Source organism: Phaethon aethereus (genome assembly GCF_964289735.1).
Source record: "Phaethon aethereus genome assembly, chromosome: 15".
NCBI classification, from domain to species: Eukaryota; Metazoa; Chordata; class Aves; order Phaethontiformes; family Phaethontidae; genus Phaethon; species Phaethon aethereus.
In genome coordinates this window covers 12,530,332-12,602,420 of record NC_138591.1, presented here as the reverse complement: position 1 = coordinate 12,602,420, position 72,089 = coordinate 12,530,332, and the positions used below count along the sequence as shown (strand labels likewise).

Sequence of the window (72,089 nt, the reverse complement as noted above, 5' to 3'; positions counted from 1 at the left end):
GACATTCTGAAATAAACAGAATTTGGACAGTGTGAACCAGGAAGGGGGAGGGGAGGCTTCAGTTCTTTATGAAATGCTGACCTGTATTAAGTGCCGCAAGATATAAGGCTCCATGATCTCTAATAAAACTAACACGGAATAGTAATTAGTTAGATATGTAGCTCCTGCAGAGGAATGCACATACAGCAAACCTAAATAGAATGGATGTTTTGGCTTGTATTTCTTCAGAGGAATGCAAACTTTAAAAGAAAAAAAACGGTGTTAAATAACAAAATCTAGGTTTAATTTTTCCTTTTGCTTGAAAGCCTTTTAGCAAAAGACTGGAAAGTTTTCTCTCATGTGGCTGTGATCCATGCTTTAGACTGACTAATGCTGCTAGTGCTTGCTTATTGTCTTCTAAATTAATAATATGAAATATCTTTGTTCAGAAGATTCTAATATGCTTTATAGATGGAACCTTAGCCAGTGCTGCAAAGGCAAAGGCAGAGCAGAAGCCTCCTGGGGTGTCAAGCATATATGATAGGTGCTAAATGGTCAGCATGCAATCTGAGCACGTCATTTCAGAACAGTCAAGATCTTAAAACCATGGCTTAGCTCTCCTTTTATGTTGTTGAAGGCAGGATATAATTAATCTGAATGCACTGCCGCTTTGTTAGCGGAGTTAGCCTTATGGCTCTGCTTTTCACTACCTGAGCAGGTAAGTTTTTCCACTCTGCTCATGGCAGTGTGAAACAACGTTAGGCACACAGTCACCTCCTGACACTTTCTAAGCCTGTGACATTCCTTGTTTTGCATTGAATGAAGCTTGCACTAAGCCCATGCTCATTCTTTGTACCTCTCTGCATCAATTCATGATATACACTCCTGTGCTATGGCTTCAGCTGTATTTTTTCTAAACAGTGCATTCATATTTTCCTTATGCTTTTCTTTTGAATTAAAATTAAAGCATACAGTCAGATCACCTTTGTGGCTTAAAATTAGAAATTCTGGAAGAGTGCTATAGAAATCAAATGGGATGACATGATTTTACTGGTGTATATACAGTGGAATATCTTCTGTGTCCCCAGTCTGAGACAATTAAGTGGCTGAAATAATAAAAACTTTAAAGTCCTCAATGAAACACACATTATACAATGTTTCATGAGAGAAGTGGGATGCTATACTAGTTATTAAAAAGTAGATAATACTAATAAAGAATGAGTGAGGTTTGGCAGGTGCAATATGCAATATTCTGTTTTATGTTAGGTCAGTCTAAATATTGTAAATCTTGTTTTTATTCTACTGAAATAGAAATGTGTCCAGGGATTGTCTCTTTCCCCTAGCCAACAGATGACAAGCAGCCCTTGGAATTTCTCTGTGTAGTGCTAGAAACTGTTCTGTCACTGAATTTTTGTCTAGTTTACTTAACTTGAAAAAGAACCCAAACCTCACTGTGTAAAAGTGATCTAATAGCATAGCTGTTGTCCATTTGAAGTTAGGCTCTAATAATAATTGAATACAAAGATGTGGAGATAAAATACGTAATGAGTAGAAGGAAATCAAACAAAGCAAGCAAAAGAACAGAGCAGAGAACCTGTTGCACCCTTCTGCATGTAAACCAGATTTTTGGCGAGGCAGTGAGACTTCTCCCTGGTGTGCAACAGTCAACTAGAAATTCGTAAGCAATAGCATGGTATTAGAATGGCGACTCACTTGGTCTCAAGTACCTGCTGTCTCTCAGAAGAGAAGAGTAGTCATCTGTTCAGGAAGAGGAAACTTGATTTTTATTTGTAATTGCTCTTAGTTTTTAACTGATGGTAGCTGTTAACATCAGTGTCCTCAGGCTCTGATAGTCCATTAAAGAGAGCTCAGTGGAATGGCTAAAATGGAATTGCAGCTGGGAGGAGTATGTGGCAAGACGGTGAGGACTGCCAAACGTCGTGTAATATCATTAGCATGGCAACTTCCACAGATCTGTACTGCATTCTAAAATAGACCTTTCAAAACAAATTTTAGCCCTCATTATAAATCAGAATGAGAAATGTGGACAAATGAGAGCTTTTATTTTGTTTTCTAGCTGAACATATCATCATAGAAACTCAGTGGCTCATAATATTTAGGGGACAACTTTGTAGTTTTTAGTAATGTGACACTCTTTCCTCTTGATGAAGTATACTGCATGGTGCACAGCTGAGCTATGTAAGTTTCCAAGACATGTGAAGTCTTAAAGACAGCAATGATGACCTGTAAAATACAGTTTGATAGTTCTAAAAACAGGAAACTACCTGCAAAAAATTACTAATTCTTCCTCCCCCATCTCTTCAGTCTGGATTGCAAGACAGCCAAGAAGGCATTCCCAAGAGCTCTCAAAGTCTTGAGTCATTTGCAAACCTGTTTTAACTTCTTTAACACATTTAAAATAACTTTTGAGTCCATGCATCTGCCAAAGAATGCATTGCAATGGTTCATATAATATGGTTTTCTTTTAAAAAGGTTGATTTTTTTTTGTTTTTAAGTCTTGCATGTCCATCTTGCGTATTTGAGGAAGGAGTGAGAAAGCAATACTGTGACCACTTTATATGGGAAATAGCATTGGAGTACTTCTATTTATCATTGCAGGAAGCCAAATACTAAAAAAACTAAAACCAGAAAACTGCTGTTTTATTATATACAGGATAGTAATTAGGCATTTTGTGCTGGTTTAGGGTTAAGTTTTCAGTCTGAGAGGAATTTTGATTCCTGAGGGTACCTGTAAGCGCAGAAGGAAATTAGGTTCCCAAAGGTTTGCTGAATGCTTGAATTCTAATAAACAGCCAACTGCCAACTTTACAGTGATCAGCTATTTGAAAATTAATCTTCTCCTGGCAAAGAACCATCCTAAAGGTTTCCCACTTAAACTGTTATATCAATATTTGCATTTCTTCGATGATGCATGTTCAGATTTACATAGTGCTGTTTTAATTACTTAATATAATCATGGAATTTACATAAATGTGCATGAAAGGTAGTGCAGCTCATAATTTCCTTCTCTCACTGTGTCTTACATGCTTTAAATTTAGGTACTAGGAGAGATGTGTATACTTTGCATTTCCAGTTAAGGAGGGTATGTTGCCTGGTCTTATATGACTTACAGTATGGAGGCAGGATTTATAGGCTGCTCTTCATCTGTGGTGGTTTGGTTTACTTATTGTAAATTGGCTTTGTGTAGAGTGCAATGTACTGATAGATGACTTTTGATATGCCAGTATTATAACCTCATCACAAAAATTAAGTAGCACGAAAACTTTTTTTTCAAAAAAAAAAAAACCCAAACCTGAAAGTGGTCATCTGAGAGACTGGAACTTGTCGTACTCTATATTGGGGAAGAATTGTACTTTCTGGTATTACTATGGCTATTGGGTTATAAAGGATGGGGTAAACCGATATTAACGTAGTTACCCAAAGAAAATTATTCCCACAGGATGTAATGACCCATGCTTTATTGAAAACTTGCAATATCTAGGTTGCAACTTAGATCTTCTCCAGGTTCAGCAGCAGTCCAGCCACTTACCTATCTCAAAGACCTAGGAAATAAGGTGTAAAGTAAAGAATAAGGCAGTAAAATGAGGTTGAGGCAATGGATGTAATTGATCCAGCATAACCGAGTAATGAGCAATAAACCCAACTGGACTCAAGTAGGCTCTGTATGTTGGTGTCTACTTGCTGTGCTGCTGTTGGGAGGATGGTATTGAATCAACGTAACTGGCTTTCTATGCTGCAAGTTTTATTAGCCTGGATTTCATGCAGTCTTAACCAGGGAAGTCTGTCTTTATTTTGAGCGTGGTAGATGTTGTGCTGTACTCCTATGTTTTCAAAATGGCAATAATATAAAAGGGAACATACAATTAGTCCATGGAATGTGTATGCTATCCACTTTCCTTCTTAAGCCTGTGAGGACAGATAAAAGGCTTTTCTAAACTATCAATGGATTTGTTTGCCAGATGCTTTCCAGATGAGTACAGTGAGGGTGGAGAAAGGACTCTTGGCTCAACACAACTCCTTTGATTCCTTTCATATTTCTTTCAAAACAAGTTTTTGTTTGTTTTCTAAGGAACAGGAAAAAAAATACTTGGCAAGTAGAAGGCTTTTTAGGGGGAAGATTAGTTTGAGTAGTATTGTATAGAAACATTAGGCATCTTTAGTTCTAGAGTGATGAAGGAAATTCCTCAAGGCTTTTTTAGATACTCAGAAGGATTTTATTTTTAAAATAAATGGGTGTTAGCTTTGCTAATGTGGAGGAATGTTCTGTATGTGAGAAGTCTGAAAATAGTAAAATTGGCATTTTAATTACTTGCATCATTTTTTTTCCCCTGTGTCCAGTATGTAAGAGGCTACTTGTTCAGTGCACTCTGGGAAGCAAAAATAGAAACAAGCTACTACTTTGTTTTCTGTTTACAGCCTGACATTTCTAAACAAGGGAAGAACGCAGAACACTTGTAGAAGATATTATTTTTTCCTAGTTTTGCAAGTAGTAACACATGAGAAGTTTGATTTTGATTTGGTAATGATATGGCTTATGAGAAATATTCAGAACAATTAGAAATGCCTAGAGAGTCAGACGTTGTAAACCTCTCTACCCAATATAAATCCCAGACTGTTTCTTTGTGAATAAAGAAATGTCACTCACTTTCTGTGTGATCATAAAGATAGAAGGGTCCCATGGGTAAAGGAGCACTTAAAGAGGCAATTGACTGTTCATGACTGTCATGACTGAAAGTGGAGCACACTTAAACACACCAACCAAACAAAAACCCCACCTTATTCCTGTATGCCCTTGTTCACAGGCTTGGCGCTGAAGGCCTTTAACGATAATAGAATAGGACTTTCCATCATAACGATGTGCACCCATAGCCATGGTACTAGAGCCTATTGTGTCCAGCATCAATATTCAGCAGTCAGGAAGACAGACTTCCATAAGCAATGGCTGGCGGGTTGATAACGAACATCAACAAAACTTGTTTGTGAGTGATTCTCACTGATGAGCTATCAGTGTCACTTCCTTCTGCTCACAAGGGAAGGATACATGTTTATTTTTACAAATTGCACTTTGTACAATTGGCCAAGTATATTATCCAGATCTTCAGCTTCAACGTACCTATGGAAGTGCTTTAAAATTATTATTCAGCTGGAACTGTAAACGTATAAGTTTGATGCAGCCTGATAGTTTTGCTGTGAGGAAGCAGGCAAAAATAATTCAAATGTTGGTTCCCTTTCAACATACTTTCCATAAGTCTTTTCAAAGGACAGACTAGTTCTTCTGTAGTGGCCTGGGAAAGAACCGTAAAACATCTCAACACAAAGAATCATGGGCTAAGACCATAATCTGCTGTTTACTGTGCAGAAGCAGGCAAGTGAGGGAACTGGGTGGACATAATAAAGCACGTACAGTTTTGCAGTGAGAATTCTTAGCATAACTGTATGCCACAGACTGAATTGCAGGTCTGGAATATCTCATTGTCAGTGCCTAAGACTCAAAAATCAGCATATTTACACTGTAGCTAATGCTGTTCATTGCAATTCTTTCACTTCATTACTGACACAAGCTGAAAAGCAAAGGTTGCAACTTGCTTAAGCTGCCATTGCTGATTTCATCAGGCAGGAAGGAAATGCCTTCTGCAAGAAAGAATTTGGATGATAACTATTACATTCTCTACTTCACTTGTGTAGATGATAAAATTATGCTGATGCCTGTAACTCCTTGTCTGAACATCTTCCCCTGTCCCTGTATTGCCAGTATGCTTCGCCTCCTCCTTCCCCCTTTACAACTTGTTCCAAATTGTTCTTCCCACTTGGTGAGATCTGTTCCTTTCCCACCACTTGTCCTTCAAAGGTAGCAGTGTACCCATTTCCTCCGCTCTTAAGAGCCTTTTCAGCACTTTCTGTGCTCGGGGTGGCAGTCACTGCTTGTTTTGCCAGGACCATATGCCAGGGAGCAGCAAAGCCAATGCATGGCTGGAAGTTAGTGATGGAGAAGAAGTGCGTTTTCCTTGGGTAGTGAAACAATTTTATTTGTGACTCCAAATATATTAGCCTGCTGTTAACTGAGTAGGTCTCACCCTTAGCACCTAAGATCAAATGAGCTTTCAGGAAGATGCTTGTGAGGAGCTGTGGATTTTGAGTCCTCTTCAATGTCAGTAAGAAAATTGAAACTATTGTTCTTCGGAATAGTAAAACGATTGGAGGCTAAGGAAAAAAAAAATCCGTGGCATTTCATATGTGTAACTTTAACAGCATTCTTTGAACACATTTGCTGAGCTAAATTAATGTTATCTTTGATTATTTTTCCCGGTCAAGTCAATCTTCCTTCAGGAAAAGGCCAGGTAATATACCAAACACTTTTCAGATATGTAAAGGTCCATAGCTCTGTCAGTAGTTGTTCAGTGGTCTTTCGTCTGTGCCTTTTGAATCCTGTGCTCTGTAAAAGAAAACAGTAAGTTAATGCTACTCCTTTAGTCTGTATTTGTTTATTACTGCTCTTGAGCTGGAAAGAGATACCGATTCCAATGAAAGGCATCTTAGAGGAGGAAGGCTGTCTAGTTAAAGTAGAAACTGTCTTTAGCCTACATTAGTAGTCTGTCTGCATTGGTGTTTTTGAGACTTGCACACATCTGCTGCTATTGAATCATACCAAGAGATAACTTTTTAGAGGTACCTAAAGTATGGAAACTTAATCAGCAAACAAGGGAGACTGATTTCCTCAAACAGCTCAGAATCCAGCTTATAGTGCCCCTGCAAGAAGTTGAGTAACCAATTTCACTTGCTTTGAGGTAGCCTTCAGTCCTGCTCTGAGCAGGTCTTCTAGTATTGGGCAGAAGTCAGTCAGTGTCTGGTCTGTTGAAAATTATTTGTGGCTTAGTGCTTCTCCTTTCAGTACTTACCACAGCTACTTCATCTAGCTCTATGTGAATGTGTTCCTGATAGAGTTGGGTTTTAAAAATCTCTGGCATGTCCATGTTTTTCAAATGAAATCTTAAGATTTCCATTCTAAGATTAGCATTTAAAAATGAAAGTCATCTGAATTTGGAATAAAGATGAAAAAAATTAAGCCTCTTATTGCAGAGCTCTAATTTCTGGCTCATTCTTGGAAAACAATTTTGTATAAACACAGTGCTACTGATGGAGGATTTAATTTGTTTCTGTTTACTACGTATTTTATTTGTTGGGTTGGTTTTTTTCATTATAAATTATTTTGGAGGGTCTTTTTGTGGTTACTTAAAAAGCTGAGAGTATTGTAAAGTAGTCTTCCCAAACACACCCCAAGAGGAATGGTGAGAATAGGGGCTCTTCCTGAGGCCTGATGGGATCACAGCATGCTTGTTAGCTCATGCTAGAATTAGTCTTTTCTTGGCTTCTCTAGAGTATCTGCAGCTGGGTCAGGAATCGCATTGTGGGATAAAGCCTTCTCTCTCACAGTAACAGCTAGCAGGGACTTCCTCTGAGCAGAAGCACCAAACCAAGAACCAATTGGTGTAAAAGGAGAAACTCTGAGAAACACCACAAGCTCCATTTCAGGCTTTTTAATGCCTACAATATCAAGCAGGAATGCAGAAAAACCAAGAAAGCCTAACCCATCAGAACTGATAAAAACAGATACAAAGGCAGGCTTGGAGCTCTCTGGGGCTACTCCAGTCTTTATGGTTCTTAGTTGATGGAAAATTACCAGGAAATGACTGTTCAGTGCAGTCCTTGTAGATTTATTTTTTGTTTTTTTCTGGAGTTCTTCTAAAACAAACCATCTTAGCTCAGAAACAAAGAAACTGTAAGGATAAAATGTAGAGCAGTTCTAACAAAATTCCAGCATGTACTGGGCAGGGTGCGGGTGATATGGGGAAGAGGATACATAGCATGTTTCTGATTAAGTGACTTCTAGGCAGGTACCCAAACCTGAAGGAAATCATTCATTCCAGTGGATGCATTCAGGCAACTCAGCACTGTATTATTTGACCACTTGTAACTGCCGTGCCATGGTTGGTTGATTGTAGGCGTTTCTACGTGGGGGAGAAGCCAAATTGGTCCTTGCCCAGCAGCCCAACCAAGGAACTAGAGGGAGCAGGAAACCAGCAGAGATGAGACAGGGAGAGTGCAGCATCTGACTGTAAAACTCTTAATGTTAGCCAGCTCCTTGCCAGACAATTCTTGTGTTATTCAGTATTGCCTTCAACAGAGTTAATTCCCTGTGAGTTAAAGTGTTATACCGAAAGTCCAGATAGGCTAGATCTACTACATTTCCCTAGTTTAAAAGAAAGGAAAAAAAAATTTAAAATTGCTGTCCTCTCAGTGGAAGAGATCAGGTTAGTGGATGTCTTCTGCCTGGGGTAAATCTGTATCATTTTGATCCTTTTTTCAGTTGCACTCCTATCTGTAGCTGTTCTTATTTTGGACCTTGCTCTAAAGCCCTGCATACTGCTCAGCTCAGAAAAACAAGCCTCACTGTCTCATCAGTTGTTTGCCCTTCCCCTCGTCTGTGTCTTGAATATTCCCCAGCCAGAGAGCTCTGCTTTACTCAAAGTATTAAACATCCTTGCCACCAGGCTCAGTGCCACATGCCAGTGGACTCTGCAAGGCTATGACAGGTCTAAATACAAAGTGATGGCCTTAAGTAGGTAAATCTGGCTGCATAAACTCTATTGTAGATGTTGTCATACTGAGAATAGTTCTGCTGCTGCTTTTGGAATATGAAAAATAAATGAACATTAACATGCTGGAGCTATCTACTAGTAATAAATCACAGTGCTTAAATGTTTACATATAGAACCTGTGGAGCTCTCCAATGCATAGCTGTAATTTAACTGCCCCTGGGGAGAACCAGGTAGTTCTTTCACATAAGTGCTTTTAGTTGGGGTACAAAAATGAATGTATAATTTAGGGCTGTCTGCTTGGGAAGTCTGTGGACTTCCCTGCACAAACTGCAGATGAGGGAAAAACTAATATTTTTCTGCCCACCCTTGGATGACCTGTTTAGCAGCAAAGCCTTGTACATGACTTGCAGGTTTACAAATAAGCCAAACCTGCTCAGCAGTCTCCCCCTGACACTTAACTTCTCTGCTAGGCCATATTATTCCTGAGTTTTTCTTTGTATAGAGTTGTGACTTTAGTAAAGCACCATTGTTTGCTTAGGCACTTACTGCCTGTTCTGTGTTCAGGACACAGGAAACCTCAGCTATGCCAAAAATCTTTAATTAAGTATTCAGAGTACATTTTTAAAAGGCATTCCTCCATCTAGCCGTAAACCTGTACTCTCTCTGCTCAGGCTAACAAACATGAGGAGAAATATATGAGCTGATATTTTTATTGGGCAAATCAATCCATTCATGCTCAATTCTGAGCAAAATTAATTCTGCACTAAGTAACTTGTACGGATGAACTCTACCTTTTTTCCAGTAGACTTAAGGAATAAGCTCAGTTTTAAGTCTCTGGAAGAGGAAGAAGTATTTCCATGTGTGGTACAGTATATCCATTAGTCATAAAACTCTGTTTTGAACATGGGTTATATGTCACTTAATTTCCATAGCACCCTTGTCCCTGAGCTTGGGGCGGCACTTCCTAGTTACAAAATCCAGCTGGAAAGCTAATCACTCTTTGGGACTTGCCCTCGTCACAGGAGTATGTGTGTCTTTGCAGACGCTTAGGAGGCTGCACTGTGCAAACAGCATTTGTGACACTAACAGCCCTTTCCCCGAGTCTATTCGATATGGATTTTCCTGCATGAAATGGAGCCATGGTGGTGCTGGTTTCTGTGTATCCGATGGCAGGAGGGAGGGGCCTGGCACGGGTTGTGCTCTCCCATGTATGAGGGAGGTGAAGTGGGGACACGGAGCCTGAGCCAGCAGGAAGGAGCAGCAGCGGGCAGAGGAGTGCTTGTGTGGTGTAGCTCCCAAGGAGAGGGGCAGGGTAGGGTGCATGGGTAGGGAGCAGCAGTGGCACAGACTAGAGCTTGCTAGAGGCAAGTTAGAACAAGCAACTGCAATTTCAGCACCCAGTTCAACCAAACCAGACTGAGCCAGCGAGAGCACAACCCCAGTTCCGCAACGGCTACATGTGTAACTGAGCTGTCTCAGTGGCTCTGCATTGTTAAGGCACGGCCCTGTAAAACTGTTAACAAGAGAGTGTGCACAGCAAGAGCATGCCCCCCGCACCCTGCAGAGAAAGCAGTTTCTTGTTCCTTCCTTCAAAGGGTCAGAGGTAGGACATGTAGCAGTCATCACTAATTGCATTCTCATTTGAAAAGCCATTCTGGAGGAGGTGAGTGTTTTGTTTCAGGTATGTTGCTGACAATTTAGAGGTAAACAGCATTCATAACAAGTCTGCACCATGGCTAAAACTGACTTGCCAATACTAAAGCAGTTGTCATGGTGTCTGCAGTAGCTAACCAAGGTAGCTGGTTTCCAGATAACAAAAGTTGTCCCTTTCAGTACTGTTGTGGTTCATTAGAAAAAGTAGTCTGCTACAGGAGGAGGACTAAGAGAGGTTTCTTGTTGGAAGTCCATGCAGATCTGATGCATTCTGCAGAAGTTCATGAGCACATGTCTCCAGATGCCGGTAATATCACTGTCGCTGCTTGGTGCCATCAGCAGGAGTGAAGCAAAAATTGCTGTGCTGTTCCAAATGAAGTTTTTCTGGTGTCTTCTCACCAGCCACTTCTTGTACCTTTGCATAATTCTGCAGCAATGGTTACGGTAGATCTTGGCATAGCTTAATTGTAAAAACTTTGTGATGACCAGTGGGGGAATTGTCACCTACTGCAGATCCCTGAAGTAATCCACACAGCGCTGCGTGATGCTACGCAATGTTAATGTTGACAGGCTAGGGACCTGTAGCTCAGCTTAGCAATATGTATAGATTGCTCGTAAGACAAGCAAGCTCCAAAAGCAGCAAAAAGCACACGCCAAGAAAATGATTTGTGTATGCAAATATGGTTTTTAGCCAGTTAACCAACATATCCTGCAATCTAGTAAAATGTGTGTAACACGTAAAGGATGCTTGTGGGTAGTTCAGTTTGAATTCCACCTGCTGGGTTTGGCCAACCAGCTATTTCTCAGCCATCGATAGGCCATCCTTGTGGGTGCTGCCTCTTGTGCTCCCTTAATAAAGGACACCTGGCGGAGCCCTGCAGCTGGCCCTTTCTGTTCCTCAAAGGAGTGGGATTAGGAATGGACCCTGGAACAAAGAATCTGGGGCCAGTGGAAAACAGCAGGACTGCTAGTGCCGGTTATGGGTTAGGATGTTTGAGGTCTAGAAAATGCCGATGCTGGGGGAGAGAGTGGCCAACAAGACAGACTGCAACAGAAGCATCCATCAGTACTGCAACTGATGGAGGTAATGCAGTAGCCATAGTAGCATGGAGCTCAGTTTTGGCTGTAAAACATGTACAAAATCCTTGATTCCATTTAACCGGCTCAGTCCATGGGCTGAAGTCACAACAGCCTATGCAGTGCAGAAGTATCACAAGCTGCCGGGACACAGGGCTGGATCAGAGCTCCCTCAGGACGGAGCAGCCGCACGGTTCTTCTCTGAGAGATTCAGGAGTGTCAGCGTGTTTAAGTCACCGTGTTTCTCCGCAGCGTACGCAAATGAACATAATAGATGCAAATAAAACTCCTGAGTCCATTTCCATGTTTACCTTGTTTTCCTCTGTGGTGTGTTTGTAAATGCATGCTAGTTAAACAGAGCTAGTACGGCCTAGGAGCGTTCGGGGGTCACGTACACACTTCTGGCATCGCGTCAGGCACTGGTAGAGCCAGAGCTGAGACAGTTAGAGGTGGAGCTGTCTGAGATAGCTGCAAGTACAAGTTTCACAGACTCCTGTCAGAACATTGCCTGCAGGGCACAGATGTGATATGAGGGGATGAATACACTCCTCTCTTTGTTGCATGTTTGTAAGAACATGACTGTTTTTAAAAGCTCGGCTTCAGAAACAAAACAATGTTGCTCTTCCTCCTACAGTGCCTTAAAACACCACCGTAGCATAGGGAGTGCCTGGATGTTTAGTCCTGAGCCCTACTACATCAGATGCCCATTCAATAAATGCTTTTGCTTCTTGCATGCTAAAGCAAAGTGCCAAACCAGAATGCATAGGCCACAAGGAGCACTGGGCAGGGGCTGCCGCAGGGTGCCCACGATCCCGGCAGGGTGCGGGGTGGCTCTCGCGACGGTGCCTGTGCAGGGCTGCAGCACGGCGGTCTGTGCTACTCGGTACCCGCCGTGCCGCCGTAGCTCCCGGCTCTTGCTGTGCTGGCTCCGCTTGCTTGTGAAGTAACCGCAGTGAGCTTTTAGACTCTGGAGAGGAGGGACCACCTGACACTCCTTGTCCCACCACCTCCCTGACCATGCTTTGATTGTTGCCCTCTGACCTGGAGATTATTTTCACCACCGTCTTTTGTTTGTTTAAAGCCTGGTTTTCTTGTGCTGAATTTTCTTATGAATGTTTGTTTCACAGCATTAAGAAATTTCCCACCAGAAGACAACCTCTGCCTTGTTTATTTAGACATATTTCCCTTCAGTTTTTTCCACTTTAAAAATTCCATTCAATATTGGAGGCTTTGGTGATGGTCATACAACAGTAAATGCTTTTTAAAAACAAAACACACACACAAAAAAAGAAAACAATAACCCCCCAAACACATGCAACATATGTTAAATACACCAGATTAGCATGGGTATTTTATATAAGCTTGAATTCCTTTGCATTGGCAACCAGTGAAGGATGGCATTGGTGTTTATAAGTACCGAGAGAAAATACAAACAAAAGTTCAAACTACCGTGGTGTCTCCGTGTCTCCTCTACTTATTTGTCTAATATGGGTACAGGAATGTTATCTGTGTTTTTAAAAATATAAGACATCAAAGGACATCATAGGAAGACTGGATAAACATTTATGGTTTTCAGTTTAAAATAACTAGAGCTATAAAGTCCAAATAGTTAGGAGGGTCTTTCCTACACTAAATAATATTTAGACCAGTCTGACCTGTATCTTATTCTCCTGACTATGTTTTAATAGAAGGTTTGTTTTATAGCATGGTTTTGAGTAAGCCTGAGGCCAGAGAACAGATCTGAACTGGTAATGCACATAATAAGGAGCCACTGGTTATTTTATGACTTGAGGAGAGCAAGCATGTTCTTACATGATGTGGGATCATAATTCAGTGATACTGAAATTTCTACCATTCTTTAACACTTCAAAGCAATTTGCATTAGAAGAAAGATTTGCTAGTTTACATCCTCTATAAATGTAAATTCTTTATTGCACAGTAAATCATTATTTATTTGTTTGTTATTGGTTATTTATTTTTCATTGTTGGAATTGGCTGTGCCTTTACTGCTACGAATTTAATCCCTTGGTTTAGAAAAGAAGCCTGTAATCTACTCAGGATGGGTTTTCTTCTTTAAAAAAGAAATGCAGAAATAAACTGAAAATTTTATGGTAGTTTGAAAACTACTGCTTTGGTGTCAGAATCCAGGTCCAGAGCAATCTGCTTTTGCTTTTGTTTGTCACTGTTATATCTACTTGTACTAGGTTGCAATTCTCCTGTTCTCATGAACCTCTTCTGTAGAATGTGTTGCCCCGTACGCTTTCTCTCACAACGGTGAAAGAAAATGAGGTGAGTAGCTACACTGAAAAGACTTGCCATATGAGCACCATCACATATATTGGCTGGGGACATGATCTGTAAATTCTGTATGGCAAGGCACTTAATCTGTACATGACAGATTCTCCTTCCTTGCTGTCATTTTATATAAATTTAAAAAAAGAATAAATTACTAGTAGATTTGGGTAAAATAAGGTGCCTTCACTATAGTCCATAATCTTGTGGTACTGAACTGGGATTATCGTTAGTGAAGATACTTAGATCTATTGTATTCTTACTCTGTTTGGAGGTTGAGTCCATAAACTTTTATGAGCTATAGTTTAGATAATGTTAGGAAATAGCTTGTCTGGAACTAAAATTATCTCATTGTTCGAAACAGGCAGGGACAGATTTTGGTCTTTTCTGCATTAGTCTATTTGCTATAAAACAGATCTTATCTTTCAAGTGTTGTGGAACTGCTCATTAAATTTCTGGGTTTATACATGGAAATGTATAAAAGATCTGGCTTCTTGATGTCTGTGGCTGCATGTGAGTATGACAATTAATGATCTAGTTATAAGAAGAGTCATCTATGGAAAAAAGCTAAAAGAATGTTTATATTCTGTTGGGGTTGGGTTTTTTTAGAGATTCTCAGGTTTATCTATGTGAGTATCTTTATGATTGTTAGAAATGTGTTTCCTTTGACGTATTCCCGTCACAACTGGGATTAACTGCATTTTGGAAGCTGAATGTAAATTAATTTATTCAGTAGATCAGTGGCAGAACAAGACTGTAATCCAGGCTTTCTGCATTATCCATCTACCTTGATTTCTAAGAAATAGTGACTTATTTCTAGCCTTTTTGGATTTATGTAGGTTTATAGCCTACGTCCATGAAAGTCTCCTCCTTTTGATAGCCTAAAGAAAACTATTTACTTTTAAAAAGAGGATGTGCACTATCGGCAAACTGAAATGTGCTGCGTGCATGGATACCACTAATGAAAGGCAAGAGCACTTTCTCCACTGAGTGTTTTTTTTCTGCTAGGGTAATACACCTAGCATCCTTTGGTCAGTTATAGTTAGGGAAGAAGATGATTTTTGTACAGTGTTGTTATTTTTGCAGTACTCAGTAAAAATTTATTCTTGCTGATGTAGCTGAATCTCAGGGAATTACTGTTACCATGCAAAATGATGCTCTCAAAGAACAGTACTAACTGTCATAGATCCATGGTTTTAGGCAGTCACTCTTAGTAGGAGTTCACACTGTGTTCAAACAAGTTCAGTGTTGTTTGCACTGACAATGTACCAAGTGAGTACTCCACCCAAAAGCAGAGCTGAGGTCTTGTAGAGAACATTGCTGAACAAAAGCACAGTCACGAAGGAGCTGGAATTTGTGATGTTCAGAACTATTGTTCAACCCCACCACCTCCATCCCAAAGCCCCCAAATTTTCAAATTCAGGGCTTTGGTTCAGGCTGACCTTTCACTGATGTTGATTGTTTTCAGACATAGATTTTTTTTTTTTCTTTTTTCCTCTTCTGTCAAGAACTGTTAAAAGAATTCAGCTCTCTTAGAAGTGCCTCCCTTCTGCTATATAGTTCTTAATTGAGTTCTTGGCAGATGGAGGGGAGAAACTATTTCTAGCTGTTAGAGTAGCTGTGTGAACTGGGAAAGCCTCCAACTTCTAGAAATTTATTTAAAGGCTTGAAGAAGATCCAAATTTCCAAATAATTTTTCCTCTTTTGCTTGGTCAGCTGTCAGTATTTGATAAATAGGGTGGGACTATTGTCAATATTTAACAGCTCAACACAAATATTATTCTTCATACATTGTAAAAATAGTATATAAAATGCAAATCAAGTGCTTTATATTACAGCTTGGTAGTAACAGAAGCAAGTGATAAAATTTCCCTTGCCTCCATACAAAGGCATAGAGAGGGAGGAAGATGTTACCAGTGGTAACAGTCTTCCCAGCTGGGAAACAAAACAGTGAGATTCCTCACTCCTCCCACCTGGTGTCACGTCCCAAGGCGGGTTCTGTGACAGAAGTTGTTGTGAAGTGTTTCTGTGTAAGAAACAGCAAGATATGACTAGTAATTCAAACCAGATTATCAGTGAAGTCTTCAGTAACAGCATTCCCGTCTCCAGTGGTATGTCACCGGGACCCCTTGAACTTCTCTGCAGTCATATATTGCAATATAAACACAAATTATTTCTGGAACTTTCCCTATACTCCGAGAAATTCTTCCCAAAAAGCCACCATTTGGCATCAGCTTGCTGTACAGGGCAGCCTGCCCTGTCCATAGGCACGTGCAACATGACTATGGCATTATCCTCATTTAGAAAATCAAGATGCAGCATAGTCACTGTAAGATGGGTTTAATGAGTATCGGAAGTAGGCCTGGATGTCACTTCCCACTTGGGTGTTCTAAAATGGTTTCCCATGATTTTAAATCTTTAGAAACATACCACTATGTAAATGGTTTGGCACAATAGCCAGGAGATACTAGTTTTTTTAACTGAAGGAGAGAAACTGAGTGTCAAATGGCTCAGCCACAGCCATGCTGAGTGAAAACCAAGGTTAACTCGCAGGGAACTGTCGGCACCGCTCAGCTCGGCGTGCCTCAGCAATGTTACTTTTATTGGTAGCTAGATTAAGCCACCACCCACACAAAACAAAGGATGAGGAACAGAGCCAGTTTATTCAGGAGACTTTCAAATCTAGCATTGTTTCAGGTTTGGCTTTGCTCCAGTGTAAAATGCGTTTTGTGTGTTCCTAGAGCTGCCCTGTAGAGAGGTAGCAGGAAACAGCTCAGTTATTAGAATGGCAGTTTGCCGGTTACTCTGTAAATGAATGTGAGTAAATCCAGGAAAGAACCACAAATAACGCTAAAACACTATTACTCCATTTTGCACAAACAGACTGCTTTACCATTAGTTAAAACTAGTTCTTCCTGAAATCCTTTACTAGGATTACGGCACTGTTAATGTGTTTCAGCTGTCATCCAGAAAAGTCAGATCTCAAAGATCCATTCCATCTTTCAGAGTAGTGCTCCATTGAGAACTAGAAAGCTGAGCAGTTTTGACTTACAGACTGAAGGACAATTTCAACGCACTTTAAGCCCATCATGTTCCTGTACACTGGTCCCACTCCCGCTTTGTCTTAACTTTCTCGTTAGTCACAGTAGAGCAACGAGTCTTTGCTCATATAGCCCTTTGAGATCTAATGATAGATAGTGCATATTTCTAAATAGTTAAGACCTTTCACACTTAGGCAAATACCACATCAGTCAGAAATAGTTCATATAAATAGACAAATTTTCTTCATACTTAATTGTATGAAAAATCCAATTAAAAAGAAAAAAAGAGGTACAGTTGGAAAGATTCCCTCTCAGTGATTACAGGCTACATGTGTACCTGAAGTGGTTGCACTGAAATTGCCCTTCAGCTTCTGTGAATCAAGTTTGTTCAACCTCCTCTAATTCTAAACACCAAATCTAGCATTGCTAGATAGGAGAGTGTAAGGATGGAGTAAGCGTTTAAACGGGACTTTTCCAGACAAGGACTGAAACACAGCTGGCACATTATCCTGAACAGTTAAATCCTGTACTGTACTAATTCTGTTGAAGTACGGCGTTTCAGTCTAACCTTTTCTCTAGCTAGTAACTCACATATGTCTTGTAATATTTGTCTGGTTATTTTACGTGGTCTGATTCTGTTAGATTAAGTCTACTAATTGTATTAGTAACAGCTACAGCTGAGAAGACGAGGTTGTTCAAAGGAAAGAGGCATGATATTAATTTTCATTAGTTTATTTCTATAGGTCTTAATTTTTGGAGAAAACAGAATAATAATGATTTCCTTCAGGAAATAGTCACAACTTTTGCGACTTTCGCACTAAGATATCAAAGTTACTATTCAAGTGTAGCCAATGAGCCGTGGGGTGCTGGGGAAGACTTTGCGCATGTCCATACACGACTTGTCAATGAAGAAGGAGTTTGCCTTCACAGAAATTTCATGTTCCAGCTTTGATTTGTTGACATTCAGCATCTGCAGAGTGTCACGGGCTTCTTGCAGACGTTGCTTTAGGGTTTGTAAGGTGTCATGTATAGTGTAAACTTCAGTGACAAGCCTGAAAAAAGAGAAGGGGACAGGTTGCTCACATAACTTTAGCAATCCCTCGCCACATTCCTCTTTTGACAGTGGACAGGTCACACTTTCAGGCAGGATTTGAACAGTTGTCTTGGACTGAATCAGTAGGGCACCTATAAGCCGTGATAATTTCTTGCTTGCATTGACCTTCAACAGCAGACTAAGCCACTTTGATATATTTTTCTAATTGCTATCTTCTTCACTTGCAGCCTGTCATTTGTGTAGCCTCTAGGGCTAGCATGGCTGTGTTGAGCACTTGCATATGGTCCTGCACAATATGTTTGGGATGGATGTTACCAGAGAGTTTTGGTGTAGTTCATGATAGTTTCAACTTGTGCAGCAGGATGTGCTAGACAGTCTAGGTTTGGCACAGCAGCCTGTTAGTTGGTACAAGAATCGCTGGCAGAATAACCACTGAATCTGGAACTCTGAAATCAAAATTTCCTGTGAGCTGATATTAGCCACATTTCTTCCAGTGGCTTATCAATGGACATGTGGCAAATCTTCTTGTATAATCACTGATCTGGTAAACTCTCTTAATACTGTCAACTTTGTGTTTTGTCTAATGTTCTATTAATTGCTCAGTGCACTATAGACTATAAGAAAGATTGATTTTTCCAGAACCCACTTTGACTTGTTCTGGGTTAGTCCCAGTTGCTTCAGCACAGAAAAACTAGCCTTTATTAATCTGTTTTCTGTCTAATGCCTTCAACTACAAACTTGGCAGCACACACAGAGAACAAGTGCCAACATCAGCACTTCCTTTTAAATAAACAGCAAGCTCAGATAACATTTACATGTTACAAAGAAGTGGTTCATCTGATATTTTCTTTCCCTATTACAGTTGAGCTATTGGCCTGAATTCCTTCTTGCTGTAAACCACATGAGAAATACAGTTAACAAATCAATTAAAAGCAAAAAATCCTTAAAAAGTGAATTAGCAAATGGTTTTACTTTCTCAGATACGATTTTGTCTCTAAGAAAATACATTTTATTAGAGATGTGAGCTCAGACAAAACCTGTGATAGAAAACAGTATCTAAATTTCAAATACCCTGTCAGAACTTCTATTTCTAGTTGCAGTTACATAAAATTCAATTATTTGGATCAGGTAAAACATCCAAAATAACCTGGTCTGGAGTAGGGAGCTGTGGTAGAGCAAAATTCTTATGCATTGGAGGAAGAAGAACAGAAGATGCTAATCACCTGCCAATATAACTACCTCTAGTAAACAGTGTACTTGTATAAACATTTTGGTTAAATTATTAGAAAACGTATTAGACTGACAGAAAATTTGTGTGTATGTTAAGCCTAAAATACTTTCGAATAGCTGTGCAACAGCTTGTGAAGCTCTTATATAACCTATAAGCTAGTAGAAGCTAGATTGATTTAGAACACCTATGTACTTTTTGGTTTTACGTATCTCACATTAATGTCCTTTCAACCTATTTGAAGAAAATGTTCAAAGACATTCTGATATTCCAGTGACTTCAAATGAAGCTTCCAAACTTTTTTAGACAGGACCCTTTTGAACATCAACAGCATCACTGGCAAGTGTGGGAAGAAGCAATAATGTGACGCTCTGCCTCAGCACATTTTTGATCCTAAATCAGGAAAGTTTTACATCTTGGATACATGCAGTCCTGCTGACGGGGCTGATATCAATCATAATGCTGCAGACATTTTTTGGAAGAGATCTTCAGGGAGGAAGTAGGGAGAGAACAAGACTCAGACTGAGTATAAGACTCGAGTTGTGTGTTAATATTTAAGGACATCATGTTTTGTTTTGTTGGTGTGTTTTTAATAAAATGCTGATACTAGCTTATTTGCATGCCTAATTGATGGTGTAGTGGTAAGTGAAATGGAAATGATCTGCTAATTAGTAAATGTAACTGCTGAGTGAATGCTACAGTGCAATCAGAAGTTTTTCTGGTTTCTTACAGGTAATTCCTGACACGTGAAGAAAACTATCCAAATGGATATAAAAGAATTCAGATCCAAAACAGTATTTTGTGACAGAATGGATGTGGAGAGTAGAGTGTAAAGCTGAAGAAATCTAATATATGGATACGCCAAAGGAAATGTCAAGATCTGATTAAGGAGGTATGAGGCTGAAAAAATATATATTGCATTTTATGACTTATGGTTTAAGGAGTTGGAAAAAGTGAAAAGATGCCAGTACAATAAACTATGATTTATTGCCCCTTCCTTGTTTGACTAAAAGCTTTTTGAGCTGATAGGACACTGTTTAGGAAAAATAATATAAATACTCAGTTCAACCATTATGTACTTCATTGATCTCACTGCCTATACAGTGAGGTTTTGCCAGAGACAAAAACAAAAAGGCAATGGCTTTCCACTTTTCATAAAAATATGCAAAATTCTCTCTTACTGGACTGTGAAATTCACTCCAGCTATGGGAAGAACCCTGCTGCAGTATTTCTTGAGACAGACACCCCCACCCCCTGCCCCCTGAATATTTTGAAGACAGTATTTTAAATAAGATATACTCAGTAGTGTTCTTCTGGAACACTGGTGTGCTCCAACTGGATTGGAGGGAACTAAATGGGATTAAAATTCCAAAGACCCTTCTTCAGTCATTAGGGAAGGAAGACTAGTATCTTGGACATCTTGTACATCCAGAAAGACACAGTACAGACTATATAATGGATTACAGCACAGGGGTCACCTGGCTGATGCCAGCAGGTGCTGGGAAGCCCCTGCAGCTCTATAACCGAAATGTATGCTAAATGACCTGACTTGTATAATGATGATACTGGAGGCACTAAACAGTTGAAAATTAGCTGAGGCGGTAAGAGATGCTGCCTCACTCCTATTTGCAATTAACTTTTTAAGGAGCTTGACCATTAGATAGTTTTTTGCATTGAAAGACAGAAATTTGTTTGAGATAACATGTTTCTAAAAATCAGTTATTTCCTAAAGTGAAATCTTGTGTTTCATAGAGAATGGAATTAAAATAAATTTCTAAGCCTCAACTCAGACATGAGAGTGAATACCAAGAGATATCAGCCACCAACAGGCAACGGAGCTCTTAGAGTCCCTCTCCCAGGACAGTTACAGGCAACTACACACATTGAACATTAGATGTTTTGGCCCATTATTTTAACATAGCTGTTTGGATTTTACTATCTTCTTCTAGAATTTGTATCACAGTGTAATGAATACAATTCTAACCTCATCAAACCCATTCACACTGTCATTAAATTTCCCATTCTTGAGTGGCCGATGAAGGAAGGGACAGAGTAATCTGGCCTTTACTTACTGAAACTGAGGTGCATCACGGCAAAGTTCTATATTGGGCCGTTTGGTTCTTCCCTCCAGGCGGGTCTGAGCCACTTTCAGTGGGTACTCCTTTGCCTTTATGGATCTCTCCAGTAACATGATTGTATCTTCTGTCTGGAAGATTTCCTGAAGTATCTGAACAAAGCAGAATGTTTTTGTAAGCCTTGTGCATACAAAATCAGAACTCACCCCTGCTTTGAAACACTCCTCTCGGAACTGCTTCCATTCTGGCATGTCATTTCATTTTGCTTAATTTAGGGGAGGAGATTACTATAAACTCGCATCAGTCTGGTGTATTTGTATAATGTGTTGGCTTGATCTTGCCATTTCTTTAAAAAGACATGTGGTAATCAAAGCTCATAGGATAGCACATATGGATGGGGGCCCATACAATCATACATCAAATGAAAGCACTTAATGAAGCTGTTCCTGGAAAACAGACGAACAACTTCTACTAAGAAATGCACCATCTCTTTCCTATTATAAAATTAAGAAATTTGTAGACAAATTGGACTATAAATTTATTACAAGCAGAAGAGAAGCACTGAATTATTGTGATTATTGTTTCAACTGTGTTTTTGTGATACAGCCATTTTCGTAGAGGCAGTGTTTGTAGCTCTTCAGGGAATTATTTCCATTTTTTCTCCTAAATGAAAAAATCTGCTGCTTGATCTATGAACATTTTGCAAAGGTAAAATTCCAATAAACTGACATTTTCATTTAAACCTTCATTCAATTCTTATTTCTTTTTGCTTCATAGAAATTCAAAAGTAATCAAGTATGTCGCCTCTGAAATTGTTTCATACCCCAAGTGTTTTGGGGACATCTGCTGCAAAAATATATGAACACAAGTCATATTTTCATACTGAAACTAAATTGTCAAAGTTTTGAAAACTCCGCTGGGAGCTCTAGAGGAAAGACCAACTTCCTTTAAAAGCTTACTTTCTGTAAATGGGGAAGATACGGAGTGAAACGTCACCAAAAAGGAGAGGCCTATGGAATTAGTATAGCATAGTTTTTAGTTGCAGTGCATGTTATCCTATAATCATATAAAACTGAGGATCCTGTAAGTGCTTCTTGTATGTTTTAATCTGCATGAAAAAGAGAGAGAAATTGCAAGGGAAAAGCTTTGCTCAGTCTGAGAGAAAATGTTTATATTCAGGTAACATTTCCCAAACAATTGATTATTATGTTACTTTCATTTATCAAGATTCATTACAGCCACTGTGGTGAACCTATTCAAGCTTTTCCTATAGACAGCTTTAAAATGGAAGAGAACAAACTAAATAAATGTACTTTCTCAGCCAGCCTACTACAATCAATGCAACTTGAATTTCAACAGCCACTAAAAATTGCATAATGTGATTTAAATTATGCTGCTATTTAGATGTTGTCTGCACGCTAAGCTGTCCCAGGTTTGGTAATGGTGTCTGTGGTTTGAAAATCCATTTAGTTCCTGCCGATGAAATGTTACTTATAGACAAAATCCAAAGAGTTAACGATGCCAGGAACCTGCACCCCAGTCCAAATCCTTAAGGGCTTGTTGATGTTGCATAGCAGAGCAATGTGAAAGACCTGCTTGCTAGCAGTGTCCAGACCAGTTCGACCCTCACAGCAATGCAGTTTTCCAATAGATGAATCACCTTGCACACTGAAGCAGCAGCGTATGAACATGACTGCACTGATATGAAGCCAGGTCTCCACACTGTACTGAGCCCTTTGAGTCCAAAGTTTGTTCTCGCAGAGCTAGCTTGAGAGTATCTTCACCCAAAAAGAAGCTTTAATTGCTTATAGAATGCTGGGGGGGGAAAATCTGGGTTGTTATGAAGGCGACATAGGGTGGAAGAAAGTAAGGCTAACGGTAGCAAATTTCTCCCTATAATTTTGTTCTGCAGTGGTTCCTTCTTAATTAGATAATCACTGTAAACTCCCTGTGTTTTACGGGGAATATTTATGCAGGTGATCCAGTGTGCTTTGGTAGCTATTTGTTTTGCAGAGGAACTACTTACAATAAGAGTTCATTGTTAAATACATCGTTTTACATCTTATCTACAACTTTACCAGTTACACATACTTATTTCTATATATAAAAAAACAAGGGAAAGAGACTTAATGAAGTTAAATGTGCGCATTATGCATTAAGCCCACATCCTTTCTTTTCCCTGAAAACACTAAGGATTTGGGTCTTCTGCTACTCAGAAGAATTTGAGTACTTTGTGCTGTTGTTAGAACTTTGCTATTTATAACCTGCCTAGGAGAACCTAGTGCGTGTTCATCTGTGCATGACAAAGGTGAGGTCCAGCTCCTAGACAGGCTGCTGGTGATTAAAGGGACGTATGTCGGGGAGAGTTCTACAAGCCGATCAGTCCTATCCTTTGCTCCCACTGTTCACCTTCATCGCTAACCAAAAACATCAACCGGTGGGGACGCACCAAAGCTGTGAGGCAAAGAATACACAGTGCTTTTGGAGGTCACCCGCTGCTTAGCAGGGTCCTCCTTTCCTGTGTTTATGTTATAGCTTCTGTCACTAGAGCAGCGTTTCCCATGCTACGCCTTACTGCGTGCAAGTGAGCCAAATTCACTGGGGCATAGTTCTGTTACCTGCAGTGAGGTATGGGGAGGTTGTTGGTCTCTCGCATTAATTCTAGTTACAATAAGTTGTAAGCAGGTTTATTTCTTTTTAATAAAAAGTGTAATTCAAAGTAAAAACAATGAAACAAAGCAGCATGTATCTCAGCCCAGTAAGAACTGGGAAAAGTTATGTCTCAATTTCAGAAAGGATTGAGGGGGTTATTTGTTTTCTACTTATGGTGGAACAGAGGAGTTGCACTCTCAGTTCAGATTCTGGGTAGGACCTTTGTGGTTCAGACCTTGAGCTTAATTGGTGATAACACTTTCTCTCTTGGGCAGCAGGTGGAAATGGTGATTCACCTTTGTGGAGCAAATCTATCAATGAAACAGCGCAACTAAAGCAGCCCAGAGCACTTGATTAATGATCCGTGACTGTGAAACCAACTCCCTAGAGCAATGCTGCGGTTCACAAATGCACTAGTGTTGTGGTAGGCATGTAATGTAGTCACTGTGCTAATACTTTCTGTCCGGTGATAATATGAATCAAAACAATTTATTTGGTGAGTGGAGTTAGGTTACAAGCTGTCTTATACTTCATTAGTGCTAATTGTTCTAATCAGGTTAGAGAAGAGGATGAAATTAATATTTTGTGCAAGAAATTTTTTTCCTGCACTCTTTCTTTGAAAGCAGTATCAATATCTTGTGTTTATTCCACATGTGGAAGGAAGGCAGGAAGCCATCAAAGGGAATGCAGCATGTGTACAGAAACATACTGCAGCAGACTCTGGGAAGCATTACACAAATTTATAAGAGGGCCAGGGAAGAAATTCAGTAGTTTTCAGTACCTCAGATAACAATACTACTCCTCTGCCACAAATCCTTATTATATAAGGATTGCCTATAGCAAACCATGGCCGTTCCAGTCCTACGTGACAGTGCTTCTGTAACAGTTGGGTCCCTTTACTCTCTCATTCTGCTTGTGTGAAAAAATAAATTACATGTTGGATGTTTTTTTAAGATGCAGAGGGAACAAGCTGATTCTTGTACAGACAACACTGAGCAGATTGCCCATGTATAAACTGTCCTCAGTTTCTTGGAAAGGCCATTTTCATTAAGCTCACCTAGCAGAGAGAACTGGTTTTCTGAACGATTTTCTGAACCCACGCTTTTCTCGAATCCTCTTCTGATGCATTCATACATGGCCATGGTGCAAGTACAACTGCCAGACCTCAAAGCCATGTATTTCAAATTTAGTAGTAATGTTTCAAGTGCATGAATGTTGGTAATCATCAAACCTGAGGTTTGTTTCCATTACCTTACAGCACTTAATGCTGTATGCATAGCAAACACATAGGTGTTCCCTTAGTGCCACAGAAGCAGGAGACTATATTGTCCTCTCTTTTTAGAATACTAAGTCATGTGTGCACTTCCCCCATAAATAATGGCATATAACTGACACAGGACAATAGCAGTCTTGTATCTAGAAGTGACACGAAGTGTTTAGAGCTTGCACAGCCCACAAATTCACACAATGTTGATGTTCAAAAAGTGCAAGTGCTGAAGTCTAAGTAGGAAATGTTTCTCTTTATTGAGAATCCAGTAGCTCATGAGTCATGAAAAGAGAGCTTTCATCTAAAAGTTACTGAAAAATCAGTTTTATGTTCAACCCTTGTAAGACTTTGTGTTGGCACAATGTGCAGTAACTACGCTCTGGTGTCCTGCTTATAAAGGTAGTAGTGTGCAAGCACATTATGCATAACCGAGACAATTGATTAGTGCTACTGAGCAAACCCCTCGTTCATTCACTAAAGAAAAATATTGTTTAAACCTGCCTGTGAACTCAAAATTCAAACATGAAACCATGCATCCATCTTTTAAGTCCTGCTTGGCTGCGTTTAAGTGGATGTGGTTTAGGTTCATTATGTGTTCTCAAATTTTCTCTTACTTTTTTTTCAAAAGCACTGTCATTTAAGACATACAAAGAAAAATGGCCTCAGGGGAACCACCTCCAACACATCGTAGAAGCTTTATACAAACAGTTTTCAATTACTCATTCTGGCCTCACATTGGATAAAATGATTTAGATAATTTACTATCTGTAAACGGATTGGTGGGGAGGATCACCAGATAGTGTTGCACCAGTCTACGTCATTTCTGGATGACCTCCAAAGGCAGGAAGCAAAAACAACAAACGCTGAGCAGCGTGTTGCTAAGAGAGCATGGTGAGGCACTGGCTCAGGCAGCTGCCCATCCGGAAACTTTCCTTTCCAGGACATGAGTAAAGTTTTGTGCTGCAGCATTCTTGAGAGCTTGTAGAAAACTGCACTACCACTGTTCTCTCACTTCACCAAGGCCACAGTTTTTGTAGGCTAGATACAGTAAGACCGAGAGGAAGAGCCACTGAAGTCACACATGTTTCTTTATGTAATCAGGGTAGTCTTACGTGCAGCATGAGCATTTTTTAAATGCTACAGTCTGACTGCTATCCTTGTTCCTTTGTTGATTCCAAGGTTTGCTCAGTGTTTAGTATCCAAATGCAAAGCAGCAGCCTGGTGATATGGTGGGAGGAGCATTTTTGTGCCCTCATTTTATAAATTTCTTTATATTTCATGTTTTGCCTCTCAGTTTTTTTAAACTTATTTCATACATGTTTCCCTATTTCATCCAAATGATTTTGTAAAAGTTACATTTGTTGATGTTACCATACTTAATTGAATAGACAGTGTAATTTTGACTGATTTCACAATTAATTTTAGGGTACGTGACCACCTTATTTCAAAGTAAAACTGATATCTTGCAATCTTTGGATTGCAAGTATAGCCTAGATCTTGAATCTGAAAGGAACTTGGACCTGACAGTTTTTACTGTCATGTCTCTGACAAATTCTTGATAGACATTACCATGTCCCTTGCTCTTTTTGTTTCTAGGGTTTGTTTGTTTCCTTTGAAGCTGAATTGCAGGTCACTGTTTTATAGCTTATCAAGTTTTGGTTTGCTTTTAATCAGATGGTGGTGAGGAGTAGTCCAGGAATATTTTAAGAAAAAAATAATAGCACGTTTAAAAGAAAAAAAATCACACTCATCAAAAAACTCCTATCAGGAATGGAGAGATTGGTCTGGATTTGGGAATGTTGCAACCTTTTATTTATAAAGCTTTGTAACAATGGGAATAGGGCTGGCATAAATACAGTCAACAGATCTGAAAGCTAAAGCATGCTGCAAGTTCTATGCCTGCCCAAGGATACCTGTAAAATCCCTGATATTTCCTTTATAACTGTCTTAAACATGACAGTTTCACAGAAAAGAGGAAACTGTCAGGATGTAAATACTGTAATTCTAAAACAATGAAGGCTTTAAATATACATCTGGACATTTAATCTGTGTCCTTACACAGATCAGTCTATTCAGCATAGATTGAAACAGAGGACCCCGGGACCCTGGGACTTGCATTTGGTTGGTATAACAATTTAGAATCTTGCAAAAGTGTTTCTTCCACTATTCCGGTATGCATTTTTGACTTTGATCTCTGCAAATTATCTAATCCATTTCACATTTATGTGCAATTGGTTTCTACTTAATGTTTCCGCTGGTCCTAAAAATGTACAAGATGTTTATTTTAAAACAGATTTATTAAAATTATACTGGGAGAAAATAATTTGCCTGAATTTTCTAAAATATTTTCAAAATCACAGAGGAAGCAATAACTATACGTAAGGAAATGCTTAACTCTTTGCATACCTCCTTGCCACACCTTTAACTATCAAAGAACAAGAATAACCTCAGAGTTCTGTTGTATTTGTCCTCCATTTTACAGTGTATCATGCTTTCAGATGCTGCAGGACCAGCAATTTTGGAGTGCGTCGTCATTTAGGAGAACAAAATTAAGTGCTATGTTATTAACATATTTTTGCTAAACCAGGTCAAAATAACAATAAAACAGGCAGTTTGGCCCTTGTGCGTGCTCTGTTTTGTCTCAGGTTACCTCATCTGAGAGAAGGGTATACATCCCTTTCTAGAGAGATGTGTCTAGAAAGAGATGGTGCCAGAGGGCAACCGCTGTGCCTCATGCAGCTGCTCTATAATATTGATTCTTGTCAGGAATGAGACTCTTTCTAGTCATTAATGAAATTTCAACCCAGTCATGGTAAGCTAAATTTGCCCTCACTATAGAGTCAATGCAATGCATTTGTCTCATGACGCTTTGGAGCCTGAAAATGCTTTTTCTAGACAAGCTACTACACATGTCCATCTCTTTCCTGCAAGACAGCCCTTTCTGAGGATAAGGAAGTTTTACAAATATATATGAGCGCTGCTGCCTTGAACTAAATCCTGTTTCCTTTGCCAAGTTTATACGAATTGCCTGAGTGCAGATGGGTTGCAGGGGAGGAGCAGTAATAGTAGCAATCACCTCAGTTTCTCACACATCAGCGTTGTGGCAGAAAGAAGTTTTCTGTATCAATGCCAGCAAAGTCTGACATCCATTTAATGCAGGCTGCCTTTACCTAACAGCTGAGTGTCCCTCAGTGTGAGAAGAGATTTCTGGTATTTTGTAAAGATAGACTCTTAGATTCATGACAACCTGAATCCATCCTGATGTGCAGCGGCTGTCACTTGGTTATGATAACTGTAGCCTTCCTCATCTCACGGGCCCCCAGGCTAATCCATGACGTGGAGCACTGCTGCACGGCATGCTGAGGAGCCAGGCTTCTCCTACGTGGTTTCTCCACTTGCCCATTGTTCCTACTCTGATGTAGCCTATGTGAGTCTTTATGATTTCATGAGATTAGGCAACAATTTTAGGAGAGAGAAATCTGTCTTCAAGTGAGTGCCTTAGCTTTCATCTATAATTTCTCTTGGTTTGTAGGCAAAAGGCTATTCCTAGCTTAAGTAACTATTTCCTCCTTCAAACAGGTTTTTCCAAGCAAGTTTGAGCTGCCTACATCAACCAGCACACACCTTCCCAACCACTTCTGAGTTACTGTTCAGTAATCATCTGAAAACTTTATTCTCAAACAGGTTCCAGTATTAAATGATAAGATTAACTGTATACCCAGCCACCATGAAGAGGCACGAAAAACTGCAAATAACTGAGATTTTAAGGCATAAAGAGAGGAAGGGAAAAAAGCAATCAACAAAAATATATTAAAACCGTTACGTGAGGATAGATTGGGGTCTGAGATGAAAGCCTTTGTGGGGCAAGTGACACAGGGCAAGTACTCCCTCTGCTATACGCATACTCCTTCCCACAGCTCACAATGCTGCTGCATCTCTCCTGCATGCTTCTTGCATGGACACTTCCCATGATATTTTAGTATTTCTTTATGTGTCTATTCAGAGGAGCAGGCCGTGTCCTTTTCAACAGCCAGAGGAGGGCTCCTTTCAGAATTTCTCAGATAAGAAGTTTAAAAACTATTTCAGAGGCTGATAGAGAGTTTCTACTTTTATACCACTGAGGCTTTCCTGGCTTTTGTTCTATATTTCATGCTAGTTATAGAATTAAGTTCATCCCTTGAATTAGAAGAGAGTTGTGTAAATATAAAATATATTCAGTATTTCCTTCTAGCCACCATACAAACATAATTAATAGTTGCTAAGACAGGAAAGAATTTTTTTTCTTAAATGTATAAATAAATTTAAGAAAAGTAAGGTGTGAAGGATGGAGAATCTGAGGGAGTAACTTATTTAAGAGGTGGAGTAACTTACTAAAACAAAATTCTGTAGGCTCTTCAGGTAGAGTAAACATATACCAGGCAAAAAGGAAAGTGAGTGTTAATGTCCATCATATATTGATGTCATATACTGCCTTTTCACACCCCAGGGGTAAAATCAAACAAAGCAACCTGTTTCTAAAAGCGTATGTTCTCAGTGAACTGAGTGGAAATACTCAGAATCGTAGCTATTCCTTTACTGGAGTGGATGGTTAATTTTTCATGCTTTTACTAAGCAGAAAGTTCTTCTAGCATCTTTCTGATCCCTGTGCTCCCAGGTAGTAGAATAGCAAGGCTTGGAGGAAGGGTGGTGCTGGGCACTCTGCCTCTGGGCATAGAAACAATTCTGAACACAGTACAGGTGTTGGAGCTGGCAGAGACAATCTGCTGTTTAGGTATGGCATAAATACTGGACTATGTAAATATGTCACTTGCTGTCTGGTCAGACTGATTCCCAGAGTTAACGTACATAAACATTCTGCCCTATTAGTTATTTCCAGGAGACTGAAGCCAAGGTAACTATTTATGTTAATATTAACTTTATGGAAAAAAGATGCAAACATATTAATGAGGGGCTGGCACCATGATTAAAGGATTTCCTTCTTTTCCTAAAGATTTGTATACTTTTACACCAGATGTAAAATATATTTACCATATCATCTGTTGGCATAAACTGAGTATTTCTTGAGGCATGCTAAAGACAACACACCACTCTCTTCTACACTGAATTGTGTACACTATATTTTCTGTTCACCAGCCTAAAACTCTGGTCCTAGAGCAGCTCTGAGCCTGACCGGAATCATACATGGTGATTAGACTCTTGCAGAATACTTGCATCCTCAAACGACCGCGTGCTCTGTGAGCCCAGTGATGGTGAAACAGTGGAGCTGTAATACCTTCTTTGGTTTGTGATCCAACCCGTGCCAGATACCTAGCTAGGGCTTCTGGGCTTCTGTCTCCAGCACCTCGTATTTCCAGGGTTCTGCTGTCCAAATTCTGGATGAACCTCACATTGTTATGACCAAAATTAATCCCTGAATCAAGTAAGATAAATTAATCATGGATTTGTGCAGTTGGGACAGAAATGGAAATGAGACATTTTCAATCTTAGGGTCAGAAAGAAGTCTTAGTTATGCGCTAAGAGTGCACTGCCTGCAGGTCACTAGTCTGAATGTAGACATTCCTTTTTGTAAGCCAGTGCCTATAGAGAGAGCAGAGCTTGCAGGGAGAACAGTGATGTTGATTTTGAGTTCCTGGTGCTAATGAAGCCATCCATCTGTGGTAACCTGTTACAGTGATGAATTCCTGTGCTCTGAAAAATAAGTGCTTATATTTTCCATCTAGATTTGTCTGTCTTTTGTCTGACCGCTGATTCTTTTTTTGGCTTTGTCTGCTTGAGCAAAAAGTCTTCTATTATGGTTCTTTTTCATTCTTTATAGATACTTGTGGTTTTAGCAAGTTCTCTGCCTTTACCCCAACTGTTATTTGGATAAGCTAAATAAAGCAGTGTCGTAGAGTGCTACTAACATCACCCTTTTCAGCCTGCTAAAGAGAAAGTTGAGGAACTTGCTCTATCAGTTGCTTGCTTGCCAGTCCTTTAATCATTCTTGCATCTGTGATGATTTTGGGCTTTGGAGTTGCAGTAGGAAATGCTTTATACTGCAGCCCTTGCTCCCACATGCTCAGTTTTGATTGCCACTGTAAAGATGGCAAATTGTCTTAGTCCTCTAGAAGAAAATCAAGCAAAAGTGGGCAGGGAATAATTTTACATAGAACCTCTAGAGTGAACTGGACAGGGACATACATAAAACAGGTTCTTAAGGACAGCACTTCCCTTCTGCATTCAATACTTTCCTGTTCAAAATTATACAAAAGCAATTTAATCCTTTTTTACTGTTCCCCTATGCAAATCACTTCCCAGACTTCTGATAGACTTGGGGTTTGTCAGCCTCACCAGCCAGCTTCCCCAGAAGAAGTGGCAGGCAGGAAAAGCCAAATAGCAGACAATTAAAATCTGAAGTGAACTCAGACAATTTCCTGAATACATCAGTGAGGTATCGGTGAGAGCAGACAGCAGCTGGACTGAGAATGTAGAAAAGCAAGTGGGGATCACTGACAACCAGTGCTCTTTGGAGACTTTCCTTGTGCTGACTTGGTTACTTGATCCGAATTTGGAGCCTATTCAGTATTGGGATTCAGACCAAACTCTAAGTAGAATAAAGGGTAAAAGCACATCTGATCTGCCCCAAGGCAAGAAGTCTGTAAGTTGCTAAACCATCCTTCTAACTAAAGGCAAATTTTTTGTAGGTTTATGGTAAAAAAACGTGATGGGACAGGTGAATATATATTATAAAATGATAGTATATGAATGTTTTTGTCATGTGTGTTGTCTGATGACTAGAAATTTAAGGTAATTGGTCTTGTTTGGACTGTTTTAGACATGAAAACGAGGCAAAGGCTGTGTGCCAAGCAGCTTGAATGTTGGAGTTTGAAAAAGTTATTTAAGGAGGAAAAATCTGTTTTTTCAAATGCCTACTAGGAAAAGTTCTTAGGTGCATCTCTTGGCTTACCTGGATTGGAAAGGCAAACTAGATGAAATCTTTTTCTGAAGACCGTATTTTGTTCATGTGCTTCTAAATATGATGTGTGAACACTAGAGTGTGAATTTTGGTTAAATTCTGTGACAGAACCTCTATCAGTTACAACAGGAAAATTCTTTAGAGTCTGTTATTCAATTGTATTTCAGTAACTCAAGGTAAATGGTACAGGAACTTGTTAGAAACTGAGGTACAAGTCCACCGGCAGTGCTAGAAGTAGACAAAATGCTTATAAAACCAGATGGACTGCTGTGCAGTTATTATTCTGAGACTTGTACAGTTTGTAACCTGAGATGGAGACGTTATGTCATTGATGGAGAAGGTCTTGGCAAAGCTTCTGGCATAATCTGTGATAGAAGTAAAAACTGGATACACAGAATGTATTTATGTGATGAAGGTATCTTTTGGTATATAGAACACACTTGTCTAGACATTGAGGAGGACAATATCCTAGAATAAAACTAAATGGAATAATAATGGATCACTGTTTTTCTTCACCTTTTGTTTATATGAGAAATACAGACTTGGTGGTACTTAGGCGGAGAAGGAACACTGGAAAGACTGAAAGATTGTTCATACAGAGCCTTTGACAACATAACTGTTACCGACTATTGTTGAACTACAATATCAAGCCAGCAACCTTCTCTTGAACAGCAGTGCTGCAGACAACAGCACCTAGGAAAGGAAGTGTATGATGCAATATATGCGCAAATGCCTGCTGAGGGGAAAACTGTAGCTCTTTGGTACAGCAAACAGCACATAGAATTCCTTAGCTTGCGTGGGTAAATTCAGAACTAAATCTTGTTCATCCCTGTATTTTTATTCCTGTTTATTGTTTTCCAAGCAATAAATGAATAGCACTCTGCTCACATATTCTCACATATGATATAATACTACCATCAAGCAAGGAAAAGAAAGGCCCTTTAGCATTTGATCACAGCAATGCAAGAATGTTCTGATAAATCATTACCAGAGCAATGCCCATGTTCCTTTTGGTAGTGACTTGCCCTAAACACGTTTGAAGCAATGACATTCTTGCACAGAAAGTCAGGACTGTAAACACATGGCCATAAAGCCATTATACATATGGGCAATACAAACTAAATATGAAAAAAAAAAAAAAAAAATCAGGCCAGGAGAAACATCTTAAGTACATGCATGACAAATGCTAACCATAGCACACAGCATAATCACCACCATGATATTAATGACTGGCACTAGTACAGCACACTGATTCCAGAGGTTAAGTCTAATGAGATGAGTTTTTACAAAAAGCTTAGTTCCAAAGGAAAACCAAATTTTTTAAGGGCCAATAGATAAAATCTACAATACAAGACAAACTGTTCGACGGACTGTTCCACCTGGTGCTCTGTATTTCTAAAGTGTGCAGTGGATCACAAGCTGAGGAGTTAGGCATTTGGTTTGTAATTTTAACCAGATGATCTTTTATGTGCAAGTGATATAAACAGAAGAAAATGTGCCTTTTCAACATAGAATCTTTTTTAGATCATCATGATATTCACACTACTTACTCTTGTATGTATTTTTTGATTCTTTCCTTTTTCAGGGTACTGATTTTGGAAACAAACGATTGCAGGAGGTTCCCTGTAGTTTATTTTTTGTCTGGAAGAGATTTTGCTGTTTAACAAATCATAAAAGTATTTTTCATTCCGAAATGGACTCCAGACCTCACTAAATTAATAGCTTTTCCTAGTTCCAAGATAGCATATCTTTTCTATGCTCATTTTCCTATCATTTTATGGAGCTAGCTTGCTTAGCTAGGGAAATAATTTGGCAGAGAGAAGGATGTCCGAGAGTGGCGTTCACTGCTTGAGAAGTCAGTGCAAAAACAGCCTTTGAAAGACTGATTTATTTTTTTAAACACAAAAAATGAAATTGTGGCACCCGTTGTCTAATTGCTGTTACATGTGAATGGAACAGGAACTGTAGTAGCTGCATTTGATTATAATCACATCCCAGTGGAAGAACGGAAGTGTGGTAGAATTTGAGAGCGCACCACTGGCTAGCATATCCTAGCAATATTTCTTCTCCAATTATTAGACTATACTGCAAGCCTGGAGAAAGAAGAAAGTGTACTCTGTGATGCTTACCTATAGATAACTGTTAAATGAGTACTCACTCCTTACTTCTGCCCTCGCTTGCCTTCTCCTTCCTCTTGTCCTTTCGAGTGGTGAGCAAGAGAACTAACAGGACTTCTACCATATAACTTCACCCAAATATTAACCAGATTTTTGCTCAATAAACCTATTGTATTTTCCTTTTCTTTGACAACACTGACTAGCCTGAATTACTCATCACCAGCATGTGTGGGTTTCTTCTCTAGCATTTTGTTACTCTGATGTAACTACATTACTATGGAGCTTGTGATGAGTAAAGTATCTCTGCTATGTATGTGCTAACTAGTAACTCAGCAGTAACAGCAGCATTAGTTCACAGAGTGCAATCTTATTTGATGCTTTTTTTATCCACGTCTACCATACAAACTAATTATTTTTTGTACAAATATGATTAGTCAAGTTTTTCCAAATAGCTTATTGTTGCTATTTAATGGTGTAACCATATAGGGACATAATTTTTTTTTTTTCATTTTATATACCAGTTGTCAGCAGTTATGTCATAATATCAGCTGGACTCTATGACAAAATCCCTGCTCATATGTTGACATCTAGCAATGTGTTTTGTGATTCTGTGTGTGCACCCTGTGCTACCTTTATGCTATAAGTTCTTTTATAAAAGGGGAACTTAAAAGCATTAGAAAAGGTCAATGGAAAATGTGAAGCAAATGCTCATAAATTTAAATCCATAAGAAACTTCGATGGATGGCCAATTCAGGGATAAAGTGCTGTAGCTGGCTAGATCATACAGAATCTAAAACACACAAAAAACTACATTCAACATCTTTCATGCTTTATAAGCAGAGAAAAAAGAAAACATTAATTTATGTGCTGTGACTTCACACACATTTAGCTGGTTAGTTTGCACTTTCCTAAGAGTCCCTAAAAATAAACTGAAAATGTCTTAAACTACTCATGGCAAATAGAATGGCAGGAAAACTCTATTGTTTCCAAATGTGCATTGAAACAAATGAGTGAACATGAGGCTGCTCTATAAGAGAAAGTGTCTTAACAGAAGAACTTACTGAACTCAGACTGAAGTCACGTGAAAGTAAGACAGTGAGTCTTGCTAGCTTAACAAGGCTTTATCTATCCGTACAAAGGCAGCACCTCTTGTTAACTCCAGAATACATGTTTCAAAATTCAACTAATACACTTCTAGCACATCACTTAAATAAGTGAAAAGTTACTGAAAAGGCAATACAGGTAGAGATTAATACAGGTCTGACTCCTATGACATTTCTGCTTTGAGTAATACGAAGACAAAGGCAGAACAAATGTTTGAAAAGTTCACTGTCTGACCCACCCTGAAATACCAGGCTGTTTCCAAATCAGGTTAAAGATGTAGAAATGTATTTATCAAAAGGGCGAGGAAAACTTGAAACTTAGGTGTCAAAGGCAGACTAATGACATTCTGTAAATTTAAAATACTTTTAAATTTTAGTTAATTCAGGGCTCTTCCCTTGCTGCTGCAAAATGAAAGTGCAAAAACTTAGTCTTCTCCTTCCTCTAAAACAGAGAAACGTGATGCTGTTTGTGGGCCTTTTTATTTACACACATTCCAAAGTTAGTTCACTGTTGAGAAAAAAAAAAAAGTAATTCATGTACTATATCTGTATCGGCAAATGGCCAGGGAATATAATCTGTAAGTGTAAAACAGAAAAAAAAGTGCTATCTAAGGTATCTTTCCCCACTTTAAACACGTAAACTGCAAATGAAAATAATCGGTGTGTGATTATGGACAGAAGTTGCATTGTTCCTTGTAAACCTTGTCATCTTGTCCATCTGCTGGTCTTTGAATGAGCTCTGCTCAGGCTGCGTGTGATTTAAATGCACCATTTGAGGACAGGTAACGCAGGTATATCTTTTGAGGAGGTGCTTGTTCAGGAAGGATATAAACACTGGTGAAGAGTTCTGTACCTTTCAGGTACAACTAAGATAATACACCTCGTGACTCTTACCTTGGCCAGCTGTGCTTGGAGTTTGTTCTTTGCATCAGCTACTTCAGCAATACGATTGTTAAAGGCCAAGTTGGTACTGATGAAATGATTCCACATCTCCTCAGATGTGCTCTCCAGTCCAACCTCTGCATCCTCTCGCAGCTTGACAGAGTTGGCCCTTGCATGTTGAGAGCACCTGATATTGTCTTCACTGAATTTAGCCCACGCTGCAGGAACTGAAACACTAGTAAGAAATTTAAGATAAGGGGAAAATTGAAAAATAAAAGCTTAGGCAAGCTATTTTCTGTTCGGAGCTAATTACACTAAGTGTTGATCCATTAAACTGTGCAAACTGTGTAATCACGTACATCACGTGATTCTATGGGTTTCACACCCACTTTTCTTTTTCCTTTTTCCTCTACAAACCAAAGATTTGTCAACAACGACTTAAAATTTTGGAGAGCTGCTGCTTTGACAGAGTTTCTGTGGCTTGCTTGAATATTGTAGCTGCTAACGAAAGGTCTTAGTGGCCCTGGTGTCAACTCCATACATTTTGCTGTGTAAAGAATGACCTTTTCTTGCATACTTTTCCTGCATATGCCTGTATGTTAAACTCTGCAGGGACAGGTCACTATTTATTGTTTCACATTTACTTTAGATTTTTATTGAACACTGAGAATAAATATTAAGGGATGCAAAAAGAAAAAGTTAATTTTGTCAGTGCTTGTTTTCACAGGGGCCCTTTTTTCACTTTTTCATAAGGTATTCCTCTCTCTCCAAACTGAAGTACCAATCTTCCTAAACGAGTTGGAATTCCTTAGTACTGCACATTTATTTAAGCAGTTTCAGGTAACCGACATGATACCATAGTAAAGTGCATAAATCAGGGTACTAAACCTGAGCAGGCATTACAGCTACTGATCCAGGCAATCTCGGTGTACTTTCTGCAGGGTATTTGGTTTGGGGTTTTTTTTTTCCCCTGCTATGGTCTGATGATTATATTCATATTCTCATCAGAAAATTAAATTTCCAAGTAGGTTTCCATCTTGACTATTTGAAATACTTAGTACTTAATCTATTTTTTAACATTGCTTTTTCAGACTGTAATTTATCTGGCTGGCTCTGCTGAGGCAGAAAACACCTGCTCTGCTCTTGAGTACTGCAGGTATGTCTCAGTCTGACAAATGATTTTGGGAAAATATTAATGAAAAATGGCATTTCTTTCAATAATGGTTGGTGAGAAAGGAAAAGGGCTGTAAAACTTATCCACATGAACCTGCTTTTTACCAGAGCTGACAAGAATAATTTTATTCGTTGCTAATCCTAAAAGTAGGTAGTGTTACTAGAGTCAGCAGAATGCCTGCCAAGTTTCCTTCAGATATGCCCTCATTTCAGTAGTGAATGAGGTGATCTTTTAATGAAAAACAGAACATAAGTAAACAAATAATACTTATTTTTTTGCTTCTTCTAGCAAGACAGAGTTGTTATCGTTTGGGATTGTAAAGTACATTCTCCATTCAAATATTGCTATGTTAAAGAGTGACAAGGGAACTAACAAGTCATTAGCACAAAAACAGTGCCCTCTATTGCAAGCTGCTTTTCTTCTGCTATTGCTTTTGGATTGGATGCAGGTCTCGATGAGGCCACTACTAATAAACAGTTTTAAAACTGTATACAATTGGGACACTTTAGTTCAGTAATTTTAGTTCAGTCTGTAATGCTAAAGCTGTGCTAAATCTTTTTGATCACCCTGTTTAATACGTAACTCTGTATAACTTGATGGCCTAATTTCCAAAGAACCCACGCGATTATTATGAAAAATATATATGGTCGTTGGTGTACACTTGCATGTTGTTTACCACATTGCACACCTTAGCTGAATTTTAATTTGACCGGATGTGGTTTTGAAACCTGAAGGCCACAAAACAGTATCAATCAAAACCAAGGGGAGGCATCTGCAGAAAGGAGTTTGAGGGCAAGGAGTCAGCTGCGACGCAGCAGAGGACGATGGTCCTGGCCGAAGAACACAGCTCCCTGCACATCAGTGCTGTAGGTGCTGCAGACTGCCAGCTTCTGCCCGGCCTCCGACAATGGAGCCGTTAGGAGGCAGGGAATAACTGGGTAGGATGGAGGGTTTCACACCAAGGAAAGACAGGGCCATATGGAGAAAGAAGCCACTTCTTTCTATGTTGCTTCTCAAAGATAAGGCTAGGACTTGTGCTGTAATCAGGGAGCAGGGAAAGAGAAGGCTACAATAGCCACCCATACTCACGTCTCATCTGCTTTCTCCACTCCATGGTAAAAGTTGATGCTGTCCGATGTGTTCCTCAGATTAAAGCACTTCTCATCAATAAAATGGGCTGACATTTTGTCAGAAAGATCCTGCTCCAGGGCATGCTGTGCATCTCTGTTGATGCTGTGAAGGGGAAAGAATTACCTTAATCTGAACCACCTTTAATGCTGTTGTGCTAAATAGCTACTTGCTTTCATTAGCTTCCTACAATGCTTCATTTTATACTTTGTTGGCATTTACAGTGGCTTGAAAATGCTCGGTGCTGTAACTTAGCTAGAGGGAGCGGCTGTACCATTCATCCCTTTTAGCCTCTAGTGAGTATCCCTCAAAGAATTGCATTTAAGTCACTGCATTTAATAATGTTTGTCATTTTGATGACAGACAACCCCAAGGGTGAAAAATACCAGGTGGTTGTTGTGTGGCATGAAGGAAAGCCTCAGAGCAAAAGGGAGGAGGTTTTCAGTGACAACCTTCACGCTAGCAAAGCTGTCAGTGAGCAAGGGCAGACCAGAGTTGTGGCTTCCCATTTCTCCTGATTTGGGGGACAAATTCACTTAGCATAATTCAAATTGCGTGGCACTGGACAATCTTTTTAAATATTTCTGCTCATCTTGATCACGAGGAAGGAATTATGTTGCTCCATCTGCTTTCTTACCCACAAGGAATTTTTGGAGTAACTTAATCTCCTTTGGCCCTTCCAAAAGGGGAAAGGCCTGGCAGACCTTGGGATAGAATGGGGGTAATATGGATGAAGCAAGAACTGACGTCTTGCTTTCCAGTGCATCAGGGAGACAGCAGACATATTGACATTTTTTGCAAATATCGTTGTTTCCGTGATGTACTTGTCAACTGGTATTGCTATCAGTCTGCCTGATGTGGTGACAGAACTGAATCAAAGGTAACCAGAAATGCCAGCCTGAAGAGCTAGACAGAGTTCATGCGACCAAATGTGAATTTAGCCTTTATCTGATCATATACCTAATACGTTACAGTAGTGGGATGAACAGCAGAAATGCATCTAACCTAACTCATATGAGTCCTGGGTGCCATTAATAAAAGCAGCTGTTTATAAAATCTACTTATGTCTTTTTCTTCTATTATGAATTAATCAAGAACTGTACAATTTTATCTTCCTGGGGAGTACTTCACAGAATCACAGAATCATTATGGTTGGAAAAGACATTTAAGGTCATCAAGTCCAACCATCAACCCAACACCACCAAGCCCACTAAACCATGTCCTGAAGCGCCACGTCTATACATGTTTTCAACACTTCCAGTGATGGTGACTCCACCACCTCCCTGGGCAGCCTGTTCCAGAGTTTGACCACTAAAGAAAGTTTTCCTATTATCCAACCTAAACCTCCCCTGGTGCAACTTGAGGCCATTTCCTCTCGTCCTATCACTAGTTACTTGGGAGAAAAGGCCAACACACACCTCACCGCAACGCCCCTTCAGGTAGTTTTAGAGAGCTTAAACTGTTTCTTTTGAGAATCATGTCATGTCATATAAACATGACTTTTAAAATTTGTATCAGTTCTGTGTAGTTAACAGAACAGTCTATTCAGAATAGCTTTACCTAATTAAGTGGTAAGAATTAAATATAATTTACATTTACTAGGATATTTATGTACTCTCAAAGAAATAAAATAAATTCCAAAGCCTCCCATAACAAAAACCTATATAAATATACATAAAAATAATTGAAGTTCATTCCATAACTCATCTCATACCTTATGATGTGCTTAGATTCCCGTTTCTTTTGTCAATAATAATTTTCCTTTGAATTTAGCTTTGTAATTAAAAAAAAATCCCTTTGAACTTCACTCCAATGCGCCACATAACAACATTGGCACAACTAAGCTATAATTTTGGTGTCCCTAATTTTAATGAAGGATTTCAGATTAAACCTGACTTTGAAAATTGAGTCACAGCCATGTTTAAATGGTAAGTATTGCTCTTCTGCAGTTTAACATACAAATTCTATCATTGGTGAGAATTAGACGTGGAGGGCGATGAGCATCTAACAGGCTGTCTCTGATTTTGCCTTTGCTATTTTTAATCTGTCATTAGATACTAGCCAACACTGAATTCAGTTTTCCTATCTTTAAACCAGGAATTAAATATAAAGTCTTACCCCAACTGTTGACTGATTTTCTGTGCAAGTTTTGTCAATATTTCTTGACAGTCCTTGAATACATCGACCTCCTGCAGTGGAAAATATACAGTGTCAACCCTTTCATGAAACTTCATTTGTTTTAGTGAATTTATCCTTTTAATTCTGCATTGGAGATGCTGCAACCATCTCGCGTATCTCAGATGCAGTGTTGGTCAAAAAAGGATGTGTTTTGGTCCCTCTCTTCATCAGTGCTAAAAAGTTGTATCTTTTGACTTGGTTGTGTATGTGTTTTTATATTATATCAAACCTGTTAGTAGATTTTATTGGATGGAGTCATTCTAATAAACGTAAGGTCAAATTTTGCTTGGCTTAAGTATAATGAAGATACTTGAAACATGAACCTTAATCCATTAAACTACCCTTTCTAACTACTACTACATTTTTCTAGAACAACACAAATATTTTGCTAATAGTGGAGTAGGTTGAAAATATATCTGATTTCAGAAACAGGCTCCCTAAGGAAGTATATTGTAATATTCTTCAAAACTATAAATATTAGTCAAAGAAATTCAAAGCCAGGCTCCACTCAGCTTAAAATAAATAAAAAATACTCAAACCAACCACATTGAAAGCTATGCAAACACAGTAATTACAGTCCCTCAAACAACGTAATGGTGTTCCAGCCTTTTGCCTTTTTAAAAACTGTTAGTCCAACATACCCTCTTACCTAAGTGTGTGCAGTTTGTGAGTTTTGAAACAGGGAATAAAGTGTTTTAAATTGTTTGGAAGTCATTAAGACACCCCAAATTTAAAAATACAGACTCTGTCTCTGTACTTGTACAGTATGCGTAGGAGTGACAGCAATTTTAGAACTGGCCTTTCTGTTACACAAAATGAGCCTTTGTTGTCCTTTATTGTCTCTCTCTAGCTTGCTCCATAGTCAGAGCAGTGCTTGGGGAAGTCAGGCAAATAGACTTTATTTTTCATTTTGAAAAAGTAGTCTTTTCATCTGTTCATGTGGAACATTTAGCAGTATTTCATCCTATCCTGAATTCTCATGCTAAATTAAGTGCTGAAATAATTAAGCTATTATATATTAGCTCCTTGATTCTTCATTAAAATTATAAAATTCCAAGTTGCAGGCTGTAGGCTCTGAACAAGCGTCTTGGTTATCCAAGTGGTCTGCACATCTTTCTGTAACGTATTAATCTAGAAAAGTCCTTGAGGCAATGCCATTGTCCGATAATGTTCTTTTCTTAGTGTTTTTGTTCTCATACACATCCAATATAACTTCTTTCAAATATGTTAGCAAAATGTTATTTGATTATTTTTTTTATTTAAAAGATTTATCAATCACTACTATCCATGTCATTTTATTTGTTCAGTAACACCGTATATATAGCAAGGCAGTAAACCAGCATTTTATATTGTAAGAACTTCGGAGATGTTATAGACCATGGCCCAGAAAACAATCTTGAGAAATGTTTCTACCTTGTTTTATAGGATCAGGGAAGATAGAACTGGACAAGAACTCACACAAGGCTGCTAGGCTATTCCTTTTGCTCTAGGAAGGATGAATAGAACCTTAACCGTCCCCAATACATATAGTTTTATCAAATTTCTTCCTCTTGTCCCCTGCTCTCAGTCTTCCAAATGAATGAAAGGAATAAATTACTGCAATGTTTTTACTGTGATAACTAAAATCCAACTAAATATTTATTTCCACATTTTGAAAAATAAACATCTAAGTCTGGTCTTACCTTTATGAGGTTCTTCTCCACATTGTCATGAACTAAGTCTATACCCTTCCGCTTCTCACGGTGGTACAGGCATTCTAGGGCTATCTGCAAGCAAACAGAGGAGCATTTGTAATAGGCTCAGTGCAGCGTTGTGAAGCCTTGAACCTTGCTGAAGGGGCCACTGAGCTGACATGTCAAGTAAAGTCGGTCTGTTGAGGGTGGAACAGAATAGGAGGTGGCTTCACTGTGCTCAGCTGATCCATCTTAGTGGCTCATTCCTACTTACCTGTTAATACATACGTTTAAGGATTAGCTGCCACCATAGCTGCCATTTGATTAGCTGCTTATTAATGTGCAGCAAGGCCTACATCTCAACATGCCCAAGCTTTGTTGTAAATTGTGTGGATTAAAACACCTGTGTTGTTCTACACTCATCCCTAGAAAAATCCTTTAATCTCATCTCCCCTCATCCTCCCGTACCCAATGCCAAAGTTTAGAAGTTCCTTACCTGTACAAGAGAATGACTGCATAATGACAGTCATTTAATAAGGAATTCAGTTAACCTGCCCCAGCAGGTTAACCTTACTCTTAATGTCTCATCCATCTTAGAACCATACTAATAGATGAAATGGCATTAGCTGGCACAAAGCCTTTCAGCAGAAAGTGTTCCCTGAATAGCAATCGTGCTCAGCCTGCCACTCTGAATCAGTACAGATACAGACAACTAAAAAAGTCATCACTGAATACTGAATTTTGGTTTTCTATTTGTACTTGCCTGGAAACATTTCTGATAGACACAGCTTCCATCAGCAATACCCCAGATTTTTATGAGAGAACTTTGACTCTAGTTTTTGCATGTTTTGAGTTTTTTGCTAGCATCATTCATTGACTCTTATTGTGGCTTTTGCTGTTGCAATTAATTTGCCTGTAAGATTCTGGAGAACTTCAGAATGTAACACAAATAATATGCTATCCTAAGTGAAAATATTTTTTTCACCAAGCAATAACAGAAAATTCAGAGCTGGATAAGAATATGGGGATATTGCAGCTTAGAGGGCCATCTTCTGCTCTCCTGTAATGTACTGAGCTGACTAGCCAGTGCCTGAGGGACGGTCAGGCTCCTGGAGAGCCTCAAGCAGAAAAGAAGAAAAAAGAGGGCATAGAAGTGTCTTGATAGGTTCCTTTGTGACTTTCGTATGTAAAGCCCATGGTGGCCAGGTTTCCTTCTTACCGAAGGTAATGTTTCACCAAGATCTGTCTTGGTGATAACAGTAAAAGTCATACTAGTATTCAACAGAGATAAAGCCATTTTCTTTACCCATTCCACAATATAGTTATGAAATAACTGGTTACATCAACCCCACCTTCAGTGGTCCTTGCATTTCATCTGCAGCACATTCGAGCCGCTGCTTTGCTGTCTCCAAGGCTTGGGTCTCTTTCAGCAGACACTCTAGCTCATAAATGAGCTCAGATCTCCAGAAATCAATGTTAGAGATCCTCTCTCCCAGGTTTCTTCTACTGTCTTCTTGCATCTGATAAGTCAGTTGATCTTTATCTTGCATCAGTCTCATTGAATCAGTGTTCAGTCTACTGGCACGGTACCTGGAGGCTTCAGAGCCTTTTAACTGAGCCATGTTCGCATGGTGCCAGTCTCGAGTGCTGTAGCGGGCATGCAGGGAAGAGCGTAATGCAGGCAGAATAGTGGGCGGCCGCCCAGTGGGATTAAATTGCTTGTCAGAGCTGGGAGGAACCGAAACCACTTTGTGAAGCAGACTGGGCCTCCAGGAGCTGAGGTAGCGGTAGTCTGGTAGGTAGTAGGACTGATAGGTGTCCTTGGTGGTGCTGGTGGGAGCTAGATCTGGGAACAGGCAGCTCTTCTTCGTGCCGCAGTAACTGGCTAGCTGCGTGGTGCCCAGGAGCTCCATCCTGCGCTAGGCTCAGGCAGCTGCCCTCAGGCTGTCCAGCATCCACAGCTGCTCTGAGCAGCCCCGCGGCCTCTGCCACCCTTCTCGGGGCTGCGCGGTGCCTTGTGACACAGCGGAGATGTCACAGAGTTCCGAGGGCTGTTCCACCACACCACCAGGCTGAAACATGCCTGGGTTCCGGCGCTCCAGGGGGTCTCCATCCGTACCTTCTGTCCTAGGGCACACTGTTTTCCCCACAAAGCAGCAGTGCTTTCCCTTGCAGGGCAGCGCTGTGCGTGTTGGGACCCAGATGTCTGGGCACGATGTGAGACTCTGGTTATAGCGCAGAGGGATTTGCCAGAGGGTCACTCTGGATGTGTCCATAGGTCTACCTTCTGTGAGCTTACCTTGAGCGAAACGAAATAAAGGTTTTACTTCAGAGTGGTTCACGTATATCAGTTTAGTGGCTGCAGGGAAATGCAGCAGTGGAGACAAGCCTTCTGAAATGAAACAAGGACTCTGGGAGTCATCTCTAATGATTGTCTAGTGATCTCTGCAGATGGTTTGCTCCAAATGGACAAAAAAAAAAGTCTAACTATCTTGGGCTTTGCTCTTCCCCTCAACTGTATTCATCTTCCGTAAAAAGCACAAAAGATGTGAGAGACCTTCCTCTGATAATTATTTTTCTCCAGTTTAAAATGTTCAGTAACTTCTCAGCTAACTTTTCTAATTTTTCCTTTCAGCCTTCTGGCCTCTCTGGCAAAAAACTGTTTCTGAAATCCAGTGCTCTAAAATTGCATTGTGACCCATCTTCTGTGCCAAGAATTTTGAACATAAATAATCGTTTGTAATTAGGCACTGTATTTCACTATCCTAAGAGTCCTTAAATCAGCACGGATTTCTTCTAGGCTGAATGCAAGACAATTGCCATCGTTTCTTCTTCTCCAGATATATAACTATGAAACAGCTTAACCTTTTTTTCAACTGGGGAAATAAAACATATATGTATATCTATGCATTACATTACAGCATATCTTGTCTCAGCTAGCATGACATTACACCCCAGCTAAGAAAGGTAGAGGTAATTTTAAATAAATGGTCATTGTAAGTTAAATTTATCTTCTCATGATGGTTAAAATATATAGAAATGTAAATGCTAACTGTAGGGAGGCGAGTTACGGGCAGTGGAGCCACACACAGTGGGCAGGCACCAGGCTGGGGTGTATAAACAGGGTAAGATTGACACTGCAAATGCTCACGCACACAAAAAACTTTCTTCTTGCAAGAACTGATGGAACTAATTCACAGCAGCTGCCCAGGAGGGTAAAGTTATTCCTGAGCATGAGAGATTGCAAGAGTGCTGGCAGAGTTCACCGCTGAGTTCAGCCTGACTCGAACACTACACAAAGCCTATTTTTTGCCCAGATAGCCCTGCACAAAGAGCCCTTGCTGACTCTGAGGAAGGGGGGTGCTGAGGAAGAGATTTACTTTTCCTTTTTGGTGATTTTTGTGGGGAATGTTCTGTATAACCTCGGGAACAGGGAATGATCTGTTGGCCCCAAAAGAAAAATATTTGAACACATACCTCAGCTTAAAATGTGGAAAGTCCTGCTGACATCAGTGAATCTAATCCATATGTTTGAAAGGAAGCACAGACCCGAAGTGCTGTATTGAGCTGTGGTCTAAAACAGAGCCAAACCTTCATAGGGAAGGTACAGTATAAATTTCTCAGATACGACTTACTGGCCAGTTCCTCCCACGCCAGAGATTCGAATTTGTGTAAACATTTGGACCCACTTTCACGTAACATTTGTTTCATTAGTTTCCCATAGAAGATAATTACAGAGCAATAAGTATGGAGGTTGTACAAGTATCAAGTGGTGATGAGCATTTACCTGAGGAAAATGTACTTGAAATGGAAAATGGGCAATGGCCTATTTATTAATGACTGAAAAACAGGCCAAACTCCTCAAGTACCTTAACTAAATGTATTTTGAGATTTTTTTCCTAGGGTTTTTTGTAGGTGGACAGTTACTCAGAAGTTTTTGTGTTTTTTTTTTTTTTCCCCAGTGTGTTCTTTCTAAAAAGCTTGCGGTGGTTGAATGTGGAGAGTATTCATAAAGAGACTTTGCAGTATTTTTCTTTCAGAAAGACAGGTTTAACACCAGGATGTGCTGATACTTTTCCAAATATTATCAGATACTCTTCTCTGTATATTGTGTTTCCAAGGTGAGACTGCCCTAGATAGTAACTTAAACACCTGTATGTTAAAACAATCAAGTTTTGGGACTAATCAGTTAGAAATGGGAGTACTTGAGACTCCTGACTGTGCTTCAATCAGTGTGCTTAAAATCCCTGTGCTTAAAAAATACTCTTTTTACAGCACCCTCAACCAAAGCAATAGAAGAAGTCTTAGCAAGCAGGAAACGTGGTGGTTCACTCACAGTTCCTCCAAAACCACCGCCCCAACCTGCCTTTCTCTCAAGCTTGAGTTACCATCGGTGGTTTTTAAACTAGAATTCATGGTCCCTGCCTCAGCAGTCAGTCTGTCTCCCGGGTGGTAACCATGACAAGAGAAACTGTTGTTTCGAGGCTCGTACCTGTTATATGCATCCCCACGAGAAAAACTGCAAACTTCCTTAAAGGACATGAATGTATTTGCATTTTGCCAAAGCAAAGTGGTTACACTATTTAATGCCTTTTTCTGAACAGCTGAGTTTTCCTCGTGTAGCAGCTGTTCAGATGGCTGTTGCTGCATCTGCAATGGTTGGGAGTCTGCGCTGTTTTAATCCTAACAGTATTGCGAGAATTTTATACGTACGTAATGAGGAAATGAAGGGGAATTGAAAAGATTGTCAAAGATCTTGGAAAAACATTTTCCTCCTCGTAAGAATAAATGTGGTCCTGCGATTTAGTGCTCACTTCTATGTAGATTGGAAGCATTTGGAGGCAGGGATTGTCTTTTGCTGAATGTTGGTGAGATATCCCCTGCTGGGGCTTCTCAGTTGGTCTCTTTAGGTGACTCGGCTTTAGAATTGCAGTTCATGCCCACAGCTTTTAGCCAGGCGTACCGTCCGTTTGCGCTGGGGAGGCGAGCAGTGCAAGGAGCAGCCGCCGCTGTTTGCAGCCTGTAGCTCGGTTCTTCGGCTGTGATGTTCTGAACGGAAGAGAGGACAAGGCCACGCTTGGGAGCAGCCGTGTGAGAGACAGAAAGGGAGCAGTGATGGGATAAGGTGGCCAGTAATAAGGTCCAGGTTACATCACCGGCTGCTGCACACTCTCTTGGTTGCAAAAATTAATTTATTATTAATTGATTTCATTAATTTTACGTGCCAAATACAGTGGCTATCTGCTCAGAAGTTGACGGGCCAAGTTAAGGTCGTCTTCCAAATGAATAGACCCATTAAAGCAACAGAAATTGTCTACAGGAAGGTACAGAAATTAGTAGCTTGACAATTGCAATGAAGTAAAGCAACGGCACGATTTTGCTGAAACGGTGCATAATCTCCTCGGTGTGAAACTTGGGAACCACACCAGTGAGCGCGCGGGGCTGCGGCGCCTCCTGGGCAGCTGCACAGCCCCGGGCTATGAAGGGAGCCGGCTCGACTGGCGGAGCGCGTCTCCTTCCAGTGGCTGACCCGGCTGACAGGCAGGAGACCCGCGGGGGTTGGCTCGTAGGACTTGCAGAGATCGTCATTAAGGCCGAGATTTCGGTGCTGAAATGGTTTCGCCGCCCGCCGGTCACGTGCCGCTGCCCCGCGCGGCTCCAGCGCGGAGCTCCCGCTGCGGCTCCCAGCGCGCGCCGCTCTCCCCGCCGCCTCTCGCGCAGCGCCTTCGCCGGGCGCCTGCGCTGGGCCTACGTGTGCGTGTGCGCCCCCTGGCGGCAGCCGGTCCCGCCGGCGCATGCGCGCGCGGCACGCGGCGCCCTCTCCTCGCCCCGCCTCCTTTCGCGCCCGGCGGAAGTGGCGCGCAGCGGGGGGCCATGGCTGAGCCGACGGGCGGGCCGCAGCCGGCGGGTGAGGGGCGCGGCGCGGGCGGGCCGGGCCGGGCCGCACCGCAGCTGCCGGCAATGGCGCTGTAGCTCTCGTTGTCCGTTGCAGACTGCCCAGGGACCAGCAGCGCCCAGGCGGGCAGGGCCGCCGCCTGCCAGGGATGCCCCAACCAGAAGCTCTGCGCTGCCGGCGCCGCCGCCCCGGACCCGGGTGAGTGAGGCCCTGAGGCGCGGGGGAGCGGGGCTGGCGGGGGCGGGGCCGGGCGGCGGCTGACGGCGGCCGTGTCGGCCCCCCCCGCAGCGGAGGCGGCGGAGCTGCGGGAGCGGCTGCGCTCGGTGAAACACACCGTCCTGGTGCTCTCCGGCAAGGGCGGCGTGGGGAAGAGCACCTTCAGCGCCCTCCTGGCTCACGGGCTGGCGGCGGACGAGGCCAAGCAGGTGGGCTGCGCGGGGCGGGGCGGCGGGCCGCTCGCTGCGGGTTGGAGCCGGGGGTGTCCTGGAGCCGCGGGCGGGAGGTCCTGGCTCCGGCAGCAGCCCCGTGCGGGCATGTTTCCAGCGGGGCGGGCGGGGCGGTTTGTTTTCCAGGTTGCGCTGCTGGACATAGATATCTGCGGGCCATCAATCCCTAAAATGATGGGTCTAGAAGGAGAACAGGTGAGTGAATGCTCGAACGTGTTGTTTATAGGGTTTCTGCTCAATTTTTCATTAAACATTTTAAGGCTTTGTAGATGTACAGCTGCTAAAGGACCGCTTATTGGGAAACGTGTGTGGCAATGGGTAGGGAAATACAGAGGGTGAGAGGAAGAAATTCAGCATGATTTAGTTTGTAAGTCATCTGCTTTCAGGATGACCAGTTCTGCAAAACAACTTTTGCTATGTGTCAACCATGTATTCACAACCACTTAAAACTTTAGTAAGGTTAACATGATTCTCTTTATCAGCCCGAGAATATTTTATATAAATAAATAAAGTAATGGGTAAATTTCTTGCAAAATGGTTGAACAGTTATTATTCACTTATTAATGGAGATCTGGCCCTGCTGCAGTCTTTAACTCCGCTGCTCCAGTAAAGTAGTGTTGTACCTATAGGCAAGGTATCTTTTTACCCAGTTTTGATTTAGGTTGGTGTTTTATGTAACAAATACAGATTTGTTTCTAACGTAACTATGTATCACTTCAATTTTCAGGTTCATCAGAGTGGGTCTGGATGGTCTCCAGTGGTGAGCTGGTGTAACTGTTTCAGAAAGTTTATTGGGTTTGTTTGGGTTGGGCACTGCCTTCTGAAGTGAAAAAGGAGGGAGGGAGGAGCAGAGGGTAGTTCTCTTAATTCTTTTTCTAACAGCATAAATATCCAGATCCCATAGAATCTGAATATAGGCTAGATGGATCAGAGTATTAAATTTCTTTTGTTAATCATAACAATACTGCATTTCTAAAATTGTTTCACTATTTTAAGTATCTCTCGTTCACTGACTTTCCTACTATACTATGGGCAATAAATACGTTACTTGATTTCGTTATTTTTGGCTATCATGCAGCTGTACAGTATGTCACCTTTTCAATGACAGACAAAAGGTATCTTAAACCTGAGAAAAACCTCACTAATCTTTAGAAATACAGGGCAAGTTTTGCAGCAGTGTTCGTTGTCTCAAGATCACCTTCAGTGTGTACTCTGTTAAAAAGACAGCCTGATGCTGAGAGGGAAAGCTGCTCTTACCCTTACACTCCAGTGATTCCATAAACCACTGTAAATCTTACTACAAGTAGATTTTTTTCAGTCTGTGAATGTAGTTGGTGAGCATTGTGCCGTTTTCAATGGCCTTTTATAAAAAAGAAGCATAAGGTTCTCTGCCTTTATTTTCTTAATGTCTCCCCCTGCCCCTCCCCCCCGCTTTTTTTATAAAATCTGGTTTTAGAGTTCGCTTCTCTTTCTTCACTTTTCTGTGTGCTTGACTGATTTTCTCTACTTCTCTTTTAGTATGTTGAAGAAAACTTAGGTGTCATGTCTGTGGGGTTCTTGCTTAGTAGTCCTGATGATGCTGTCATCTGGAGAGGACCAAAAAAAAATGGTATGTATAAAGTGTTTTCAACAACAATTTATGTACTTGAAACACTTAGTATCATCAGCTTGTTTAATTAGTAATGTAAACATAATATAGTAAGCTATAGGAAAAAAATGAGTGAATGGTTACTTACTTTCTTTAGTTGAACATACTCATTTGATGAAGTTAGAAAATCAAATGCTGTATTGGGTTTTCTTTTTCTAAACCCTTGGCAAAATAAGCATTTCTCTACTTAAGTTGACAAGTCAGAAGAATCTGCACACCTAGACCATAAAATTTGAAGTAGACCCTACAATTTGAGATATAGGGAAATATTTTTTTCTCTTCCACGTTCTTATCCTTTCTTTTAGGGTTGATCAAACAATTTCTTCGTGACGTGGACTGGGGTGAAATTGACTACCTGATTGTAGATACCCCTCCAGGAACGTCAGATGAACACTTATCTATTGTGCAGTATCTCGGTGCAGCGCACATAGACGGTGCCATTATAATCACTACCCCTCAGGTATGAGAACTTCATTTTCGTTGATAGTAGCATCGTGGCAGTTAAAAACAATCTTTGGTGTACAGTCTCTATTTAACTGCAGAGAATTGATAGTACAGAACCGAAGGGAGTTGACTTTTCTGTTTGGTGCCTACAGCTGGCTGGTTTGTGAGTTAGACGGGTGCCTTGGTGGCGTAGGGGATCTGAGTGGGTCACAATCAAAAGCTGTCATGATCTGTGTGGTGAAGTGCAGTATTTCACTTCCTCCTTGGAGACTAGTGTTTACATCATGGCAAATTTGTAATTCACTCACCAATGGCTTAATGTTCAGAAGTCAGTAAGAACTTCAGTTTTTAAGAGATAAGATGTGCGCTCTCTGACACCATGTGAAATGTTGCAGGCCATATCGGATAGGTGGTGGGGGAAGGAGAAAGGAACGGGAGACCTGAATGAGGTCAGGCATATATGCAAAAAGTCTGAGGGGGTGATAAGCTATTTGAAACTTAATTTGAAAAGAGATTACAAGTGTAAGCCTGGTGATTATTGTCCTTGCCTGCTCTGTTGAGAATGCCAAGGGTGTTTCTGTAAAATGAAAATGTCAAAAAGTTAGATTTAAAGAACTAAACACATGAGATTAATACAGGAGATAAAACATAAATATGGCTGAATCTTTACTGGTGTCAAGTCAGATTTCAAAACAGCCACTTTCAGTAGGCCAGAACGGTTGTACCTGTCTTATTGCTACTCATACAGTCGTTGCTAGAGCACGTAACACAGGATTACATTCTTCGAAATACAAAGACAGCAGTGATAATTCATTACGAACTTTTTTTAAAGTAGCTCTAAGGATGTAACTTAACGGCTTCAGCATCAAAACATTACAGTCAAAATAGTAGTGTTTCCTAATATTTGCAGGAAGTGTCACTTCAGGATGTTCGGAAGGAGATCAACTTCTGCCATAAAGTGAAACTGCCAGTCATAGGTGTGGTGGAAAATATGAGTGGCTTTATATGCCCAAAGTGTAAGGTAAGGCTGTCTGTATCTTACAGCATTTTTTATCTCGATGGTGTTTGTATATAAAACATTGCTCCAAAAATGCCTTGTTCTCAGGATTGCAGTATTTTAACTCTAACGTTCATGTTGTTCCAGAATGAATCTCAGATCTTTCCCCCGACTACTGGAGGTGCAGAGAAGATGTGCCAAAACTTAAATGTTCCCCTCCTGGGTAAAGTGCCTTTAGATCCTCAAATAGGTAAAATCACTGTATTGCACTACATGTAAAAAAAGTTTTTCCTCCTATACTTATGTTATTACTGGGAAGCTCTGACTTGGACACTGATAAATTAGAATATTAAACATTTTGTCTCTTAGGTAAATACCCACTTTTAGATAGAACATTTTTTTGAATCAAATGTTGCTGGAACTGTGCCATAGCGTGGTGTGAAAAGAGGATGGTGCTAGAATAGTTTCCTTAGCCTGAAACTTAATCTTGACTGAGATTAGATTATGCATCTTTTCAGCTGTATAATCATATTTGAAGTAGAACATGTTTTTCTCTGTAATCACCTGGAAGTGCAGACTGAGTACAGTCATAACCACCAAGAAGAATAATACCTTGTAGACGTTAAGCATTAAAACTAGTGCTTTAACTTCAGTGTTACTGGCACTACCCAAACTCTGTTGTGGATAATGATACGGCTTGATTCCATGCCCGCTAGCTATTAGCGATTAATACTTGATTTAATGACATCAAGGAACAGGTCAGTACTTTCCAAAACAATGACTGAAGGTTTCTGCTAATAGTTTGCTTTGTAAAACTGTACGCTGTAGCACTAGTTACATTACTGACATAAGGACTCCTTATGGAAAGGGATACATGCGAATGGCTGTTTGGAAGGGTACAACTGGCAGTGGGATAAAGGGTAAAATAAAGAAAAGTTCATCTTTTCCCATGGCTTTACTTTCCTGTTTTTTCCCTGTCCTTCAAGGAAAAAGTTGTGACAAAGGCCAATCTTTCTTGTCTGAAGCACCTGAGTCTCCAGCTACGTCATCTTACAGGAATATCATTCAAAGTAAGTCTGACAATCACTGTGCAAACGAATCCTCTCCGTTCTGAGCACTTCCACGATACATAAAGCTGCTGAACAGAATTATGCTATTCCTCCACAAATAATAAAGACAGTAGGTGTGCATAGCAATTATGAAGGTTAACAGGTGCAAATACTACATTCACCACCTCTGGGCATCGGTTATGACATGCTTTTAAAGCGATAATGAAATGTATTTAATAACTGCTTTCCATGTTTGGCTTCAATCATGAATTTTGCAGATCAGATGTGTGTGCACTTGCTCTCACAGAGAAGTTCTGAGATTCACAAGCAGGCCTGTTATGCTCACCATAGCTGAGTATGATACAGCTGGCTAATTATTGCCACCACTTCCTATAGTAATTAAAAACCACCTAAAGAGCTGGTGATGTGCAGTTCAAAAATACAAAAAGATGGGAAATTCTTAAAGCCATTTTCACTGTGATAAAGGCCCAACTTGTGATATTTGTACCAACAGGGGACAGAGTGATGGCAGCAATAACTAATGGTAACACACTCCTGGTGTGCAACTGAAATAGTATTTATATTATATTTCCTCTGTCTTTGCAGGAATTCAGGAATACTGTGATCAACACCATTTTCAAGAAGAAAAGGTTATCTAATCTGTGAATGGAAAGAAGATGTAGTTCATGTTTAATTATAGAAAAGTAACTTATGCCTTGATTTAATAGAAGGAATGTATTCTTTTTGTATATTGCAAATAAATTCTTAATATAAATGTTCTCGCCTTAGGTTTTTTCCATAGTTCAAGATTCTTGCAGTTCACAGGTGGTCTCAAAGCTTGCTAGAAATCTATAAAACAGAGTCTTCATCTGTGTTACGTAGGTGCAGTGTACATCCAGTGTCATACTGCTAATAACCTGAACATGAGGTTGGCGTTTGAAGACATGTATATAAAAGATTCTATTTAGAAAGTTGAATATAAAATATGCTTTGCTGACACAGGGGCATTGTATCTGATGTCTACGCTATGCGCATGTAGTAGGCTTTGTCCTGCCTTCTGCACTAGGAGGAATTATAATGCCCACTCTCTCTCTCTCTTACTGAATAACGGCATTTAAGTAGCTTCCCTTTCAGTAGAGAAGATCTATATTTAAAGTGACATTCAGGGTAGTACTGTCTCCTTTAAAACTGATGCCAATTCTAAAAATAAAAACCTACTAGAGTTTAGGCAAGTTAATTATAGTACAAGTACAGTATTTATTACAGCTATCAGAGTAAGGTTAACATATTTTAACTACTTGTGTGAAGCAGCCAGTTATGTATAAGCACTGCGTGACTCTGCTACATGACTGTTGTTATTTCTTCAACCCCAGGCCTGAGCACTAAAAAATAAACCTTCACTATCTTTAATACCTAAGAGGCCCTTTGACTGCAATTCCTCTTCTTCTTGAGGGATCAAAGCTTTGAGAAATTGGTATTGTGTACAAGAGGGAAAGGCAGTTTGATTTTGTTTATTGTTGTTCCAAAATTATAAACAAACAAGCATTGTCTTTCGATTACATTCTAATTCTTAATCATTAAGATAATCCAACAGTTTCAGGTTAGTTGACAGTTTGTGGTTTTTTTCTTAAAGAAGTGTCCTCTGTATAAACTGTAAGCATTGTTTTTATGCCTATACAAACTGCTTTTTGATGAAACTTTTAAGTAGGTAACAAAGGCTCTAAACCTTTCAGGACCTAAATGACAAAAAAATCCTTACTATTTCATGCAGGTATAATTCTAGAAGAGCTTTACTTAAATACTTTTGTATGAAGAACAGCTTTCATAAATGAGAATTTTACTGCTCATCCTTTTAGTTCTTCCTTATTTGATTATCTAGTGCCTGTCTTCCCGTGTTCTTCAGTACGGTCTTCTGAAATTCTCCTTGTCTGTCCTGTAGAAGGAACACAGGCGGCGTGGGTGTCAGCATAACCCAGTATGTAGGAATCTTTCATAAAAAGCAGGGAAGAGCCTGGTGGAAGCCTGAGGGTTGAAGGTGGCTCTCCCAGCTGTGCCTAGGCAGAGGCATTCTAATGCCTCAGAAGGCATCCCTCTGAGGATTTAACTTGGAGGACATTCTTCACGGGGCTTGGTAGCCACCCAGTTGTGAAGCTTCAGCAGGCTTCCGAACACAGAGCCAAGGGACCTGGGGCACGGCCCCTCTGAGCAAGTTCTGCATGAGAGGCTTATTGGAGAACCAAGATGGCCCTTCCAGGCGTTAAGACTTGGGAAGAACCAAAGCCAACAGTGTGAGGCAGGTCAGTATGCGATACGTGATGGGCTGCAGCTGACAGGCCAGCTTGGTACTTACTCTTGGGAACATCTGCTGTGACAAAGAACCTTGGAGTTGCTCTGCTGACACCTTTTTGTCCCCCTAATTTGCAGTGGATGTAGCCATATAAATTAGCAGCCTGAAGGGAGATCCCCGCTATCACAAGAGCCTGTGGATGAACAAAAGTTCAGCTGGGACAAATACACTGCTATATCCAGACTGTATGTGTAGAATATATACATACATGTGTGTATATATGTATACATACTACTCAGATACACATGTGCTATGAGGGGCATATTCCTTCCAATAATAAATGACCTTCAGAGAAATCCAATCATGTCAAACTTAAGCACGGTAGTTCCTTCCTACAAAATGCCTCTCTCTTTATCAAAACACTGATGTAAATTTTTTCTGTTTCTTGAAAGACTTCATTACTTTCCTAAAAGCAGTTATTCAAAAAAAGACCAACTCAACCGATTCCATAATCGTTTCCCTTTTTTGAAGCCTGATTTGCATCTAAAAGTTTCACATCCAGATACATAGCAAACCTGAAGGCTTGTTTAGCTGACAAATGCCTTATATATAAATAACATCCTGTAACTTGCTAGTTTACAAAGAGTATTGACAGATCTGAATCAGTATCTAGCATTAACAGGCAGTGAAAATAATTAGATCCTTTTGTGGTACTACAGGCTTAGCAGCAGGCCCAACCCATCTGACTGACTAATGAAATAATTTACAAAAAAGTTTTTCTTAGCCTCAGAAACAGTTTCTTGGAAGCTATTGTATTTTCACTTGGGTAACTTGCCTTTAACAAGCACCTGAGCAACCCACATCCAGTGCTAGTTAGGGTTCCTTCTCCAGCCAGCTCTTAGTTTAGCAAACAATCTCTGGTTTTCAAAGATAAATGTGGAGCCGTGCAGAAAGGCTGCTGGTTTAATTTTAACTAGTGCTTCTGTAGCTATGCTGCTTGGGGCACTAGAAAGCAGTTAATGATTTGCAATTGATTCATATCCATAGCTGAATTTCCTGTTTTGTTTAATAAGATGTAATCTTGGCTGCTACTGGATATGTGGCTGCACATGTCCAAGATGCTTTTTATCTTTTCAAACTGAATTAGGAAATTGTACTTAGCACGCCTAGAAACTTGACTAAATTAATTCTATGGTAATTATCCAAGTACTCAACGTTTACAGGGGAAAACATGAAGATTTCATAGACAAAAGTATCTTAACATAATTCAATATATGAGGTAAATTTCCCCTTGTATTTAGAAAAATGTGTAATGTTTTTCTTTTTTTTTCTAGAGTAGATGGCTTATAAGTAGAGCAGTTATAAAATACATACTTATAGCTCATTTTATCAAGGTTTTAAGTGCTATGATACTGGTTCTTTCAAAAGGGAATGGTACCAGAGATCTAAATTTCTCACTTTTAAGAGCAAGTAACATTTAAGTCCCAAGGAGATGTGAAAGCCTGAAAACCTGCATCGCTAGTTTGGTTTTTGTCCTCTCCTCTTAGTTTCCTTTGACTGAAATAAGTTGGGGAAAAGGAAGTTGCTACAGTTAAAAAGGAGTATATAATTTTGCCAACCACTTCAAGTTCTCAAGTTAGATGAAGGATTTGACAGCTGATAACCTAGTGGAAGTGGTGCTAAAAATTACTAATCTGTTCCGGAGTGCAGGGCTTGACTGCAGAAAATTCCTCTGATTTGCTAAAGCTGTTAGTGGAATTTTTGTCCTGTTGGAAGATTTAGTTCAGGCTGTTGCAAAACTAACAGATCTGGGTTTTCCCTCTACTAACACTGTCTGTCAGCCATAGGTCTTTCAGTACCCCGAGACTTACCAGCCATTTCAGCTTCAAGGAGAACAAGGTGCTAAAGAAAAACACTGTCCAAATAACTGGACAGATAATGAGACCAAGCCAAAAGATTCGGGCTTCAGCTTCAGTTGAGGCAGCTATTGTAGGCACCTAGAAGGAAAGTTATCGAAACTACTAGCCACAAAGACAAAATCCACAATAAATAACAAATGAGCAGAGGAGGAAGAATGCACAAAATCACTTCTTTACCTAAATTTCACTTACTATATGCATAGAAGGAAGACTGAACAAAAGAAGTCTTTAGCTGCCCTACCGTACATGACAGTATTTTCTTTTCAAAATGTTCTAGTCTCTGTTCACATTTAAATGAGATAATTCCTTTTGTCAATGATAATTCCCACTAACACTACAGATTAGTATTATTTTAAAGTCAAAGTTCTGTTGCACTGACAATTGCTTTTAAATGTCAGAAATACTAACTTAACTTTAAAATTAGATTCAAACTTTACTGAGGCCTTAGAGAAGTGTGAAACAGAAGAGAGAGCTGCAAGCAGAACTTTAGTGTGAGTACTTTGTTGTCTGTAGTGTAGATTCATGACATGTGCCCTGTTCACAAAAGCATGGGGGAAAAAAACAGTCCAGTATCGGCAAAGCTATAGTGTCTAATGCGGAAATTGCAGTGAGCTGTTGCAAGTGCTAAGAAGCAAACTTTAAAGATCCCCCATAGGATTTATCAGTTGGTTCCAGTTCAGACAGTGGAATTCTCATAACAGCACCCATTTTCATACATTTTCCTAAAAACATGCAGTGTCTTAGCTTAATTTAAATCTGGCGTGAGGCTTAGTTTTCTATTATGTAAATGAATACTTCAGTTTTTCTTATGATATTCCATAAATTAAGAACTGTGGCTTCAAAAATGCCTCTCCTGTAGTTGTAGTGTTGGACACTATAGCAACTGCTAGTATCTCTCTGAAAGAGGCATCGTTATTCACAGTGCTCTACTTGTGTCTTCAGGGAGAGCAAAAAAACCCAAAGCAGGCTGCAGAAAGCCCTGGTTGCAGACTTCTTCAGGCCAGCACAACTCATGGGTCTCTCTCTACACTGAAAGGCTCGCTGTTAATTCCCAACATGTAAGCGAAACTAAAGAAAGAGAATTGTTCAGAAGGTTCTGATCTTTCCTAGGAGACCAGAATTCAAAATCTCACTCCAAACCACCACTAGTGCTAGCTTCTGAAATGGAAGCTTCACAAGTGGAAAAATACCCCTGTGGGCTCTCCCACTCTGAAAACTGAAAAAGCTTTTAGTTCCTTTTCAGTATTTTGAATTCTCCATAAAAATAAGTCTCATCCATCATAAGGCAGACAATGGCATCCAACTTGTAAATACGGTGAAGATACTCTATCTTGCCTAAGACAACCCTGCAAGATGCAATAATTACAAGGTGTCTTTCATTTTTTCAGGTACCCTCTAAACCAGTGATGTTGCAGAGGTCCAGAGAATAATGTTCTACACTTTCATAGTTACAGAAAAAGACAGATCTTCTGAGTCAACAAAATGGTTTAATCACCTGTATCCCAAATTACTGACAAATTACCCACTAACTATTCAGGAGAAACAAAGCCAATACACCTGAGAGCACTGCACCTAAAAGACCTAATTAACTTGATGAGCAAGATTACAAAAGGCTGCAGTCATCCCAAATAAAGGAGAGGGGAGTTATGATGTTTGGAATGTAAGTGTTACTTTCTACCAGCAAACCTCAGCAGAAGATAGGATTTCAAGGGTGAACCTCTGTTGTTGCATCAGCAGCACACCAGGCATCAGCTGCTTATTGTTGGTGAGTGACTTGGAATATTTCTAAGCAAATTTACCCATAAAGGAAGAGATCTTAAAAAGTTGCCAGATTACTGGCAAAGGAGGTAGGGAATGCCTGACTCTGGAAAGTAAGGGAATCGCATATATTCCAGGACCTTGCCATGACAAAAATACAATTCACTCTAATTATACATTCCTTCTTGTGGTACTGATTTTCACATTAATCAAGCTACCATTTGCCAGAATTTTTTGAAAGCTTTAGCCCATAAAGATAGTCAGCTTTGTACTCTGAGGCTAGAATTAACAAACTGTGATAAGTAAACTAGGCTTGCTCATTTTACAGTAATTCTGAAGTCAGGAGGTCATTTTATGGATGCCATTGCTTTTAAGTGCTAAGGAAGCTCTTACTTACTGTCTCAACAGAGCTAAGAAGCTCTGAAGATCGTCTAGTTTCTTTGCCTATATTCTCTCTTTAGCTTTCACTTGGACTACAGGAAGACGGTTGACGTCTGTTAGCCTCTTAATGGCGCACAGCTGCCCTCCGCCGGCTGCGCTCCTGCTGGGCCGCATCCTGACCGCAGGGGGCGCTGCAGGCCCGTGCAGCGGGAGTACTGCAGGCTTGGCGCAGTGCCCCCGCTGTGTGCACAGCTGGATTTGCTGCGAAGTAGCTTGGGTAGCGCTTGAAGTGGTGTAGCCTGAATGGGGCTAGGGAGGGAATGTCAGCAAGTGAAAGCAAAAACCTGCAGTCTTGACTCGGGCAGCGATGCCAAGTGCCACTGTTAGCTTTTTTGCTCAGGGCGTTTCAGCGAGCACTAGCAGTATCAGACTGCTCTGTGATCCGGATTCTGTTCCCCACCATATTCCATGAGCATGAACAAAACATTCTTTTTAAAGTACAGAATTGGAACTATTCAGCATTGCTTTCAACATAGATCTTTCCTGAAGAGGATTCTGCGTTGGGATTAACTATGGGAAGCTGTGTTTATTGCAAGGTGTTCTCACTAGAAGATAAGCTAGAACTAGCAGCAAGGTTTCATACCGATAGTACGGTGCTATAAGTGTCTATTCTGCTGATGCATGTGATCACAATGTTGCAAGACCAGTTTTTTCCAGCATGAATGAATCCTGCAAGCACATCTGGTGTGCTTGCAAGGGAATACTTACATTTTCTTCTATAGAAGCTGGATAAAAAGTAACTTACTAAGGTGCTCTATTTGTTACTTTATTTGACTTAGTATCTGCTTTACAAGCTTTCCTATGGATTCTGTTTGTCCTCTGCCTACTTCTATTAACATACTCACTCTTTTTGCTTCAAACACCCAGTGGCTTTTTCCATCTTCATCAATCTGGTTCCACCAACGCAAACCAACCAAGAGTCTTCCTGTCACGTTCTAGTGACAGAAACAATTATTTGCATTAATCAGTTACGTAATTGACTTGTCAGACTAGCATTAAAAAAAAAGACAAACATGTCTGAAAAATCATATATCTGAAAATATCAAATACAAAAGTTAGTTCTAAAAGCTGTTCCAGCTTAAGCACAACAGTCATTAAGGATGGATGAGTTACCACAAATTGAGAGGCCTGTTTCTCCCCTTCTAATATGATAATTAGCACAATAACATTGATGGATACGTTATAGGATGTATTTTTTTTTCTAAGTCAGTTAGTTGGAGAAGCCCCTGATAAACATATTTCTTCAGTAAGAGAGGAGAACTGCAAACAAAAACACACTGAAAAAAATGGAAGACTAAGTATAACCAAGTAAGCTACATGGAACCAAGCAAACAAATTAAGAAAATATTTCTGCACCCGGCTGAATACTAGAAGTTTTCAGTATACTGGAGATGCATCAATGCTTCACTTCTACAAAACAAAAGCTTTGTTCTGCATGCTGTGATTCTGGACTGTCCCGACTCCCCTGCCTGCGTGTGATTAGGGCACCAGTGCCATAGCTGGGCTCCGGGGAGTCTGGTGCAGCTCCTGCATGCTGGGGCTGGGCACAGTACTGCAGCTTTGGACATCCTTTGGCATCCATTCCTGAAAGCCAGTATTACCTTCTTTCTTTTTTTAAGGGGGGAAGCATACAAACAAACCTACCTATGGCAAGGCAATTTTCTCACATTTGGCTCCCATCAGCCATAGAGAACATGGTGATAAAAAGTAACAGTAACTAAGATATCTAAATGTTGTAATTAAATTGGGCTAGACATTTAATAAATCAACAGATCACTATGTTTTTGTCACTTTTGTCAGTATACATAGTTCCTTTTTTCTTTTATTTACTGGCACACAAAATACTTTCAAAGGTAATTACTGTTCAGGGTCATCTTACCTTAACTGACCAAAAGTCAAAGGATAGAAGGAGGAGAATAGTGACAAAACAGGCAACAAAGCTGTTGCTGAACCAGTCACAGAACAAGTAGGTAATAATAGCACTCACTCGGAAAAAGAGGTGGAAAAAGGTGGCCAGTGGGTGCCTAGGAAAAAAGAAACACCACAGAGCACTTAGGAAGTTATGAGACAAGAAGGAATGTTACAGTACTTGCTAACAATGTAGTACAACTATTTCTAGTCTATAATGGTGTTTTGGTTTGTAGCTGCTATTATTTCATATGTTGATGTATATCTTCATTACCAAAGCAATAGTATTTCCAATTGCCAACATTTAACCTAAGGTAAACAATGGAATGTGGTGTTCATGTCAAAGCTTTCTCAAAGACAGAACAAAATCTAGAGCCTTTCACCAGTTTCTTTGGTACTGCATGAAGGAATTTAGTGGCTGTGTTCAGCACTGTACCCTAAAATCCTTATTGTTTCATGAAATAAATCAGTATTGCAAGTCATAAAAGAATTGAGACAGATCTTACGCCTTTCAGAACTGTTTTGAAAACAAGAACAGGAACTCTGAAACTGAAAAAAATCAAAATTAAAAAATACAGCTGTTGGGTATAAGACAAAATGAACCTTCATATGTAATGTCTGAAAGCGAACACTTCCTTTTAGAGAGGGAGTATGATTTGGGAATCTAATAGTTCTTATGAATGAATGTTTGTTAATTTCACTAGATGTTTGTGCTTTGCTCGTCAAACAAAATTTTGTCTGTAACAAAATAAAAGGGAATTTCAGTGGAAGAAGTAACTATATGGCATGGGATATTGGCCTGTACAGTGAGACAGACACGGGGTTTGGAGAATGCTACAATGAGCACAGTACAATTTTCAGGGTAATATGCAAGTACGGAAACTTACTATGTACAATTGTGTTTATGTTAATTAGTTTAAAGTGACGCTGTTGCATTTACGTAACTTCTTCCCTTGAAGCCAAGTAAATAAAACTTGTTTTCTGAGTAAGATTTTTAAGTCAGCAATTGTCTCAGTAAGCTTCTCTACCTCTGTAAACAATTAACAACAGTATGGCTTAAGTCATAATTAACTATTCAAATTTGTTATTCTATTATTGTGTATTATAAAATTATAAATAATACACAATTATAATGTTTATTATACTTAAATTATAATTAGATTTAAATTATATATTAAATACAATTATGATGTTATATTTAAATTCTATTTATATCCTTATTGTAATACTATTATTCTATAGCTGTTTAACTGTTCTAGTAATTATCTATTCTATAATGGCAATATTGTGCTTGTAGTACTACACATGCATGACTGGAGAAGCAAGAATGATGCACAGCTGTAGTTCATATTTACTCCTGATCAAACGCATGATAACCTCAAACTTTCCAAAAAACCTCTTCCGTCTAAAAAACCTAGCATGTGATCTTTTAAGCGAAAGGAGCTTTATCTGACATAAGCAGATGGGGGGGTGGTGAGGAAGGAATATCATGAACTGTCAAAACCAGGTACTGTCTTGCTACTTCAAGGCTTGATCTTGTTCAAGAAGATGTAAGAGTTCATTACCTAAGTGGTATCTGGTGTCAATACAACCTGTTTGTAGATCACAACCGTAAGACGTATCAGGGTGGACTGAGCTTTTATAACCGTATCAGTGCTTCAAAAGTGAAAGTGACTTTGGAGAAGTAGTGTTTCATTTTGGAAGTCAGATGATTAATTACTGTTTGGATGCTGAATCTGTTCCAATATCAAACTTCGAAGGGTGTTTACTAAAAAAACTGTACATGAGCAAGAGGCTCATGTTTATTACAGTGCTAAACATTTCATTATTGAGACTACGGAATATCAGTCCTCTCACAAGGATATGGCTAGCCAAGCCAAAGACACAGACTTCCAGGTTCTTGTCCTAGGGAAGGAATATGGAGATATATCAAAACTTGCACCTCATTCTTTGGACAACTCCCTCAATCTCAGAAAATGTCCACCTATTTATGCTTTAAAAAAAAAAATCCTGAAACTAACAGAATCCAGTAAATAAACTGTTAACTTCCTCACTTAACAGAACAAATGTGTCTTCTTGATTCACAGGCACCAGATGAAAATTATAGCTCCTATCATATATTAACAGAATTTTTAATAAGGAGATAATCCGATAGCTAAAATTGTCTTTTAAAACCTGAAGCTAAACCATCTGCATCCTTTTTGAAACAAAAAGACTTTACAGCTTATTTTAAGTGAATGTATTTATATTGAATTCAGTTGTACTTAAACTTTTTTAAAAGCTAATTTCCAGAACTATGATGGCACTAAGATCATCACAAATCACAACTCATTGTATAAACTAACCTGATTTCTCGTAGTAATGGAAGACAGTATAGGCTTTAAAACATGATGACTTCTTTTTTTTTGGTTTTTTTTGGTTTTTTTGTTTTAAATTCAAATCCAACAAAGGATAAAGGTAACTAAAACGCTGCACTAGCTCTGTTTGGCATACTTTTGCTCCTGAAAGCATAGCAACCCACTTGCTTGGACTTTTAGTTATCCCGTTGCATCTAAACATCCATATAGTGTAGAACTGAAGCCTTGAGGCTAAATGATTACCACTGATCTTGTTAAAATAACCTCCATTCAGTTTGCAAGCATGGTGCCTTGTCCTGGTTTTGCTGGGATAGAATCATAAAATCAGTTTTCTGCTCACAAAAGCTGCATTTCTAAGACGACCGCAGCATGCGTTACTGTGAGAGCAAAGTTGATAAGACACTTCGTTTTAGTTCATGGCCAGCCATGGTATATGGGTTTCCAGAGTGATCAAGCCCTCTAGTAGTCTTGAGATAGCCAGGCGCTAAAGCTAGGAGGAGCAGAGGCCAAGGCAGCTGACTAGCAGCAGTATTCCATACCATAGACGTCAGCTCACCATAAACTGGGGAGTCTGCTGGGAACGGCGTGCTCTCTCTCAATGGCTGCCATCCCTGGAGGGTCTCACCTGTTGCTCTGCTCCTGAGGCTGGCTCTCCCTGCGCTGGAGCTGTGCTGTGCACAATGTTCACCAACCAGCGTTCACTGCTGGGATTGCGCAGCTCACAGCCACTTTATGGGCTGAGTATAACTCTGTGTACTTTATATTGCTTTAGTATTAATATTAGTTTTATTGTTTTACTAAATCTTTCTATTTCAATCTATTTCAACCCATGAGTTTCCTTCCTTTCCCTGATCTCCCTTTCTTGGCTAAGAAAGGGGTTTTTGGGTGATACAGCATTTAGCCCAGAGGTGGGCTAAACTAAGATATGCCTATCAGGATCAGACTGAGCTGTTATGAGCTCAATTGCATTCCATATTAAGGAGTCAAATGAGGCCAGCCCTAAGGTATACCACTGAACCACGGGAGAATCATTCCCAGTACCTGCTCAGAAGTGCCACGGCAGCACTCTTACATGCTGCTTTTTATACCTGTCTGGTACTTCAAATGTATCTGGGCAAATTTTGAACAAACAGGTTCTCTGGCTTGATCATCTTGTGTTACATGGCTGATTTGAAAAAGAAGTGATCATATGCTCCTAACTGTTCAGATCAAATGTTCTGATACTGCAATGAACTGCAAAGATGGTGTAAGTTACGTTTTTCCTAGCCTTCTTATGAAAGTAGCCACTAACTAAATCACTAACCATATACCTTTTGCTTTTAAGGAGCGCTTGCATATACCTTGGAGAAGTACAAAAGCACAACTTCTCATAGCTTATGCAAATTCTAACCAAGTTCAAGATATATGAAATTGGGATAAAGCTAAAGACAAATGATTGGAAAATGTTGTTATGCCCTCTAATAAGACAAAAAAATTTTGCAGCCTATTCTAGGCTTGTTTGCACAAGATTCTTCAGAAATATAAAACCAAACTTCTGTGTGAACAATGTAATGAGTTTCATTTCTGTATTCTATAGCTGAAGATTTTTCAGTATGAGATTATCTTTTAGTATTGTCACTGTGAGGGCAAGAAAGAAGAGCAGTCTCTAATGAAGTAAGTATCTACATAAAGTGGATCAATTAATAGTATGGTTTACTGATACTTTGCCTGTCTATATTATTGGGTAGCATGAACCAGTAGGAACAGATCTCTAAAGTAACTGGTGCTGTGGACCTCCTACAAAGATTTCAGGGTGGTTTCACTTCATACTAACTCCAGTCTGGTCCCACAGACTGAATCTGTGGCTCATGTGCTCAAGACACACTCCTAAGCTGTATTGCCCAGTTTAGTTTAATCCTTCAGGCTATGTTCTCCACGACTGCACCAAAATATAAACCTTCATTTAAAATGTGTGCTGCTGCTAAAGCAAAGGAAAAAAGCAACTCTGGCAACGTTAATCTTATGTCACGCCTGACACATCATGTAGTTGCAAAGTCCGATGCACTGGAAGCACAGAAATGCTTCACCAGACACTAGTAAAACAGAGTAATTGCACTGTAAAGCTACATGATTGCTTGTTTGCATATCTCTGATAACATCATGTTAGGCTTAAAATCTCTTATTTTTGTTTGTTTACGCCTACAAGAAACATTAAACTTGTAACGGACCAGACTAAACTGGGGCAAGGTGGAAGGGAAGAAAGCAATATAAATCAAAGCTGATTATATACATTATTGACAAGTGCATACATATGGATAATCCCTCTTGACATAATACTTTTCCCTTGACAGTCTTTGACTGGACAGTCTTCAAAAGCCACGGCTGGAACAACAGCTCTGTTGCCTGGGAGCTTGGTGTGGACAGAGCTGCAGAGTGACACCTCTGGCAACGTAAGGTAGATTGCTTAACCTGACAGATGAGATGGATCAACGGGTTGGGTTTTCTAAGGTAACAGCTACAAGGATAAGGTATACTACATTCACATAACATCACATCCCATGGCAGGAAACATGACAGTTTTATTGCAATCAACTTGCTGTTTCTCTCCAGCCAGGTGTGCCATGCCATGCCAGAGTACTCTGCTGAACAGTTTGTTTTGCTGAAGATGCGAGCTCTCACCACTTCTCCAGCTCTAACAAAAATACTGTTTGGTTGGGGGGGCTTTTCGTGATATATTGGCTTTGGGTATGTGAAATTTCTGTTTCCAAAGGCTGGATGACACTGAGCCTGCCGAGTGGCCGGGCTGGCAGCAGTGGTGCGGCTGGCGGGGCCGCGGGCCTCACCTGCTCCAGCCCAGGCAGCTGGAGCTGGCTGCCCAGCACTCAGCATCTCCGGGGCGGAGGCTCTCAGCTGCCCCGGGCAGCCTGGTCCAACGCTTGACCACCCTCCCTGTAAAAACAGGGAATTAAGTGTTTAAATGGAGTTTCTCGTATTTCAGTGTGTCAGTCCAGCGGGAGAAGCAAGGGCCGCCCAGGCCCGGTTACCTCAGGCGGCCGCCGGAGGCTGAGGCCTCTGCGCCGGGCCCGGGCCTGCTCCGCTCCCCGCGCCGTTACCTGATCTTTGCTTTCCGCAGCGCCAGCTCCTCCTCGCTCCCGAAGTCGAGGGACACATCCTCGGTGTCGTCCACCAGCGCCTGCGGCGGGGAGCCCGTCAGCGGGGAGGGACAAGGGGAGCCGCGCCGCCGCCCCCAGCCCCGCACCGCCCGCCGGCGCCTCTACCTGCTTCATCCTCCGCCTCAGCCGCCCCGCCCGGCCCTGCGGCCCGCTTGCCAGACGCGGCGGTTGCCAGGGCCCGGGAGGTGTTTCAGGGAAAAGGGTCCGGGCTGCCGCCTGCCCGGGGTGCGCCCGCGGCCGTGCCGGCCCGGCCCGGCCCGGCCCTGCCCTGCCGGGGGGCACCCTCGCGGGGGGACCGAAGAGCGGGACTCCCCTCAGCCAGGGGCCGCGGCTGGCTGGGCCTCGCCCGGGACGTGCTCGGGGCTTGGCAGGGCCTTGGACGACCCCAGTTAAACTGGTGCTAGTGCTGGGCCTGGCGGGGAGAGCTGCCTTCTCTTTTGCGTCTGTGTCGCTGAGGTGCCTTTAGCTGCCATCCTCTTCCCCATCACATTTAGGCTCTCAGCGATTGCCGTTGCAAGGCCTGGGTGGCCATGTCTGTGGGCTGTGCCAGAGGCCTCGGTGGAGCCAGAGCCCAGTTCTGCCCTTTGTTCGGCGCTTGAAGGTGTCTGCTCCACTGGTGATGGCTGCTTGCTCACCAACCTGGACAGGGCTTCTTAGGTCTTGCACTGAAGATAAACCCCTGAAGGAGAGAGTAGTGGAAAGGTGAACGTACATGTATGAATATGATACGCACCTGGACGTCTCGTTTGAGGACTCAGCTGATACCAACAGTTTTGTTGCTGTGTCGGTGCTGGGCCAAAGCCCATATGCTGTCACATGCCTCACAGTGGGCCCTGTGCCCCAACTGCGACACGGCTTGGGGGGGTAGTCCCGGATGACTGTAATACTGAGGAGGTACTACTAGTGCAATGTACATAACTCAGCCCTTTAGTTAAAGATTTCTCCTGCTTTCACTTAAATTGCAGATGGATTATGCAGCAGAGTTAAGGAAGGAGAGTGAAATGAGAAAACTGAGCTTCAGCATATAGGTAAGGGAAACAAGAGATCCAAGGGCATTCACAATAATGGGGGGAAATGAAGTGGAGGATCAAGGAAGATCTGATAAACCAGTCATTTTGTAGATCTTACTAGCATTAAATAAGCCTGCAAAATAATCACTTCTTAGTCTTTTCTAAAACCTCTAACTAAACCAGAATGTATGTGTTTTAAGTGTAGAAGTTACCAAGGTGAACATTTCAAGAATATTAATTGGAAGGTAGCTTTGTGCAAGACCCATTAGTAGGGCAAGACAGTACCTAATGCATCAGAAAAACTGGTAGAGCTGTTCTTAGTAGGATTTATAATTGTAGCGGGGAAAGGTATATTTTATGACTAGTAATGTTAATATGGTGGTAGTTATATTTTGGCCTTGATGGTGTTAAAACATCACAGAATCATTGAGATTGGAAAAGACCTTTAAGATCAAGTCCAACCATCAACCCAACACCACTAAGCCCACTAAACCATATCCTGAAGTGCCACGTCCACATGTTTTTTGAACACTTCCAGTGATGGTGACTCCACCACCTCCCTGGGCAGCCTGTTCCAATGCTTGACCACTCTCTCAATAAAGAAAATTTTCCTAATATGTAGTCTAAACTTCCCCTGGCGCAACTTGAGGCCATTGCCTCAATCCCTAGTTACTTGGGAGAAGAGACCAACACCCACCTCACCACAGCCCCCTTTCAAGTAGTTGTAGAGAGCAATGAGGTCTCCCCTCAGCCTCCTCTTCAGACTAAACAACGCCAGTTCCCTCAGCTGCTCCTCGTAAGACTTGTGCTCCAGACCCCTCACCAGCTTCGTTGCTCTTCTTTGGACACACTCCAGCAACTCAGTGTCCTTCTTGTAGTCAGGGGCCCAAAACTAAACACAGCACTCAAGGTGCGGCCTCACTTTGGAATCACTTTGGAATGTGTAATGTAAGTACAGCAGACTTGCACTAAAAAACTGAATTGGATGGGGTGGCTCACAATAACCTACAATATTAAAATATTTAAGTAGTCTTTCACTCCCGAAGGAGATATAAACTCTGAGAACTGTAATGAGATACAGTAATTAAATAATTACATGTATACCTGAAGCTGACCTCTACTTCATTTACTGTATCAACATGCACTTCTGCTTATGAGCAACATATTTACAATAACTCAAATAGAACCAGCTTCTGACTCAGAAGCAGCTCCCGGAACTGCACTGACAGAAGCATTAAGCAGTGGAGGGACATCTTGCACCTGCTAGACTGCCAGACTATTCATCACAGCTACTGTATCAGCCCTTCTTTCACCTCTCAGGACAGTTCTGACAGGAAGTCTGATGGTTTGAATTTAGTAATTCTCTAGTGTTGCTGTATTGTTTGAGCCGTTGCATTTTTGTTCAAAAGCACTAGAAAATAACTGTATGTTACGTTCATTAACAAATAAAACAGTACTTGTTTCTATGGGAGAGGTGAGAATTAGCCTGTCATAACAGGTATCTGACTTAATACTCTGGTGCTGCTGACTGATTTTATTAGAGATGAAAGGATATGACTAAAAGAAACAGAACCTGTGTTTAGTTTTTTATTTTTAAAACAGATGAATGTTTCTTTTATTTTTTTGTCCCTCCTTCCAGTGCTTGTCCCCACTGATTCACGGCAGGGATTATCTGTTTTTCTAAGGACCTCTATTAGATAATCCCACAGAAGATTATCACTATGCCATGCAAGTGTTTTATTAACATTCTCTAAAAAGCTATGTCAAATACTGATGTGTGATTATTCAAGTTATTGTATGGGTTATTTTCTTTTAAAACAAATTAAGAGCTATAAAGAATCCTTGGTCACTAGAGGAAACATTGGTCAAACCAGGAATTTCTTAATTTGGGGATTACTAGAAAAGCATTCTTCCTTGTTTAAAATAAATGCATCCAAGCAAAATCTTGTTAGAAGTTTCCAGTGTTTTCTAGGGTTTCACAGAACAAACTGTGCCATTTTCAACTTTTTTTCAATGTTCTGATTTCACTACAAATTATTTGAACATTGGAAAGATTAGCAAAGCCATAAAGGTGATGTAAGTCCTCAAATACTGCTTCAACAGCACAAAATTTAAAGATCGTTACATGGAATTTATGAATTGTGGTTTAGTTTTCAGGTTTGTACACAGGAAAACTTTGACCATTTATGAAATATGTTAAGATTTCTTTTAATTGCTGACTGAAACATATAGCACAAAATAGGTCAAAACTGTATTATTTGCTGCTGTGCGCTTGCTGTTACCTTACAGGCAATCCTTTCCCAGAACAAATAATGGCCTTTCTACCACACACCACTATCAATGCCATAGGCTTGGTATGAATAACTGAGAAATCTCTCTCATTCTTTCTCAATAAATAGAACCTCCTCTAAGATGAATATGGTGTTTCATTCACACGATTAACATGAAGTCAGCTGATTTCTATTTTTCCTTGGAACGCTGCCCAGAATCTTGCACTGGCATCTTATCAGAGACTTGCCCTGTAAACTGCATGAGGATGTTTTGAATAACTCAAGAGTTGTTGCTCTGGTTTAAGTATTTCATTGGTGTTTGCTGTTAAGTGTTCTGTTCCTCTGAATATTGGAAAATATTGTTAATCCAAGAATAACTCTTCCCTCACTCACATTAGATACAGGATTTGTTTGAGGCTCAATAAAATGTTTAAATTTTGAGGAGATAGGCCAAACTAAAGAAGGTATTAAATAGATAACTTTCCAATAGTGTCCCCTTCTAATTAATTTGTAAAAGATTTCCTGCTTTGGACCAGAACCAATATCTGTGGATTTTTTTGGCTGTACCTAACCTCAATGGTTGTAATCGGCAGCCCTGTATTAACAGGGGAGAAGCCGCACTGTTTACTTGACAGATCAGGATAGTGTCCTTCAGCTGGGTGATACACAGCAATACACTCTTAGTAGAGGTCAAGTTCTGCCATCAGTGAGAAATGGGTACACAAAAGATACGTCAAAGCTGAAGAGGTTTGGTCCCTAAATATAAGTGGAGATTAAAAAAAAAAAAAAAAGGCTGTATTGATCCTTCATTCAGTTATGTCTAAACAGATGAAAAATAATTTTCGAGTATCTCAAGAGAAGAGTATAAATACTCATTATTGCACAGCAACTGGGTTTGATTCTAAAAAGTGCAATATTATCTGTATTCCTCTCAGGAAAAAATCAAGAACACATTACATATTTTTATTAAATACCTTATTTTATCCTCTGTATTCCCTGTGTGGCTTTAGGCCTTATTTAAATGCTGTAGGAATCTTTAGTGTTGTTACCTGGGAGACAAAATGCTTTGCAATTATTGATGAGTTTACCTCAGTATCTTTTTAATTTGAAACTGTGCAGTGGTCACTTAAAAATAGCCAAAACAAAGGCAGACCAAAGCAATGTCATCAGCTCTCTTCCAGCTTGGAGTGCATTGCTTCCCAACATTTGGATGTAGACTTCTTAGTGTGTTTAGTTTTATATATCTCTTGATATGTTCAAAGCTTCAGTCGTTCTCAGCTGCAGTTCTTGGTACTTGTTACTTCTGCAAATCACCTCTTATTTCTCAGTTTGGGAACTCCAAAAATAAGGAACTTGGGCTGTTTGGTCACTTGTCAAAAGTTTGCTTTAAGTGACTTCATAGATCCTCTGTGGTAAGCAGCGATAGGATCCATTTCCCAGAGTAGCAGTCTTCTGATCTCACCAGAAGAGGTGCTTGGGGTCCCTTCCCTCCTTTGCTATATGAATTTAAAAGGCCTGTACACACACAAGTATCCAATACCTTTCCTGACGTAAGCCAGTCCTCTGTAGGCTTGCTGAGAACAAAAAAAAAAAAAAAAAAAAAAAGTAATCTAAACCTATTAAATAAAAGACCCTAACAGTTATCAAACTGTTGAGAAACTTAGTACAACAGGAGGTTAATATGAATAATTGAGTACTGTTTTCTCTGCAAAAATAAAAGTTGAAGTTGCTTATAAAAGCTGTAAGATGCTTATTCATTGGCTTTTTTTTTTTTCCCTTGCTGCTAGTAATATCTACATAGCCTTGTTCAGATCCCTGAGGTGCTTGCTAGACAATTCTTCAATCACTGTTTTCACTGGCAATGTCTACTTCATTTTTTGTTGTGGAGGCTGTGGTTAAGCAGCTTTTGCTATATTGGCTTGCCTTTGTTGTTTGTATTTATTTTAAATTGGTGTTGGGGAATGGTAAAGGCAATAACTTTCTCAGAAAAAAAAGTAGAATATAGACAAAACACAAAAAAGGGAAGAAAGAAAGTGTTCCTAATCTGGTGATGCAATGAAGTGAGAAACCTGTATCTACAGCTCTTAATTCTTAAATTCTTAAAACCTGCAGTTTTTTGTGAAGCAGATTGTGGTCTCTACTCCGACAGCATTATTGTTCAATAGTATCTTTCCTTAATTTGTTAATACATGTTTTCTGGTTCTCTGAATAGCTTCAGCTCCCTAAAATTCCTTGTGCTCAGCCACAGAGAACTTGAAGGGGTGTCTGAGGAATTAAAATTCACAAAATCCATACTGTTCCTGTAGGCCTGAATCATACAAAGAGGTAGCGGTGCTCAGGGTTGGTCTTTAGGTAGCTGGA

The 72,089-nt window shown here is 40.2% G+C and overlaps 3 protein-coding genes across 3 annotated transcripts; 1 reads left to right on the top strand and 2 right to left on the bottom strand.

Moving 5' to 3' along the window:
* Window positions 1-17,498: 17,498 nt before the first annotated feature.
* TEKT5 (tektin 5) lies at window positions 17,499-44,059 on the bottom strand (the record flags this gene model as incomplete). The annotated part of the gene is made up of 7 exons (XM_082006591.1): window positions 17,499-17,712; window positions 21,015-21,169; window positions 36,006-36,228; window positions 38,257-38,400; window positions 40,414-40,484; window positions 42,156-42,239; window positions 43,499-44,059. The coding sequence occupies 7 exons, from the start codon at window positions 44,057-44,059 to the stop codon at window positions 17,499-17,501; spliced, it is 1,452 nt and encodes a 483-aa protein (XP_081862717.1).
* A 3,700-nt stretch (window positions 44,060-47,759) lies between these two features.
* NUBP1 (NUBP iron-sulfur cluster assembly factor 1, cytosolic) lies at window positions 47,760-53,352 on the top strand (the record flags this gene model as incomplete). The annotated part of the gene is given in 13 exon segments (XM_082006781.1): window positions 47,760-47,981; window positions 47,983-48,012; window positions 48,015-48,054; window positions 48,139-48,240; window positions 48,331-48,467; window positions 48,615-48,683; window positions 49,216-49,248; window positions 50,007-50,097; window positions 50,442-50,596; window positions 51,491-51,601; window positions 51,725-51,827; window positions 52,564-52,647; window positions 53,233-53,352. Coding segments are annotated over 13 exon segments (1,230 nt in total). The 3' UTR covers window positions 53,286-53,352.
* A 1,145-nt stretch (window positions 53,353-54,497) lies between these two features.
* TVP23A (trans-golgi network vesicle protein 23 homolog A) lies at window positions 54,498-66,868 on the bottom strand (the record flags this gene model as incomplete). The annotated part of the gene is given in 7 exon segments (XM_082006590.1): window positions 54,498-54,559; window positions 54,977-55,106; window positions 56,785-56,910; window positions 59,877-59,966; window positions 60,911-61,055; window positions 66,389-66,507; window positions 66,509-66,868. Coding segments are annotated over 7 exon segments (726 nt in total). The 5' UTR covers window positions 66,563-66,868.
* Window positions 66,869-72,089: the final 5,221 nt, after the last annotated feature.